The sequence below is a fragment of the Nuphar pumila genome, chromosome 3, assembly GCF_984573655.1.
Source record: "Nuphar pumila chromosome 3, dmNupPumi1.hap1.1, whole genome shotgun sequence".
NCBI lineage: Eukaryota > Viridiplantae > Streptophyta > Magnoliopsida > Nymphaeales > Nymphaeaceae > Nuphar > Nuphar pumila.
In genome coordinates this window covers 139,222,167-139,294,255 of record NC_143251.1, presented here as the reverse complement: position 1 = coordinate 139,294,255, position 72,089 = coordinate 139,222,167, and the positions used below count along the sequence as shown (strand labels likewise).

At 38.2% G+C, this 72,089-nt stretch overlaps 2 protein-coding genes across 3 annotated transcripts; one reads left to right on the top strand and one right to left on the bottom strand.

Moving 5' to 3' along the window:
• The first annotated feature begins 24,554 nt into the window (after nt 1-24,554).
• HST (ARM repeat superfamily protein) lies at nt 24,555-58,743 on the top strand. Of its 2 annotated transcripts, XM_090002036.1 has the most exons (23): nt 24,555-24,721; nt 24,888-24,989; nt 28,709-28,852; nt 29,660-29,740; nt 29,844-29,913; nt 30,079-30,149; nt 30,239-30,402; nt 30,486-30,557; nt 30,696-30,933; nt 34,878-34,940; nt 35,022-35,294; nt 37,803-37,916; nt 38,125-38,251; nt 38,342-38,511; nt 38,614-38,712; nt 40,052-40,155; nt 40,281-40,563; nt 40,683-40,927; nt 56,163-56,663; nt 56,809-56,882; nt 57,003-57,103; nt 57,254-57,437; nt 58,313-58,743. In XM_090002036.1, exons 1-23 carry the CDS (start codon nt 24,614-24,616, stop codon nt 58,393-58,395), a joined length of 3,471 nt encoding a protein of 1,156 aa, XP_089858162.1. In that variant the 5' UTR covers nt 24,555-24,613; the 3' UTR covers nt 58,396-58,743. The 2 variants fall into 2 exon arrangements, with proteins under 2 accessions (XP_089858162.1, XP_089858161.1); XM_090002035.1 differs by having other exon boundaries at nt 56,809-57,103.
• Nucleotides 58,744-59,254: 511 nt separating this feature from the next.
• LOC149844064 (uncharacterized) lies at nt 59,255-61,447 on the bottom strand. The gene is made up of 2 exons (XM_090001027.1): nt 61,083-61,447; nt 59,255-60,282 (listed from the first exon to the last, which is right to left on the bottom strand). Exons 1-2 carry the CDS (start codon nt 61,445-61,447, stop codon nt 59,634-59,636), a joined length of 1,014 nt encoding a protein of 337 aa, XP_089857153.1. The 3' UTR covers nt 59,255-59,633.
• Between the last annotated feature and the right edge of the window lie 10,642 nt (nt 61,448-72,089).

The following is a 72,089-nucleotide window of genomic DNA, read 5'->3' as shown; positions in this document are numbered from 1 at the left end:
AGACTACCCACTCTATTATAAATGCATGAGTCTCGTTCAAAATTTAAATTCAAAAGAGGAACTTCTCGTTCTCCTTTCTGTAGGCAAGCGCAGCGTGGTTAGTGCGGTTCAAACTCAATACCCCTCGGACAAAACCACGCGACCCTACAGATCCAGCTATCACAATCAATATAAAATTGCAATAAAAAAATCTAATGGAGAAGACTGATTTAATCAGGGAAGCGGATCAAGCTTGACCAAAATGGTGCATCATTAACTCGAAATGTACCAATCAATTGTAGTTGTATCGTTAATGTGCTCTAAGTGAACCATATCAGACAAAAAAACTAGAAAGTAAAAGATGATTTAGGATTCAATATTCCTTCTCTCCAACCTGAAACTATGGAAAATCGTAATCTTACATCCCCCCAAGTCCCCATGATGATTCTTTCCAATCCAATCTGTCTCCATGATTCAAATTTCAACAGATCAAATAGACAAAACGAAAATCATGATTCATAACTCGGTTTCATCGACGGCAAAACCATCAAATTCCTCATCCTGTACAAAAAAAACCATGGTGGGCACTCAAAATTCAATCTTTCTCGACACTTCTACGCCCAAAAATCATCGCGAAAAAAAATCTCAAAACGTTTCTTCAGGCATAAGAATCGAGCAATTACCCGTTTCATACGGCCATGGCGGCGTTCTCTGCAGTACTCCAGGTATCGGAACCAGAAATTGAGGTCGCCCTTGAAGCGGGTGACCGCCTTCCGGTAAATCTCGAGGATTCGGAGGACGCTGGCAACGTCGGAAACGGATTCTTCCACCTCTTCTTGGTGTCCTTGGAGGCGCAAATGATGGACCTCTTCCTGAGCTTCCTGAGGGTCTCGAGCTGCGTCTCGTAGTCGATGTAGGCGATGAAGTCGTGCTTTAGAGGAGAGGGCCGCTTCAGACGGTACTCGAGCCGCTTCTTGACGATGTGCTTGATCTCCTGCTTGGTGAAGAGCCCCCTCCTCTCCAAGTCTTCGAGCTTATCCACCATCCGCTCTAGCTTGTACTGAACAACGTCCCCCATTTTCTAAAGCTAGCCTGGAACCAGAGAAAGACAGAGAGCCGAAAGAAGATCAACATTAATACTCATGAAGATCAACAAAATGTTGAACCCATGAACTGAACACAGAAGAAACAAAACTAAAATATAGAAAAAACAAAGCTAAAGAAAAGAAACTACAGACAGCTAGCAACAAAACAACAAAGCCTACTCAACCAGGATCAGCAGGATTAGAAGAAACCACGTTCAGATGAAAGGAGAGGTCTCTAAGATGCATACGTAATATTGTATATACATCAACCAGGATTTTATGGACAAGATGATTAAAGATGACCGGAATTTGACGGAAAGTAGCATCATTGCGTGCCATCCAAACAAACCACCAAGTAGTAAGCAACCATGTCTTCCAGATCAGTCTCCACCGCTTGCATCGTCTAATTTCAATAGGGCCCAAGAGAAGATCAAGCGCAAAAGACTCTTCTTTGACAATTACGTTCGGAGATCTCCACGTCCTATTAAATAGGGCCACAAAGATTGGGCAGGACCAAAATAAATGAAAAGTAGTTTCTTCAGCAGCTTGACACAACACACACCAACTTGGAAACTGAAAGCCCAACTTCTTTAAATAACTGTGAGTCTGAACCCTATCATGCAAAATTAACCAAGCCAAGAACCGAGATCTTGGAGAAGGGCCCTTACCCCATAACGCACACTCAGGGAACCAATCTGCCCCTGGGGGGAGCAACGATCTATACACTTTGTGGGTGTGGAACGCTCCATTTGGAGTAATCGCCCATTGCAACCACTGATCATAATTTCCAGCATCCCCAGTTTGATCTCTGAAGGACGATAAGGCTCTCAGCCACATGCTTCGCAAGTGCGAGATCGCCAGACCCCAAGAGAGAGAGACAGAGAGCAGTTGGGTTTAGGGAATTTGGGGGGTTTATTTTCGGAGCTCACTAGGTTGTTCACAGAGATACGGGTACGACCCGACTCGTGGTGAGAATTTGACATGCGAGTTCTGAAGGTTTTTTATAAAATAAGATATGAGGAAGTGACCAACGGGGGTTCCGATTGTCTGGTACGTGCAGCTACTTCACCTCACTTTATGTTGGAACATTGCAGGTTCAAAACTCAATGTCATAATAGTTTTAACAGGTTGGGGTTCTGCCCTAACCCCAGCTTGCCTTTAAACAAAAATAAGTCATGAGGACGTGCTTTTCTTACTTTTTCAAATTGTAGATTTTTCTTATTTCTTGAAATTTAAATTACAATTTTATTATTGAGTAATATCACAATGCTTATACGTGTCAGTGTCCATTTTTTATCTAATAAAAACGATTTAAATGCCAGTATTTAATAAATTGACCATGTTGAATACATTTGTATGATCGCGTTTGCAAGACAGTTGCAGAATGATCTAAGTATTTAGTAAATTGACCATGTTGAACACATCCATAGGATCCGATTTGCAAAACAACTACCAAAATAAATTTTTAGTGTTGTCCATCTGTTTTTTTTATCGCCAAGAACCGCTGCCGGAAACCCGTAGTGGCGCCTCACAACCACCCTGCCTTACGCTGGCCCACCGCTGAAAGCTACCGCATGTTACATGTACATATGCCCCTACTCTCAATCCTATCCATGTCTAGCAAACTTGTAGACGTTTGAGTTTTAGTTTACCAAGTTGACCTCATAGATGCATTCAACATGGTCCATTTGCTAGATAATGCACTTTAGATCGAGCAGGTTGAGGTAAAGAAAATGATTTTGTCATTTAATTTTTTTTTTTACATGGTGGACCATTGAATTTTGAAGCCCTGAAGATATCCTTATACAAAGTGTTCAGATGTTCTAAAACATGTTTTCTACTAAACCATATAGATCATATATTTAGAGCTTGATTCACAAAAAAAAAAACAATAATAATAATTCAAGAAAAATTGATCGAGTGTACTGCTTCTATTAGAGGGTATGGTACAGTTGAGGGTCACCAATATTTTCACTCTAAATAATAAGCTTAAACTCCTCTAAAGCTCATTGTCGCCAAATTTATGGTATTCATCTTTTCATAGTACCACCATACTTGATAAAACCACTATCTCATATAAGTGACCACTACGACTATCTCATATAAGTGACCACTTCTTATCTCATATAAGTGACTCTCTATGATAAATCTAGGAATGACTATACTTGCATGAGCTACTTATGAGGGAAATCTTGTGGGCCACGATCTTATAGAAACTTGGGGTACGTTTGGTTGTGTTTTTCAAAAGTGAAAATAAATCACATGAGATTTGGAATCTCATGAGAATCAAAATCATGTGATTTACAATCTTATGTGATTCCAATTCTCTTAATGTGAAGAATGAAATCTAAGAAAATATATGAGAGAGAGACGTTTGGGTTCACATTTTTTTGCTGTGAAGGTGTGATTTGATTTTGTACGGTTGAAGATAAACCGGACTGTATTTTATTAGGTTTCTCACACCATTCATCTTTTTTTTTTTGTTTGGTTGAGCATGAGATTTGAGTCGACGTGAGAATCACTTTCTCATGTGAGAATCACTCTAAGCATCAACGGGGAGACTTATTTTTTCACCTTGCTGAGAACCAAGTCACTTAATAGGTCTGCCCCCCTTCAGGCTAAACCCCAAAGTGGGTTCAATGAAGAGTCTCAAACCGAGTCCAGAGGTTAGGTCCCATCACTTTATTCTAGTTGTTTTCATTTCTTAATTCACGTGACAACGGTTGGATGTTCAAGGCTTATCTTTTTTCAACCTGTACTCAAAAGTAACCAGAGTTGGTGACCATCCCTTTTTTCTTTCGACAGAGAAAGATGGGGTTAGGCAGACCCCTACCAGTTATACAATGGGTCGGATCTGGTTCAGATCCAGATGAGTTTGATTTAACTTTGTGGTACTGAAACCGGGGCTGAACCTGACTCCGATTGGGTCCACCATAAGAAAACTATAACCGAGTTCTATAAGAATTACATGAACAAGACCCGGTCCATGGTAAAATATTTTTTTATCTTTTTTATATTACAAAATCATGAGTCTTAATTGGAACTTGAACCAGATTCGGGTCTAGTATGAAATTACACAAACCATACCTGGATCCATACACTAATTGGACCCTTAGGATCCAACCCAAATTTTAATTGAACCTTCTTCTTTGTCACCAAACCCTAACCATATAGGGTTTGGTAATGGTGGGATTCGAGTCAAACCTTACCCATTGACAACCCTGACTCTAAGCTAAAAATGGGCTTAGTCTGTGCTTAGTAACAGAAAAAGTTGTTTATTTTTATGCAGTTCTCAACATAAATCTCCAAACAAGACTTTACAACATGGCAGACACAAACCTACATAAAATCACAACTTTGTTTTTCACTTGCATAACCTTACTACAAGCCATAGTGTTGTAAACAATGCTTGAATTATCTCCTGCATTTATCGCCCTCCACCACTGCCACCAACTCCACCTCCGGCACCACCACTAGCACCGCCACCAACTCCAGCTCCAGCACCACCTCCGGCTCCTCCACCAACTTCACCACCAAAACCAACATTCACTCCTACACCAAAGCCAAATCTTCCACCAATACCTGCACCACCACCCAGGCCACCTCCACTACCAGGACCAAATCCTCCACCTTGTCCAGATCCTCCGCCTGATCCACCTGCTCCACCACCTCCTACACCACTACCAAGACCAATTCCTCCACCTGTTCCACCACCTCCTACACCACCACCAGCACCAAATCCTCCACCTTGTCCGGATCCTCCACCTATTCCACCACCACCTCCTCCTCCTCCTCCTCCTCCTCCAAATCCTCCACCACCTACACCAGCACCAAATCCTCCACCTTGTCCGGATCCTCCACCTATTCCACCACCACCTCCTCCTCCTCCTCCAAATCCTCCACCACCTACACCAGCACCAAATCCTCCACCTTGTCCGGATCCTCCACCACCACCACCTCCTCCTCCTCCAAATCCTCCACCACCTACACCAGCACCAAAACCACCACCTTGCCCAGATCCTCCACCACCAACCCCACCTGCACCACCACTACCAACTCCACCTCCAGCACCAAGTCCTCCACCTTGACCTGATCCTCCGCCGGCTCCACCACCACCAACTCCACCTCCAGCACCAAGTCCTCCACCTTGACCTGATCCTCCGCCGACTCCACCACCACCACCACCACCACCTCCTGCACCAAATCCTCCGCCGGCTCCACCACCACCACCACCTCCTGCACCAAATCCTCCACCTGCTCCGCCTCCAAATCCGCCACCACCACCAATGCCACTTCCAGTACCTCCTCCTACACTACCACCTCCACCTCCAAAACCACTGCCGGCACCTCCACCACCACCCTGTCTGTATCCACCACCGGGACCACCTCCATAACCACCGTTTCCGCGGCGACCATACTTTTCGCAATGCCGCCCCCATCCACTAATCTGGCAAGCTCGCAGGCCGGGAGGGCCATACGGCAAATGTCCATAACGAGGTCGCCGGCGGAGCTCTTGGCCGAATGCATCTTTCTGATCATTATCTACACTGCTCCCACCATCGGAGATAGTCCTTGCACCAACATGAACAAGGAACAAAACGATCAGCACCAGCATAAGACATTCCGTTGGAGGAGGCATAGCTTCTTTAGGTTCTGGAAGAGGAGGACTAAGCTAATTACCAAGAAAGGATTGAATCTCCAGTTTGCCTGGACATATGCTAGGGAAGTATCCTTTTTATAAGCCATTTTTTGGTCTACCGAGTGCAACTTGGAGAGGGCATTCAAGACTCACCCCTGTCCCCACGTAAGAACGGTTGGAGCAGTTTCAGTATTTATGCATTAATCACGAGCAAGAGGGGCTTTATGCTCCAACGTCTCATTGAAGATATTGTTACTAGGGCAGCAAATGGATCAGCTGATATATGGTTGAATATCTCATCCCATATGTTATTTTGGGATTTGGATCCTTTAAGTAAAATTCGAATGTGCATTCGGGCCTGTTCAATCAAATTACAGATTCTGATCGATATTTTATTTTGGATCTAAAATTGATCCGAATCAAAATCCGATCCGTTTGCATTTTTTTACTAGCTTGTTTCTCTTGTATTTCTTTTGGGTCTTGTATTATCACCTGTATTTTGGATCAGGTTCAACCTTAACTCATCGGATCTTATTTGGATCTGGATTCAAATTTTGATTTACTGTTTGTATTTAGTATTCGAATTCTAAACTATAAAGATCCTACCCATTTCCATCCCTAATTGTTACCCTGGCCAACTTTTACTCGTTTACATGTGTGTTTCATGCAAAAGGAAAAGATTCTAAAAAAGAGTTACTTTGCATGGGAAATTCATAAGTGCAACTACATTATGCATGAAGAAGTTTAATGAGGGTAGTACTCTCTCTCTCTCTCTCTCTCTCTCTCTTAATAAAGACTTGCAGGACAACAATCACAGGACAGAGAGAGAACAAATTTAGAGGAGATAGGCGTGGTGTCACTAATGCAGTGATGCTTCCATTCAAGCTATATGAGTCGATCTCGGTCAAGAACAACTTTGTCTCAGCAGAGGTCTAACTATCAACGGGTCGCTTTGTGTCAGATACTCAATCCGACCCGAACTCGAATACTAGAGTGTGGGCATGGAAGCTTTTGACCAGAAAAATTATTTGGGTCAACCCGAACCCGACACAAGTAACATACTGGTCGGGTTTTAGACCATTTTTTTTTCAGATACTCGACCAAGTCTGGCTGGCCTTATTTTACATGTATTTTATAGTGAAATGTGTCTTTTAAATACCCTTTAAATTATACAGGTTGGATTTGATATTCATTTCCTTGACCCAATATGAGTTGGGTCGAGTACCCAAACCCAGTTGGTTATTATTTGGACGGGTTTGGGTAAAAACCTTGATCCATGGGAAACCCAACCTTTTGAATGCCTCAAGACAACTTTCTTTACTTCCCTTTTTTCCACTATACCGAATTTAAAGTATTGGAGGCACACAGCTTCCTCTTATGGCCTCATCTTTAAAAAATATCACCTTTACTAACACAAAAATATTTCACACCAGTAAAGAGAGTTTTTCATAATTTTAATCGAAAAATTCCATCTTTACTTGTGAAAAAAAAATAGAAACAGTAAAAATATTTTTTTATAATTTAGATTTAAAAAATATCATCTTTATTGGTGATTTTTTTTTCACAACGATAAAGAACTCTTTTTTTGTCATTTTCTTGTTTTCAATATGTTTATACATTCATTCATTCAAATATGTTCATACATACATTCAATAATATATACTAGTTATTCATTCATTCATGAACCTTCATAAACATTCAATACTATATATGTAATATCCAACATTTTTTTGGAATTTGTATTGTTTAAAAATTTGCTATATAGATGAATTGTTTATGTCATTGTCGTGTTTAGTTACGTTCTTACGGTTTTTAAAAAAATAATGGTTTTTATTTTGTCAAAATCGAAGTTATAACAAGTTCGAAGGATGCCTGACAAGTTTTGGGGGCATTTTGGTCAATTTTGGGTTATTCTGAGGGCATTTTCATCTCGAAAAACATAATCTTCCAACCCAAAGTTGACAAAGAAAGTCAACTGCATGAGAGCCATTCAGAATTCTTTAATTTGTTTGAGTGACATTTGTGTAGTTTTGGGTCTTGGAAAGGGCTAGAAATGGGCTATATGGGCTTATTTGGCCAAGGATTTCTTTTTTTAGGGCATTTTAGTTTTTACAATTGAGACAACAACTTCAAATGCTGCTAGGGGTATCAACGGGCCTAGTTTACTCGGACCTGGCCTGAACCAAACCCTATAGGGTCCGAGTATAGTGATAAATAAGAATACATGATTAAGACCTAGGCCTGAACTCGAAGGTCCGATTAATACATGGACCTTGGTATAGTTTGGGAAAATTTATATCAAACCCGAACCTAACCCGAGTTTCGATTAAGACCCACAATTTTTCTATGTAAAAATGATAAAAATATGGCTTTACCAAGTATGATAAGGGTTTGGTTCATGTAGTTCTTATTGGGTCTGGGTATGGTTTTTCTTATAGTGGACCCAATTATACCCTGGTCTAGACCTGATACCATACCCAAAAATTTGGTCCAAGTCTGGTTCCACCTGGGTCCAAACCAAACCTGACCCATTGACACCCTTAGTTACCACCCAACTTAGCCAACCCTAACAGGTCAAACCTGTCAAGGTCAGTTGGACTCATGCCAAGTGGCATGCCCTTGTTTTGGTTGTTTCTTTTTTTTTAGACTAACTATGTTGGGACCTAGTTAACCCAACTAGTGGGCTAACTAGAAACCCACACCCCTAGCTGGTTGGAATCTAGTTTGGACCCGATCAGATCTAGATCCATCTTAACCCAGTGTGCTAGATTCATACCCATTTATGTTGGGAGTTCTATTTGAACCCCTCTTAATCCATGCATCTCTCTTTCCTCTCTCTTAGCTAACACTCTTCATCTTCACCTTGGTGGATAAACCACCTGCTTCACCACCATCTTGTGGTCGAGCTAGACCATCGTAAGAGTGTTGTTGCAGCTGGAACGATGTGTGAAGGTATCCTAGTCCATGTGAGGGCTTCGTTTGGTGTATACATTTTTCCTAGCTTGTGGGTTGCATCTGGAGGAAACTTGTGTCGTGTGGGAGTTGTGCATAGAGTGATAGTGGTTTGTGTTGTGTGTTTGTATGAATCTATTCTTGTTGGATATGGCATTGCAATGCAGGTGCTCAATTTTTTATCTCATAGGTAGCAAGCATGCTAGGATAATATGTAGTTTGTGCTTGGTTTTTGTAAAAATAGCATGCTTATAATGCTTTAATTTATTGGTAAATTCGATTGTTGGTGATGTTTGTGGTTGTTGATGCGTATAACCGATTTGAGAGAACCCTAAATGTGTTGGGGTTGAGTTTTACATGAGTTGGATTCTTTGAACCCTGAGATTTTAGTGTTTCAAAAGTGTGGAACTGAGCTAAAATGCCTCAGGGGTCGAATCCTGTAGTTTTAGGGTCGACTCTTGTGTAATTTCAGGTTCTGGTTGACTCGAGGGTCGACTCCTACAGAACAGGAGTTGACTCCTCCTTGCTTAATTTTGTTTATTATGGTTGAGCAACAAAAGAGTTGACTCCTGTGATCCAAGAGTTGACTCCTACAGTTTTTCTTAGTTGACCCTTGTAGTACAATAGTCAACTCTTGTACCTTAAGAGTCTACCCTTGAAACAAGAGAGTCAACTCATGTGTGTAGTGTATCCTTGTTTAACTCAAGTGTCCACTCTTGTGCTAAGAATAGTTGACTCCTAAGTGGATAAAGTGATGAATAATGGTGAACTGTATGCGATTGTTGACTGTCTAGCTTGGCACTTGGTGAAACCAGCCCACAACAATCGTGCATAGGTTGGTTAGACCTATGTTTGTTGTATCTTTTGATCTGCATTCATGAATAAGTTTTAAGATAAAAAAATGTGTTTTGTTGTTATACAAATATGTATTTATTGCTATTGCAAAGAGTATTCACAATATGATTTTTGCACTAGTACAATGAATTGAAACTTTAATAATTCTTTACCCTTACAAAAGTGCTTAAAATAGGATCTTTTGTACTTGTGAATTGAGTCAGAGTTTTCGTAGTACTTTCATGTTTCAAAAGTGTTTAAAAATCTAATTTTATGCAGTGTTGTGAGAGGCGTACGCCTCAGTACCTGAAGCGTACGCCTCAGAGGCGAGGCGCACGCTCAAGGTACTGAGGCGTTGCTGTGATGCGCAAATTGCCCCTCATCAACCTCCGACCAGTTGTGACCACCGACCACCAGAGTTGCTGTGCTGCTCAGTCTTCTCCGACCACCGGCATAGCTGGTTTCGGACGCCCCCCCCCCTCGCTTCCGTACCAGTTGGGCGCGTGGTCCTTCTCCTACTGCCTCCCCTCCCACCGCTTCACTTCCATACCAGTTGTGAGAGGCGTACGCCTCAGAGGCGAAGCGCAGGCTCAACGCCTCGCTTCGCCTCATCGCATTTAACAACCTTGATTTTATGTACATGTTATATGAATGAAAATTCTATAGTTTTTTCACATTACAAAATGTATTGAAAATGTGATTTTTATACTTATCATACGAATTGAAGTTCTAGTCTAACATATGGGTATTTCTAAGAAGTTTTTTTTAATCTAGACTGATAACTTTTTAAGAAAAATCATGTTTTAAATTATGGTATTTTAGAAATTGTATGTACAACAAATTCTATGTGCATAATATATGATTTAGCATACTTCTTAGATTTACATGCTTCCAATTGTGTGAATGTTTAGCTCTTTTGTAGAGCTATATTGTAATTTTTAAGTTAAGAATAAAATTTGTATTGAGAACTTGGAAAAGATGAATTTTGGGTTGCAAAAATGTATATGCTCTAGCTTATGTAGCCCAAGTTCATATTTATGATATGATTGCTTAAAATTGTTATAAGCTTGAGATTTTTATGAACCGTGTATGTTGTGATTGTTCCTTTTAACCCTAGCATGTTAGGTTGGAGTTTGATTGGGGTAAAATTATGGGTTGGTGGAGTATTGTAGCTCATAATGGTGTTTTGATAGAGTTACCTAAATCTGCAAAGCATAGGAGTAGACCCTTGCTGAGAATGTGTTGACATCTACTGCTTTGTAGAGGTTGGGAAGATCCAAGGGTCGACCGTTGCTTCTTGGGGGTCGACTCCTCTATTTGAATAGGGTTGACTCATGTTTTAAAAAAAAAGAGTCGACTCCTTTCAAAATAGTTGACCCTTGTTTCAAATGAGTTGACTCCTTTCAGAAAAGTCGACTCTTGTTCCCTACAAAATTGATTCTTGCAGTGGAAGGGTAAACTCCTGAATCAAAAGAGTTGAGTCCTATGAGATGGTTATGAGTTGTTTGACCCAGAAGTCGACTTCCGAACCAGGAGAGTCAACTCCTAGAAGATGTTTAAGTTTTGGTTTGTATAAGAGTCAACTTCTGTGTACTAGAATGAGATATATTAATATTTTGAGCTCAGATAAAGGTAGTTGAGCCTTGGGCCTGGGAACAGTCTCGGAGATCTGTGTGTGTTGTATTTGTGGTTTTGATGCATAAGTATGCATTCGGTGGTCCAAGGGAGGACCTCATTTGAGTTGAGATGCTCTCATATGCAAGTATGCATGCATGAGATGATGCATGTGATTGTGATTCATGTTCTTTTTTCTTTAAGTATTGTTAATGAAAGAATGTTGTTATGTCAATGCAAGTGTGACATTATGTGTTTTAAGTATGCATAATCTTGTTCGGTTGTGGTTCGTATTTGCAAGTGTGGCAATACGAAGTTATAGTGCTGGTGTGGGCACAAGATTCTGGTTTGTATTGCAAGGATGAAAAATACATAGATGAATGAATGACATTATGTCAATTGGTGTACGAGTGTGACCTCGTGCGTGAAATGAGGATTATTCATAAATAGCATATGTTGCTTAATTAATTGCATTATGGAGCTTGTTGGGCAAGGGCCCAGGGTACTCGTGTGGGTACCTAAATAATTTTGCATTGATGCACATAAACTAAAGATAAGTGAAATAAGTTACATAAAGTTATGTTGTTATGCCTTGAAAGATAGAGTAACTTGTCACCTTGAGTGACTTTGTACTTATCTAGTGAGCGAGTTTACACCAACCCCAAAGGATGTGTTGAGTTGACGATATACTACTCAATAACAACAATGTGTTTGTTGTTATAGGCCCCATTTTGGTCACTGAGTGTAGACTAGTCCTAACCACAATAGCTTAGGGAACACAGACTCATAAAAGTGGGAGGTTCATGCTATATACGCTAGTGGTAGTGCACTATGACTTTGTCCAGGAAAAGAAATGCCTTAACGAATAGTTATAGACCTTGGTGTTGGTGCAACCGAATGCTCTTAGGGTTAATAAAATATATAAAATATCAATGTTTAAAAATACACTCATGTAAACTGATGAGAGCGGCCCGAGGCGATGGTGCCCTCATGAAAATAGTTAAGTAATATCCAAACAAGTAATTTGCATTTGTATCATGTAGAGCGCAAAAGAGAAAAACTTAAATAGAGAAAGTAATTAAAATATGTGCATGCATCTAGGATTATGCATGTCTAAGTCTGTGTAACCTATTGTTGGTATTTCCTCTTGAGTTAAGGATATGTTAAGCCAAATCCTACTTAGGGATTAGAGTATGATGTGTAGTTGTATTATAGACCTTTTGTAGGTCAGTTTGCTTGTACACTTAGCCGTGTTCGTTATCACGGAATGGGAGGTTGAGTTTCCTTCTAAGATAGTGATTGCTCTCTCCCTTGCTTACTTTTTCTTTTTCAAGTATGCACAGGTAGGCATGCTTTGGTAACGAAGAATATGGTAGATCGATTATCTCTAAATCTGAATCATGAACTCTTCTATTTTTATATCATTGTGTTTTGGGACTTCCACGTATTATGATTTTTTTTTTGTAATTGGACTATGTATGAATGAACACTCTTTTAAATGAAATGAAAAAACTTAGATTTAAACTCTTGAGTTTAGTGTTGAGAATGTTTTCTCTTAAATCAGTTTTCATAAACCATGCTTCGTTCATTGTTTTCAATATCATTTTAGAAAAAAAACATCCAAATTTTCAATCATTTCATAATATAAATGCTTATTTATTCATTCATTCATGAGCCTATTTATATAGTCAATATTATATACTTTTTTATTCATTCATTCATGAACCTGCTTATACATTCAATAATATATATATGTTCATTCATTGATTTATGAACCTGCTTATACATTCAATAATATATATATATGTTCATTCATCAACCTACTTATACATTCATTGAATACAAAATCGGCTTATACATTTCTTCATTCATGAACTTGTTGATATATTCCTTCATTTATTATTTGTTTTATTGATGAATTTGCTTGTACATTCAATGAAAACAAACACTACTATATTTTGTCAATTCATGAACATGCATACATATACTATTATATTTCTTCCTTCAACCCTTCATAATTGAAACCCTACAAGAAACATATGTAAAGCACCAACACACACACTACTATATTTCTCCCTTCAACCCGCAATAACTATAACATTCATAACTCTAACATTCACAATTAAAACCCTGCAAAAATACAACATGCAAAGCAATTATAAAAATACTACTATATATCTTCCTTGAGCCCTCTATAACTATATTCTTCATAGCTTCGACATTCATGTTATGATTTTGATTTTGAAATATATTTTCAATAAAAACTAAGTGTAAATCGTACACCAAATTTGAATAACCGGTTCACATAATAAAGTAGTAAAGTTCGAGTTGAATTCACAAGGAATGAAGTTAGACTACGTATTTCACTCAATTCACACTCTTTTATTGCCTTAAAATAAAAACAAAACGTACAAAAGCAATCAAGCACCAAGCCTATTACAAATGTTGAGCAAAAATTAAAAATTAATACAACCCAATTCAAAAATTGGCCTAAGGCCCTACTTAACTAAATGCAATAAAAAAATTTAAAAATGAAAGCAAATGAAATTACCACTCGATGTCCTTGTCACATTGATGTACGCGAGATGGCTACCTTCACCTGTAAAACACTGCAAACACAAAAAGAAAAGAAACTTGTTTGCGCAAGAGTTAGTATGACCGAACCTAATCTAAACCTTGAATGCAAAATGCAGTCCTAAATGAAACCTAAAAAAATATATACCTAAATAACTCTAAGATGGCAGGATACAGCTATGCATACACTTTAAACCAACAGGGTGACTAGACCACACCTTCGGCTAGATTCGGGTCTAGCCGATTGGACCAATTTTAACAAACAGACAAAGTCTGAGTTTTTGACAAAAATCAGCATATGGTCTGTTGTAACAGACGTGGTTAGACCTTCAGAATTTTGTTGGGTCCACCTTACACCTATGCCTAAGTGAAAAGTCAATTTTACACTTCCTTGTGCTAACCGAGTGGGTCGGGTAGACTAGACATGTAAATGCATGCAAACAAACCAAAAATAACCCAATTGGATGTCTAACCAAAACCAACCTGGGCTTGGACAGACTCTAAACAAACTAAAAGTAATACGAAACAAAAAAAACTAAAATAAAATAGTTAAAGTGGACTCAAGCCTATCGACACCTAAGCCCGCACACTGAACCTACTTGAAACTATGCTTTTTGTGACAAACCCAAAAAAAATAGTATGTTAAAATCTTTGCCAGTGACTGCTATGAATAGTGGTGACTATGAAATTTTAACAGTAGGTTGATGTGTTTGTCAGCCAACTACAGACACAAACTAGGCTCGATTTAACCAAACATTGAGCATAAACTGATGTTAATAGTGCCGATCGATCAAATTTCTGGCAGATCAGTTTGTGACGTCTAAAACCTTATGCTCTTTTATTGGAAAATTTTCTAAAAAATCAGAGTACAAAACACTAGACAAAACTTCAATACAAAAGAAAGAAATAAAAAAAACTCAAAAAATTAAAGGAAATATGCATTGCACAAGATCAACCTGACAGATCTTGACTGTGCATGGCATCAGGGATACCCTTCAACTTCGAGATTGTATAGGTCAAGATCTTGTGGTCGAAATCACACAAAAAATTAACACATACATGTTGGATGTGTTATTTGAAACATATCCAAAAATCAGATTGATTGAAGATCAACAACTACCTAAAGCTGGCTATTTCTGATCGGATAGACCTATTATGGATCCAAAAACCAGTTTTTGTAATCGGGTGATTCTTATCTAATCTAGAATGAAATTCTTTTAAAAAAATCACAAAATGTCAAGGACAACCTTCTCTAATCAAAATGTTTTTTTGAGAATTTTTAGATCTGAAGAAGGCTATCAAATTTATACTAAAACAGAGAAGGGGATACACAGTATCAATCTTACCTCAGTGGTGGATTTCATGTGTAGCGTTAGAGGGGTTTGGTCGGCCAGCACCTTCGACTTCACCTTATATATAGAAGAGGGTTGAAGAAGAAGAGAAGACATGGCAAGAAACACAAAGCTCATTGAATGGATTTTGTACTCTGTCTGGAGTAGAGGAGGAGGAGGGCGGCTACACAAAGAAAATGTGAATGCAAGAGGGAGAATTGAGCTTCTCTCTTTCTAAGAAGCTTTTATTTAGAAGGGGCTCTGTTGGTGGATATGGTCCACAACTTGCCCCTTTTGATTCCTGCGTGAAAAGGGAAGGAGGAGGAAACAAGAAAGTTTTGACTTTCTTATTTTCCTTCATTTTAATTCAATTTTTTTTCAAAGCTTCCAAAAGTGGGGAGCGGTTTTGAAATTCATGCTCTGCTCATCCTTCCTTCTTTATGTCTAAGATGAAGATGGAAAGGAGACTTTGGAAACCTTGCCCCCCACCTCATCCTTCCTTCTTTGCAATAAAAAAAATATATGGCAATTAATGTCTGCTAACTTAGCTCTCTGCAGAAAAAGAGAAATACGGGAATTCATATTTCTGAAAGGTGTGGACTTTATTGATCCCATATCCAATCCACAATGTACCTTGGATCCAATCCAAATGGATACGGGTCTTGGGTCATGGGTTGAACCCAATTGGATTCCCTGATAAGATCCAAATCCGAAATTATGCTCCAAAATCCAAAATTATAATTTTGTCCTCAATTCTCTGTAGTGTAATTTCTAGTCATAAGCAAGGGTAATTATGTCAAAAAGCTATACAAATGCATGTATTTGAATATGAAGATGTTGCCCTTATCACGCTCCATCAAATGCCCCCATGCTTAGTCCTTTGCTCGTCCTTGAGTAATGTACTATCTAGACCTTATACTTATGCTTTGCAAAAGCTAAAGGAAACAAAATAATTTGTATGATAACTATCCTAACTCACTTTCATAGGAATCACACTTGTATTTAGCATGTGCAACAAGCCCTTTAAACCCTCAAGTTACTCTGGTGGACAAGTAAGGTCTCGTGAGGGTTTTCAGTGATGATACCCCCAAACATCCCAGACATGCATTTATGCTTCCTCGAAATATGTAGGCAATATGACATGTATTTTTCTTAGATATTAATTTATATAGCATCAAAATATATTAGATGTGACATTTAGTCTATTATACAACACTTCCAAACTCCTTTAGTTAAGATCTATATGTATCATATAGTAACAAAAACTATAATGCATTCAAATGCCTAAGTAATTTCAAACATGTTCTCATGATTATGCACTTCCATGTCAACTGATCACACATCAAAATTTTATTACATGTGTTCTTTGTATTTCTTTCATACCTTATGTAATGTCAGTGTTCCTTAGGCTATCTATAAGGTCCATGTAACGAGCTTTGGGCTAGTGGCTTCCATATCAGGCGACCTTAAGTCACCAGGTGCTAAGCACCCCTCGGGCTTACTTACTCGAACCAAGTAGGCCACGAATACTAACTAGACATAAAGTTCTAGTTTCTCCTCATTTTTGTTTTTCACGTGAACCATCACACTTTGTAGGGTGTAAAGACCTAGCTACTTTCATTATTTGGATTACTAGAACTTACTGACTAAGCACATTGCTCTCTTTTTTTATGGTGGTTCATATATATCATTTCAGTGCCTTTTTAGACATATTTATCCTTACTTTAACATTATCATGCATGCAGTATTATACATATATGTCTACATGTAATATCTTGATTAAATTTATCTAAAAAGTATGGGACATACATCCTATCTAACATGCTTAGGCCCTTAACAAAAACTAAATCTAATTTACATACATGTTTCTTACCTATATGTTTTATTTAAGCAAGACATGCATAAACAAGCATATTTTTAAAAATGCACCCTCCCCCATGACTAAATTCTACTAGTACGCTATGGATGCCAAATGATATGCCATGTTATGAAATGCGCTACCATGCATAAACTGAAGATAATAAATTAGGAGAGATATCACTTGCATTTGTCTTGTTGTGCACTTTGTGTACCTGTATATTCATGAACATTTCAAGCATAGGTTAGTCTTATTAGGAAAGCATCATGACTATATATTACAACAAGTTTCTGTTTTTTCTCAAAAGTCATATGGGTTGCCTTCAAAAAAGCGCTAAGTTTTACGTCTTTAGCCAGACAAATCTCTATTTACCATTTATCGTCAATGAGATCAATGGACTCAAGGTCATGCTTAGTTAGAATATAAAAAATGTATGGCTTCAACCTTTGCCCGTTAACCTTAAAAAAGCAATTTTTGGGTCTTTTAGACTCATGGCCCCCATGAGGAAACACTTCATGAACAATGAAAGGGCCATGCCATCTATACCGGAGTTTGCCAAGAAAGAGTTGCAAACTTGAATTAAACAACCAAACCTTTTTTCCATTTTCAAATGTTTTCCTCAAAATATGTTTGTCATGAAAAGCTTTGGTTCGGGACTTGTAGGTTTGGGCATTGTCATATGCATTATTTCGCAACTCTTTGAGCTCACTAAGTTACAAATGTCGTTCCTTGTCAGCTTAGGCTAAATTAAAATTTAGGCTTTTAATTGTCGAATAGGCCCTATGCTCCAATTCAACGGGCAAGTGGCATAATTTCTCAAAGACCAAACGGTATGGGAACATGCCAATAGGGGTCTTAAGCACCATTATGCAGCCCCACAAGGCATCATCAAGGCATTGAGACCAATCTTTGTGATCTGGCCTAATAGTTTTTTCCAATATGCGTTCAAGTTCCCTATTGAATACTTCAACCTGTCCGCTGGTTTGAGGGTGATAGGGGGGTGCGATCTTATGCATTACATAGTATTTTTTCAAAAGAGAAGCTACCAGTATATTTTGAAATGCTTTCTCCCATCACTTATTAATGCTCGGGTGACACCAAACAAACTAAAGATGTTATACTTAATAAACTTAAGCACTACCTTATGGTCATTTATGCGTGTAGGCATTACCTCAACCCATTTGGAGACATAATCAACCACCACTAAAATGAAAATATAGTCAAATAAAGGTGGAAAAGAACCCATGAAATTGATCCCCCAAATATCAAAGATTTTGACCACAAGAATGGAGATAAGGGGCATTATGTTCCCCATTTGCTGGCATCAAATGCAATGTTTGCAAAATTCATGAGCATCTTTGTGCAATGTGGGCTAGAAGAATTCAGACTGCAAGACTTTGGTTGCAGTCTTCTTGCTTGAAAAATGGCCTCCACATGCCAGAGTATGGCAAAACTTGAGGATGCTCTCTATTCATCCTCGAGGATGCACCTTCTGACCATTTGGTCTGCATAATATCAGAATAGTTCTGGGTCTTTCCAGAAATAAGACTTTATCTGAGCATGAAATCTGTCCATTTTGGCTTTACACCAATGCTCAGGGAGTTTTATGGTCACCAAATAATTCACAATATTAGTGAACTGTGGTAGATGCCAAACTGTTATAATTTGCTCATTCGAGAAAGATTTCATTTATATGAGTCTTGTTGTTAGATGTCTCCATAACCAGTCTCGATAAATGATCAACTACTATATTAGCTTTTTCGCTCTTATCTCAAATTTCAAGATCGAACTCTTTTACTAGCAAAACCCACCGGATAAGTCTGGGTTTGGTGTCTTTCTTGCTCAACAAATATTTGAGTGTTGCATGATCTGAACAGACAACCACTTTTGATCGAAGCCGATATGATCATAACTTCTTCAAGGCAAAGACTGCTATGAGCATTTCCTTTTCTGTTATAGTGTAATTGTTCATAGGTGGACGTTTTGCAACTCCATCCGCGATACCGTGTTTTGGCAAAACCATAATTTGGCAACACATGAAAATTATGTTTTCATCTCAAAGCAAAGTTCTTGAATCAAACCTTATTAGCAAAGTAATGAAAGCTATGTAATCATCATATTCATTCTTATTACCCTTAAAAAAAATTTGATTGCAATAGGAAAAGAAATGAGGCCCATCCTCTTAAGAGGATGGATCAAGTGATTTGATAAGGCATAAATTTTTGAGAAAATAAATTTTTGAAACACGTGAAAACTAAAAATGAATATAAATATAAAATTAATAATATTTTATGTATATTTAAAAATATTAACCTGATAAGTTTAATAAATATAAATATAATTTTAATATTATTTACATACATTAAAAAATATAAGATCTAGTAGGTTTAACAATAAATTTAAAACTAACCATTTTTTATAATTAAGTACATTATGTATTTGCTTTTATTTTTGTCAGTTTCTGTAACGCTCTGAAACTTCTAACTTAAAATATCTAAAATTTCAACCCATTTTTTATTTTTTTTATACAACGAAAATAGTTTTGGGGTTTGAGGTTGGTCAACCTCAGGCGGGTTATAGAAATAATAAGGTCTATACTAGCTAGGCTTGGTCCAATTCTCATTTGGACTTGGATCCAAGTCTTCACACAAAGTGATCCCAGTGGGAACACCGATTCCACAATAATAGAATGACAATCATATCCATTAATAACTTGATAAAATATCATCATCCATGACTAGCAATATGTTCGCAAGATAAATCCAAAACATCTTAGTCTAACTGAGATAAACAAAATCTTTGGATCGGCAAGGAAGATAGAAACATGATTTCTAACTTTGCCACCATATCACACCGTCATTCATTCATCACCTGCACCACATGAAACATGGTCAGACTCTTTCGAGCAAATAAAATAAATCACAAATATAGAGATTTAACTATGGCAGAACATTCATTAATAATATGATATCACAACACATCAGTTTAACACAACCATACTATCGCAACTTATGAAACAACACTGATCAAGATGTAACTGAAATGAAATAGCTAGCAACATATATCTCATTATTGAGAACAATAAACAATTGGTGTGTCATTGTAAGTCTTGTTTCTCTTGATTACACCCCTGGGTATATAAAGGGTGACTTCATCGTATTTGTGGAGGTTACTACGATGTTTATTATGCTACAAGAGCCTTTTGCCTGTAGTGCCTAACAACTCGAATTTTGATTGCAAGCGTGCAGTCTGTGACCAAGAGAGTCCTACAAGGGTTAAATAGATTACAATCTGTACTACTATAGGAGATGGGGTGTATCACTTTATGGATAATCCTGAACTTTTTTAACTTTGAGTGAGGAGACCAAAGTACACCATTGCTCCTAAAATCAAGTCGGTATGACATGTAGGTGAATCTAAATGCAACATTGTCACTCGAGGTCATACAAACCTACCTTCTTCAAGGTAGGCCAAAATAGTGTGAATGAGTTATGGGGTTTTTCTTTTCTTTCTTAATACAATTAACATTTCATATACCTTAATCTATGAGGCAAACAGGGTTAAGTAGCTCAAGTATTCCTCTTAGGGCAATGGTCATGTCATGACGTCGTCATGTATTCAACCCATTCACGTTGTTCTAATGCCTTTAGCCCATGTGAGCACCTCACTAATCAAAGCGAGAAAACAAAACAAAATATGAATGCATGCATGTATTATGGTACACCCTTATACACCTTGTGAGTTCTTGCCAGACCCAAACTCATATTTGAGCTATCAAATATATATCACATGGTTCACATGCACAACAATGACAATTGCAAAAATAGACAAATCCACACATAGACAAATCCACACAAGTGCCCGATGACACCGCAAAGGTTCCTTGAACCATATGCCTAACACATGATAATAATATTAATAGTGCAAGCATGTATCTTATGCATAGAACATCATCAAACATTATGCTTTACATTCAAAGCATACATCATGTCATGGCATCATCAATCATGCAATTATGATATACACCATCCATTGCATATATTTGAATTATATATATATATATATATATATATATATATATATATATATATATATATATATATATATATATAATACCCTTTGAAACTACATATACACAGTTTTCCAAATTGTATATATATGTTTTTTCATATGCTAAATATCTATATATATATATATTTCATGACATATATATATATCTATATATAATTTTCTTTGAAACTATATATATATATATATTTTTTCTTTTTTCTCTCTTTTTTTTTCAATGCTCACAAGGTGAACACCGGTTCAGGCCAGGTGTGAACTCACCTGGGTTCAGACCTGGTGTAGGCCGAATTGGGTTTAGACTTGGTCTGAACCCACCTTGTCTGAACCAACTGGTGGTTCAAGCCTGGTCTAAGCCAGTCCAGCAAAAGAGGTGATCAAGGTTTTTTTTAGCTGGTTTCAGCACATGACATGAACCAACTTTTGAACAGATTTAAACACACATCATGAACCGATTTTAACACAATAATGATCATGCTTTAACACCATGCAAGTTCAGATTTTAAAACCATACATACTTAGATTTTGAAACAAGAAATGCTTAGATTTTGAAATCATAAATGATTAAGTCTTTAACTAGCCTAGACAAGTATTTTAGAAATAATGGAATACCATCATAAAAATCTACAACACATGTATTAACGTGGAGAAACGATTATAAAAAAAAATCTAATACATGAGATCTATCTAGGAATACGTATTAAAATGAAAAAAAAACCACCATTAAGAATCTAACTACATGGTATGCCTAAGCCGGGTCTGTTATGACTAGGATCTGGACCCAGTGCAAGCACCTCTAAATCAGACCCTGTCAATACCCACCTGAGACGCGTACAACAACTCCTTTGCCACCTAAGGTTGCAAACAATATGGAGTTTCATCCTGGGTCTGAACCAGATCCGTCCCATATTATTGGATCCTGATGCTTATATCCGAATCTGGGTAGGATCAAGAACGGATACACCAGGGTATATTAAAATTAAGGCCATAATCGGATAACAATGCATAGTAAGATCTGAATTGGGTCTAACCCGACTCGGTTGTATTTTTCCTCTTGAGAATCACTAGATTTTATATTTACCTGTTTTCACCGGATTCACTACCATAGAGTCCCATTTGTTTAGTAGATTCAGAGATCCAATGCGAGATCTGAGTCAGACCCAAACATGGAACAAGTTCAAATCTAGTATCTACTTGAGCTTCACCAGATCCAAATCCAATCTGTTTACATCCTCAAAATTACAGGTGGGCATCGGGCATGGTAGCCATCTATCCGACCAGCGCTCCATTGGGCCGGATTTGGGCTGTGATGTGTAGCCCAAGCATAATAAGAATTGGGCTCGACCCGGTCCTACTAGTAAATGGGCTAGGATCAGGTACGACCAAAACACGACCACAGTGCTTAAGAGTGACCTGACCCATCTAGACATGTTAGGGATGTAAGACCAATAAATCTTTCGGATTCGGATCAGATGTGGCAAATACCATATTCAAATAATCGGATGTTGGCTAAATGAATTCAAAATTGGATTTGTGTTTGGATGTTGAAAAGCTCGTATCAGATCCACTTTTTTACATATAAATGGATTCAAATATCCATCAAATTTGGATATTTGCTATATTTGGTAGCAAAAAATCAAAACCATACCTGCATTTGATTATACTTTGATATTTTGGCTTACTAGATGCAACTAAACAGAATCAAATTTGGTTGGATATCAGATAAAATCCTATTCATTGATATTCCCAATCCTGGTAAGTTTCAGCCTAACTCAAATCCATCAAGGTTTGGGTTGGACTTCGGGTTGCCTGGGTCTGATATAGGCCTGAACCAGTGCTTGGGCCGGGTGACCTGATGCCCCAACCTTAAGTCAAATACAAGCCGTTCCTGGTTCAACTCATGTTTGGCTGACAAAGAACTGGTTCAAACTCGTTAAATAGGCTCGGCAAGCTGAACATGAACAATAGATATTCAGCTGGGCTTGGCTCGACTTGTATAAATTGGTTAGGTATTAAAAAAATATATTATATATATTTTACATGTATTTTTGTTGTAATCCAATTTCTTCCCTCTAAACTAATGTATTTTTTCTATAAACATGCTATCTCCCATAGTGACAAAAGATTTTATCGGCAATGTTTTGTTTTTCAAAAACTAGCAAGAAATTGAAAAAATTCTACAAATCTTGCATTTTTAGGCAAAATCTTGGCAATAAAAAGTTAATAAAAAAATATAAAAATTATTTTTATACTAAAATATTAATAAAAATTATTTAAAAATAAAAAGTTAAGTTTTTTTTTCGTGATAAATAGCTGTTTAAAACGTAAATATCATGTTTAAATCGCGGTATTTATGTTTTTTCATAAATCTCGCAGGAAATTACCGTTTTAAACTTTCAGGCAATTTCTCACGATATGGCTTTCATAAATCTCGCGATATGTGTCACACGGCTATCTCGATCTCATCTCAGTTAACTCAGGCTCATTATGAGCGATGAGAACTTCAAGATGGGACCGTTCGGCTGGTTTTATCTAGGGGTGGCAATTTCTGACACGACCCGCCAACCCGCCTCTTAGGCGGGTTCGGGTTGGGCTTAAGCCAACCCGTTTAATAAACTGGTCGACCCACGTAACCCGTTTATTAAACAGGTCGGGTTGGGGGTATGCCAACCCGCCAACCCGTCGACCCGCCAACCCGACCCGTCAACCTGACCCGCGAACCCGTTTACCCGACCCAACCCATTTATTAAATGGGTTGGCGGGTCGTGTCAGGTTACCCGTTTATTAAACGGGTCGGGTTTGTGTTTGCCACAGCCGACCCGTTTAATAAACGGGTCGGGTTCAGGTTGAGGTATGCTGACCCACCAACCCGTCGGGTCGACCCGCCAACCCGACACGATTGCCACCCCTAGTTTTACCAGCCCTAATACCATGAACACGTTAAAATTAAGGGTGTCAACGTATCAGGTTTGGTTTGGACCCAAGTTAAATCAGATTTGGATCAGATTTTTGGGTATGGTATCGGGTTCGGACTTGGGTCTAATCAGGTTCACCATAAGAACAACTATACCTGCACCCGATAAAAACTACGTGAACCAAACCTGGTAAAATCATATTTTTTTATCAATTTTATATTGAAAAGTTGTTGGTCTTAATCTGAACCCGGTTCTGGTTTGGGTCTGGTATAAAGTTTCACAAACTATACCGGGGTTCATGTATTAATCAGGCCTTTGGGTTGGAACTCAGGTCTTCTTGTTTATCATCATACTCAGACCCTAGGGTTTGGTTCGGGTCGGATCTGGGTAAATCAGGCCCGTTGACACCCCTAAATAAAATAAGACAACAGCCATGTTACTTCTTGTGCAAATTTTTATTAGGCTTACTGTATAAATAGACCCGAAGGGTATTAGTGGTAGTAGGTCAGACCCAGATCCAGACCCGAAAATTAAGTCGGCTCCGTGGTCACTCATGGGGCTCAAAAGGTTTGGCTTGCATTTCCCGCAGAACGCTCTCCTTCCCTTGCCTTTATCGTCTGCTTTCTACGCTCTCACTCACTGCAAAAGAAACCAGACCGCTGTGTGTGTGTGTGTGTGTGTGATGCTCCTGGTCGCAATTCTATTACCTGCTCCGCTCTTCCTGAATCAGATTCGTCCGGCAGTGTCGATCGTCCGATCCTGAATCGATGGAGGAGAACGACCGAGTGGAGAGCATGGCGAGAGCGATCATCGCTGCTCTCGACTACTCTTCCTCGTCTGATTCTCGTCAAGCGGCTTTCTCTTATTTAGAATCCGTGAGTTACCTGCGATTTTCTTTTCGTATTTGGGGGTTTTCCTCGGTTCTGGTTTTCTAGGGTTTTTTTCTTCTCGGTTTCTGGATTTTCTAACGTTCGATCGGGATTTCGTGCGATTGGTTTTTGGCGTGGATGATGGATGGGTTTGCGTTGCGCGATCGGGCAGATTAAGCAGGGAGATGGTCGCGTGTTGGCGAGGACTTCGTTCCACTTGGTTTTGAGGAAGTGGCCGCCGGAGGTGCGGTTGCACGGTTTCAAGATGTTGCAGGTAAGGAGTTCTTTGGTGCTTTCATCGTTTAGCGGCACTCATTGGTTCCCTGTATCACTTTTTACCGTTTTCGTTCGGAAATCTGATTCTACGGCATGCCGATTTTTGCTTTTGCATGAAGGAATATAAATCTTTCTCATGAATTGCGTGCATTGTAGAGAATATATAAGGTAGATGATGGCCTTGCCAAGATGCCAACTGTTGGCTTAAATTTTTGCAGATGCATTTGAATATCGGATCATTAACTATGAGAAGTTTTCCTGCCGAATCCTACATTGAAAAGTCCATAATGTGGTCAGGAGGGGCTGTTTTTACATTTTTCCACCAAATTCTTGCCTGAATTGATGCATATCACTTGCTGGAATGGACCTGAATTTAGGCACCTGACAAACACCTGATGACAAGAATACCAACCCAGTGGCGGAATTGAGCTACATTCTTGTTTATAACATTCTCTAACATATAGATTATATTGAACACATTGGTGAGGTCAGCTCGATATGGCTCGCAGCCATGATTTCCAGCTAGGTCGGAGGATCAAGTTGTCATAACCAAATGTTACTCCACATATGTACATACATATGGCCATGAAGGTTATCGTTTGCTATAGTTGATTGTATTTACAATTGACTTAGCGAAGGCTACCTTTTTTTATGTCAATTTTTTTTATGTTTTTTTGTTATATCTAACATTGTAGATGTGATCAACATGTTTTCGGCTGTTAGATCACCATAGTCTGACCTCTGTACAGGTTCTTCTTTTTCTGACAATGCAAAAATCGACAGTTGTTAATACCTTTTTTTTCTTTACTTTAAAGAGCATTTTTTTTTTCCGTTTAAAAAGCATGATCTAAGGGTCTATTCTTGAACACATCTATGAGGTTAGATTGAATCAAAACAACATGCATCATATGATTCCAACTTGTTATAGGTACAACTGAATGTGTGTGATATATATATATATATATATATATATATATATATATATATATATATATATATATATATATATATATATCTTTTACCATGCAAGGATGGAAACAACAGATTCATTTCCCCAAGTTGGTGGTCAAGAAAGAAATTTCGACAAACATGGACAAGAGGTTAGCTCTTCATGAGAAAAGGATGCTCTCAAGAGCCACAATCCATTAGACCCAACATCCTAGGCTATGTCACATGGGTGCGGGTGCGGGTGCGGGTGCGGGTGCGGCGCAATTTCAAAAATTTTGGACACGGGGACTCGGCTATATATATATATTAAAAATATATATATATATATATATATATATATATATATATATATATATATATATATATATATATATATATATATATATATATATATATATATATATATATATATAAGACTCGGTCAAAGTTGTGCCCATTAGGGGACAGGTGATGAGTTGTGAAGGCATTCTGTACACTTTCTTCATACAGGAATAATTCACTTTTGGGCACTTTCTTCATACACTGTAATAATTCACTTTCTTCATACAGGAAAAAACCACAAAAACTTGAGTTGTGCCCATTCTGTACTTAAAACTTGAAAGTGTACAGGTTTTTTAGTTGTGATGGGTTTTTTTCCTTACAGCTGTAGCCCAGAAAATTTTAAAAAAAAAATTTCAATTTTTTTTTTCCAAAAAATGGACCAAAATGACCCTGGGTGCATTGACCACACCCAGGGTCGGGTTGACCGAGTCCGAGCCGCACCCGTGTCCGCACCCGTGTCGGTGCGTGTCGACGCGGGTGCGGCGACCTTGGAGCCGAGTCCGTGTGACATAGATCCTAGGTCATCAATGCAGCATATAGCTGTGGAACCCGACAAAAAATAAAAAACAAACCCAGTATATAAGCCTTTACTTTTTGACAAAATATATAGAAGTATATATGATCTTAAACTAATTATATCGGACACCAGATGCTAACTGACAGTGATACCAAGGCTCCATAGTCCATCCAGATCTCCAGCAAAGTTTAGATGCGAAAACACAATTTGTTGACTTGTGAAAATTTTGAATTGTCGGATGCTGAATTTTCAGGTTGTCATAAAAGCAATCTACGTGTCATAAATTCATTGCATGATGCAAACCCCATTTCCTATTAGGCAAACCTTGTAGATCACATCTGTATGGTCTGATCTACCAGAAAAACCGTAGAAATGCGAAAAATGGCATTTTTAAACCTCATTATGAAGTAATGGTGACCAGACCAAATATGCCATGCGGCTGCTTTCCAGTAATGCATATGGCCAAGGACATTGCAGGGAGTCTGTAGCAGTCAGTGCCATATTTGCCTCTTTTGCAGCTCCATTCTATGCCGCACAAATACTCCATTTTTACTTTTGTACCATATCCCCTTATAGTTATATCCTAGTTGTATTGAAAACTTCCAAAAAAATGACCATATTCCTCAACCTACATTTCGTTTGATAGGCTTCATTGTTCTTAGGGATGGCAGTGGGGCGGGGCGGGGGACAAGGTTTCCACCCCGCCCCGCCTCAAGATTTTATCCTCCACCTCCGCCCCGCCTCCCTGGCGGGGATGGATTTTATCCTCCACCCCCGCCCCGCCTCCCTGGCGGGGATGGATTTTATCCTCCACCCCGCCCCGCCTCCCTGGCGGGGAAGGATTTTATCCTCCACCCCCGCCTTCATCCCCGTTTCATGTCCTCCATCCCCCGTTCAAACGGGGATGAGGCGGGGCGGGGCGGGGCGGGGATATTGCGGGGAAAAGTGGTCGGGGCGGGGATCGTGTCGGGGCGGGGAAAAGTGCACGTCCATCCCCGCCTCCACCCCCGGACGGGGATGGATTTTAACCTTCGTCCCCGCCTCCATCCTCGTTTCATACCCTTCATCCCCGGTCCAAACAGGGCGAGGCGGGGCGGGGCCCCGCTTTCCCCCGGTCCACTGCCATCCCTAATTGTTCTCATATGTATAGCCCTTGGCATACCAAACCATTGGCCCACAGGCTGGCCTTTGGCAAATGCACATTGAAGGTAATCATTTTGCACATGCTTAGCTACTTTACACTTTCTAATTCTACTTCTGTATTATAGAAATTAATGCTGGTTGAACATTTAAATTTCCATGATTGCATTGTTCTTTTCATTTCTTCATCGTCCTTATATTTTGAAGGGGTGTTTGTTACATGGCTTGCTGTGGGAAAGGGGTTTCATGCGAAATACGCCCCTTCTGGAAAATGCTTACTTGTGTGTGTGTGTGGGTGATGGTGGTGAAGGTGGCTTGTTTCCATACAAAACACATGGTTTCATATGAAAAATGTTGGCCCCACAGCTTGAATCCTATGGGAGCATACTTTCAGCACCTGAGAGAAGGGCCTCTATTTGGAGAACTGAACTAAGAATTCTTTTTCTTCAGAGCTGGGTCTCTTTTCACATTTTGGGGTGAAACACACACCCAATAATAGTCATTAATGGAATGGTTCCAAATGTATGCTTGAAGTAAAGATTTAGTTGCACTAAAATAGTCAGCAAATTGGAGATAACACAATTTGTAGAAAGTTTTTACTTTCTTTTTAATGATACGGTAGCACACATTCCCTGGTTATTTTTGCATTTGTCCTACATAGATATAATTTATTGAGAACAACTGAAAAGATTCTTTTGCTTAAGTCCTTTTCCACATGTATGCTCTGCCTCTATTATCCCAAGATGCTTTTGCATGGCCTGCCATTTAAAACTAGTTGTTACTGCCTGCAGCATTTGGTCAGACTACGTTGGGGGGAATTCAACTTGGATGAACGACAAAATTTTTCCAGTATGTCTGTTAATATGATTTCTGAGATGGCAGATCCTCATGAACAATGGGCACTGAAAAGTCAAGCTGCTCAGCTGGTTGCAGAGGTTTTTAAACAGCTTTATCTTCTTTCTGTTGATTTTTCTCATCTGCACAGCTCTCATGCAAGGAATGTTTCAAGTGCATGGCATGGGAGCCCTGCTTCTTAGCTTATGTTGCGTCCTACTACTACCTATCTTGTGTGGTGTGTGCATGCGTGCGTTTGTTCAAGCAGGTGGGCATGTGTGTCGTGTATCTGTGTGGGTGCACGTACATGGTGTGTATGCATCGTGCATTACATTTTCCTTTGATGTATGAGTGTGCATACACATACATACACACATCACATGTATATGTGTGTGTGTCCTCTAATGTAGAGGCTCTTGCAGTCTTGCGTTTCTATCTGTGGGGTCTCAGAAGTCAGAAAAATCTGCTGTTAGTAGGATGCTGTGCCATATTAGCAAGGGTTGGTTTAGGTTTAATTAGTTTCTTAAATTTTTGAAAAGGTAAATTGATAAGAACTATGAAGAGAAAAATATCTTTCTCTTTCTCTTCGTCTCAGGCCCACAAAACCTCTCAAAATATGCAGTCTTCTGGCCATAATTTCCCCCCCTTTTCATGTGCGGTGGTGGGGAAGGTTTGTTGTCATTACAGAGATCCCTATATTTGAGATCCGAGGTAATGCAACACAGCCTAGTGAAGTTAGCATTCACTGAAGCTCGTGGATGCCATTGTTTCCTTTGTTGGTTAGTCATGATTTATATATGTTCAGGAGGTTTCACTCAAAGGTTTAGGTCTATGACAAGAACTATTGCTTCTCTTAATTTCATATCTAAAGTCATCCTTTTGTTAGTCATATCTTATCCATACTTCAGGTTGTCAGGAGTGAAGGGTTTACTCTATGGAAAGACTTGTTGCCTTCTTTGAATTCCATATGCGAGAAAGGCCCTGTAGAGGTATATTTCATCTCATCGTTTTTCTTTTCCTGTATAAGATTGGTTTTGTTTCAGATTCATTGTGTGGCAAGTTACTGATAGGTGGACTACTGTTAAATTTCAGACAGAGTTGATTGCCATGCTTTTGAGATGGCTTCCAGAAGATGTTACCATTCATAATGAAGACTTAGAAGGTTTTTAACAGGCAGACTTGAGTACTAATGTTTATCAGCAGACTGCATTCTACTTTTCTTCCTAAAATCTTTTGGAGGATTGTGAGTTTGCGAATAACTCAGAGTATGTTGAAGGTTTGTTGCTTTCTCGTGCTGTGACCTAGTCTGCAATTGCTTTCTCTACAGGAGACAGACGTAGGTTACTAGTACGCGGGCTTACTCAATCACTACCAGAAATCTTTTCTTTGTTATATAATGTGAGTTAAATCATTCATGACTTACTAAAAGAATTATTGAAATATAGACGCACACTTCTAATGGATCTTAAGTTCTGTTTATATGCCAGTTGCTTGGAAAGCACTTTCATGCTGCTGTAACTGAAGCTGGAAGAGATAAATTAGTTAATGCGAAGCAACACGCAGCCACAGTAGTTGCTTCTCTTAATGCTGTGAATGCTTATGCAGAGTGGGCTCCAATACCTGATCTTGCAAAATATGGCTTGATTAATGCGTAAGATGTTTATTTGAATCTTCTCTCTTTTATGCTGTCATGATTCCTACAGGATTACTATTTTTACAGTGATTTATGAACAGATGTGGTTTTTTGCTTTCTTCTGTTGATTTTCGTCTACATGCTTGTGAGTTCTTCAAGATTGTGGCTCCCAGGTATGATAATTTTGCACATTTTACATAAAGTATTCAAACCTCAAAAGTTTGTTCATTTTTCTGCTCCCACTTTCAGCAGCCATCTCCCACCTCTTTTGTGTGCTTCTTTTCCTAATATAGTTGCACATTGTTTTGTAGGAAAAGGCCTGCTGATGTCTCCTCTTCTGAGTTTGATTCTGCTATGCATGATATCTGTAGTTTCCTTACAAAAGCATCAAGTGATTTCTTGCAGCGCTATAACTTAAGTGCAAGTGGTATTGATGAAAGCGAATATGAATTTGCTGAATGCTTGTGTGAAAGTATGGTCAATTTTGGTTCTCATAACGTGCAACATGTTGCTGGTGATGGTTCTTTGCTTGCTCTATATCTTGAACAGGTATTGTTATAGTAGTTATGTTAGTGCTATTACTGTTGATGCTGCTATTACTACTGCTACTATTGTGATTTTTGCTACAACAACAAAAATGACACCAATAAAAATAAGGCAGGAAAATAATGTAATGCAGGTTAATAGTGGTGCTTGGTGAAGTCTTATGTGCTGCATAAGGCTGTTTTTTGATGAGTGGGGTTACATTTATGAGGATTCTGCCATTAGCTAATCTTCTTCATGCACATGGCGTTTTACTATTTGGACTGTTGCAAATGTTGGCAAGTCAGCATTTGTGGCTTATCATTCAGTCTTTGGAGCCCTCTAGTCTCAAACTAATGCACATAACTTTGATTTGGTTACTTTTATTATGTTTTGATTAGGAAGAAGAGAGAGAGTGTATGGAACAGCAGATGCCCTAACAGGGTTTTATACAAAAGCTAATTGCAATTTATATTACAAGCATGCCACTTGGATGATAAATTGTGAGAGAATATGAAAAAACACATCACAATATGCCGTTGACAATGTCTCACACTCTCCCTTATGTTGTATATCACGGTTTTCATGTTCTCCTTGCAATTTGAAACCTTTTCTGGGATAATAATCCATTGGTTAAGGTATCTGCTATTTGATCGACTGTTCCCATGAATTCTGTTTCTCTTCTTCAATTTCCTCTTTTATTGAATGATATATATATATATATATAATCAGTTTGAATTGCTTTGGTATATTATTAGGTGCAAGGTTTGCATCATCTGTATACTCTTCTTATTGCTATAAGTGGTGGATATTTCTTTCCCCAACACAAGCACACTCAGAGTTTCTAGTTCATATGGCATGCTTTTGTGTTTGATCTAGCAACACTTTTCTACTGTGTTCTTTTCTTTAAGAAATGAAGCCTCTTATAAGAAAAAATACAATGTCCAAATGTAGAATTATTTGAATCTAGGTATTGTGTTATTATCGCGATATTATCATGTTATTAACAAAATAATTGTATTTTTTATAGTTTTATATATTTTCTTATATATTTTTAAACTTTAAATATACCAATATTTGCCTGAGATTTTTCCAAGAAAAACATTATTTTAAAAATTTACTGTGAGATGTTCCTTTGCTGAGAAAATAAAATTAATGAGATTTGTGGCTATGTTTATGATAAAATAAAGCATGGGAAGCAGTTTGCTTTAAATAGCGTTACAGAATTCTTTTTAATGCTCTTATCAATTTAACGTCAGAATTAGGGCATTGTCATAACTGATATACCTATCAATTTAACGCTGCAAACTGCACCCATCTTATGAGGATTTTGTTTTGTTCATCATTAGCATTGCTATCATCATTCAATTTGCAAATTAGTATTTGGATGTATTCACAAACAATAACTTCCTTCTTATTTTAAACATTTACTTCCTTCTTTGGACGTTTCTATTTATGTTCTATCAGTTTTAATAAAAATAAATAGCAATTGCCCCTCTTTAGAGGATAGTTGTTTTCATTTTTGGTTTATACTTGTGAAGGCTATTTATCTTTTCATTAGGCTCTACCTCATAGAACTTCTTCCTTCACTCTTCCCCTGCTTCTTCCTCCATTAACCCCAACCACAAACGCCAGTTACTCCCTTCCCCTTTTTTTCCTCCACTCTTGTAATCTTCCCTATTCCCCTTCTTCTGTCTTTCTTCATCATTTGCCCACTGTCAACAGTGCTATCCATAACACCCATTTTTGTCTTTCTTCCCCTTGTTATTCCCCTGTGGACCTATCTTCCATTTTAGCTCCTCCCATTCTCCATGATTGTTGTCAATCCACCCATATCTCTTTCCCTTTTTCCCCAACCTGCCCACCATGCTTCCTCTCATGGCTAACCAAAAAGGATTTATTAGAAACTTCTATTTTGGAATGAAACAAAACACTAAATTAATTTGACTTTATTTGCATAGACCCATACAACAATAATGATTCTATTTATTATTTATAAATACTTAAATATTTACAAAGAGCTGTTTTTATTTTCCGTTTATAAAAATAATCATAGGTACATCCAAAAAGGGCCCAAACTGATTACGCAGATTCAGTGCAAGCAATCATCATTGTTATCATCCTTGATGGTTTTCAAACTTACCTAGATATTTTGTCTTATATTTTTTTGACATAAATCCTTTCCATTAATCAAATTTTGCTGAAGTGCTTGTTACTTAAATATTTTTCATAGTAAGAATGGCGATCATATCTAGGCCAAGAAGGAATTATTCACCAAGGATCTGGTGAATCTCCTTAAATGCATTGTTGAAACTGTGAAATCAACTGCTACATGGTCTATTCATAAACTGACCAGTTGAGCTTTTATATGCAGTTTTTGTTGCATATAACATTTTTTTCAACCATTTACACATGCATTATTTCCATTTAAATGATACACTGAGCATTCGATAGTATGGAATGTAGGCTTGCACTATGAATCTTGGTTCACATCGTGTTTATATTTTACTTATTTACTACAAAGTATTATGAGTCCCTTTGTGTTGTCTGGACTTCTTATTTGACTGGTAGCATCTTATATCTTTTTGTTATATTTCCATCCATCTGTAAAGAAAGAGTTAAAGGAACATCATAGCAATTTCATGCACCATTCCTATCAAGATATGGAATAGGTTGATCCTTTATTTGCAAATTGTAGCGAACTACTGTGATTGGTATTCATGAAGACTTGGTTGGAATTGTACAGGATGGGCATTGTGGGAGAATTAACTGATGGTGTATAGATGGTGAATTGAATTACTTGGTTGTTTCTGTGGCTGGAAATATCAAGAAAATGTTTACTCCTTGTCAAATCTAAACCCATTCCAGCCAAATGGGGATTTTAAGGACTTGTCTTTGACAATGTAGCTTAAGAATGAATGACTATGATTTTCTGGTCTACTTTGTCTTGGGTTCGAGTTTACTTATTTGTGCAGCCTTCAAAAAATGTGGTTGTACCGTTGTAGTAAACAACATAAAGATGGATACTGGTACTGCACATAGCATGCATGCAATGATATTGCAAAAAATTATAGAAATAGGGGAATCAGGAAAAACGATTATTTGATTTTATCAATTTGGAGAACTTGAGAAACCTTCAAAACCTAGAGAAGATAAGTATTTAAGTTAAAATTTGTCATTAGTAATGATGCATTAAATTAAGGAGGGTTGATATTTTGTAAAATTATCATGTACATTTGGTAAATGTTATCATAATAATGCTAAATTTCCGAAATGTCATGGATATATTAACTATGGGGTGGATTAGATTAGATATTGGTTTGGCTGTAAGATGACAATAATAAATCTACCTACTCAGTGTCTAAATACAAAACAGAAAAGTGACAAGCAACTATGATGTGAGTTAGTGCACATCAGTAAAGCATTTTTATGATTTCCAGTTTTAATAATTAATGCATAGAGGGTATTCTTGCATTATATCCTTGTGAAGGTAACTTGCTTGTCTCCTATTGAGGGTATTCTTGCATTATATCCTTTGGTTTTTGCATTCTTCTCATGGTCCCTACTCCAAATGCCATACTTCAAACCTTTAGTTATTCTTTCACTGCAACATCTTTTTATGCCTGAACTTGTGATGGATTTTCTGTTGAATGCCCTGGGGAAAGGAAATTTTACTTGGGTGAGTTGGACCCAGATTTCCCCCATTGTACAAATCAAACATGGGGCGATGGCCAAGCTTTTTCCCTGGCAAATGTCTTTATGAAGATTACCCGATAAAGTTCTCATTTGTATCAAGAAATCTAGAAATATTGTCTCAAGGGGAAAATGTCAGGGTGAAAACTTTCCCTAACGAGGCAAGTGATTTGTGGTGCTTTTTTGGAGGCATTTTCATTCTGTATATCTGTATGATATGCCCATTTTTCATCCAATTTCACGCATCTGTGCATGAGTTTTAATAATTGTCCTTTCAGATGCTAGGGTATTTTCAACACAATAAGCTGGCCCTCCATTCTCCATCGCTGCTATTTTGGCTGGTATGATTTTCTCTTTATGTGCGACTTTTCATATCTTGTGGTTTATCAGTTGTCTATATTAGTATTTTTTTTCTTTGGCAGGCACTTGTAAAAGAATTCGTGTCGAAGCCCAAGGTTCCTGTCCAAGCAGAAGGAGACAACTCTCTTGCCTCTGGCCGAGACTCTCTTTCTGGATTGATTGACAAGGAAAAGAAAGGGATACAAATTTATATTGGTGATCATATATATGGTGTTATCTTGGAAGTTTGTTTCCAACACATGCTAAAGAAAAATGTCTCTCCTGGTGGGGCACTGGAGATTTGGAATGATAACTTTGAGAGCAAGGGAGATTACAGTCTGTACCGTAATAGGATGGTGCGAAACTTCTTGATCCATCACAGAAATTTTTGTCTTTCGAACAAATATTTCAAGATGTGGGAATCACTTAAAATTTATAGAATATATCATTGCAAGTTTGTCTTTTGGACATATCTTAGGCACTTTTTATTTTTAACTGTTTTGGGACATTATGTGTATCAAACATTTAGGTCTCAAGCTTCTTCTGCAAAGATGGGGGTTTGTGACACTGGTGGTGAATGAAGCTCGGTGTCCTTCTAGGACAGCCTGGAATTCGCTAATATACCCTGAACCTGAACATTTTTCTTGTGCTTTTATTTTTCCATTTATACAAATATTCCAGGTTGTAGGGTACGTTCACTGTTGTAAAATCTTTTTTGAACACAGTCAGCAACTTCCATGTTATTTTTTTCATTTAGTGCATCATTTACCCAATTATTCTACGTGATTTCTACTGGTAAAAGTCGATAATAATTTTTGTGCCAGTGGTGTATGAAGGGCAATTGGTGTTGTGCATAGTGCAGTATGAACTCAACAGATTCCAATGTTGAGGCATCCAGCTTTGCATCTGCATCCATATTTGTAATTGTAAGGAAAACAAGAGAAATACAAAAGCGCCACCAAGGAAATACAGTAGACAACAAGAGAATGCTCAAACACAAGTTCACAAAGGGATAATACACAAGCCAAACAATGGCAAATACAAAGGATTACGATATTCACTAGTGGACATACAGAAGAACACAAAACACTTAAAAAATATGATCTTTTTTATGAGAGAATGCTTAGAAAATCATTAACAAACAAGAGGGCATTTTGACCCCTTTATATAGGCAGTACAAGGGACCATATAGTTGTTGGGATGCTCCCAATGACTATAAATATAACCTCTGGGGAGATCCCAACGACTATATTGGACTTTGTCCAATATACCCTAATACAAGAAGGAAAAGACAAAAATATAAAAAAACTGTATAAAAACAAAAATTGCCCCCTAATTACCTATTACATAAGTGCAAATGACCAAAATGCCCCTACATGGGAAAAACCTATTACAATAATAAAACAGTTACAAAAATATATAATATATACATATACATATGAGGTCTGTAGTTATATATATATATATATATATATATATATATATATATATATATATGAATCAGTGTTTTAAAACTCGCCGAATCAACTCGTTGACTCGGCTGACTCGGCTCGGCTCGGCCCTCCAGCGAGTCAACCCGGCAAGGCAAACTCGGTTTGCCAAAACTCGGGCTTGACTCGGCCTGACTCGGGCGAGTTCTGGGATGTTTGAAATTTGATTTTTTGGGTATTTCAGAATAAAAAAAAATGTTTCTTGCATCAATAGGGAATAATTAATTGGCTTGTATAATTTGATCAGTTGTCTTGAGAATTTCTTCTTTGATTTTGTTATGGATTTTCTCACACATAGTATGTAACCCATACTTTCTCTCAATCAAATATCTTTCTATTTTTCAAATTACTGAAATGGCTATAATGTTAATTTATTTTTTATGACTGAATAGGATCATGACTTTGAAAAGAACTTGTCTTTAGCTATGTGTAGTTGGAAGTGTACACTACATGAGCAAGTTTCATGTGCTTGTTATGACTGTGATTCTTGAGCCTATAGTATGGCTGAATTTCTCTTACAAAGCACATTGGATATCCTTTCATCTCAAAAAATATAAGCCTCGGCCCCTCATTCTGTTGTTCAATATTGTCTTTTATTAGATGATTTCCTTGTGAGTCTATTCTGCATAATCAGATACTGTGGCCATTTTTTTCTGGCAGTCATCCTAGTGCAGCTTAAAAGTGTAATTCTATATTGTGCATGGTTACTTTTGATATGTGGGCATGTTTCATAAAGCACAAGTCCAATATTTTCTGAGCCAGGATCAAACTCTGATTTTGAAGTGGATTGGGCCTACAAAAGGTAGAACCTGGTGAACTGGCCATTACAACATTTATGAGTTGGTCAGGTCTCATCAACTTCAATACAGACCAAGCATGGACCATTTTAAAAAGTCCCAACTACAGACATATTTTGCTTAACATGAGCCCCTGTATATGAGTTTATCATCTCTTGTTTACTGAAAAACATGGTTTGAGACAAATTATATATTATTTTCTTTTAAAATCAAAAGTTAACAAAACCCGGTCCGAGTCACCGAGTTGACCCGCCGAGTCACGAGTCAATAAAGAACGAGTCGAGTCCCGAGTCACGGGTTTTAAAACCTTGATATGAATCAATACATTTTAACAACAATAACTAAATGACTTACATCGTCATTTATGAGCTGATTTCTTTGCACCTTTTTTTGCCGTCCCAGCATGGGCTGTTTTTTTTTCTCATAGCACTTATTGCACGGGCTGTAATTGATATTGAATGTTGCTGCTCCTCGTTTCCAATGTTCTTAATCAAGTTTCTGCCTTTTCTTTCTCGGAAAGGGAGAAAAAAAAAGAAAACCATTTCCTAGCCTTTTTGTCGAATTTATGTTGATGCAGTTGGAGCTTGTTCGATTGGTTGCATCATACAAGCCTGCTGTAGCATCGGTGAGGATAGCCCAGAGAATAGATTCTGTTTGTAAAAGCTACCTGAATACATCGACAACTACCAAGGTGGGTAGTATTTACAGAAACATATCTGAATTTAATCTCTTGGAGAGACAGAGAATTTCCGTTGTTCCAGAATCATGGGTACACATATTGAATCTGAGCTACACAGCGTCTCATGAGAGGACACAAAATACTTCATACTGACATTTTTTGACATGAAGTGCAAGCAGTTTCACTCCAGCTTCTTTTAATTTTTGTCTAACATTTACAGGACCTATCGCTTCTGGAAAGTACACAGCTGGCCCTAGAAAATGTTGTTGCTTCAATTTTTGATGGACCGTATGTGTCTGATGATCGCAACTCTCCTGAAGTTCAGCAAGCATTTCACACAATACAAGGTTGTCCAGCTGCTTCTCTGCATATGATCATGCATTCAAATTTGTATGTCCTTGGCATCCTCTTATGCTGTGACTGACAATAAAATTCAGGCTCCCTTCAGCAACTTCTTTCTTTGAATGTGAGAGAACCAATGTTTGTGAAAATCCTTGCACGCCACTTTGATGCCCTGGGGCCATTCCTCAAGTACTTTCCAGATGCAGTACACAGTGTCATAAAAAACCTGTTTGAGCTGTTGACGTTCCTTCCTGTTGTTTCTAAGGTATTTGGTAACATCATCTTTATTCCATTATGATATCCCTTTATGACAGATAGTACCTAGAACATCTGCATGTTTTGCTGACCCTTTGATTTTTGGTAGCAGGATCTGTCATATAATTTACGTGGAGCAAGGTTGCTTGTCTGTACATCCTTTATCCGGATTGCACAAACTGCTGATAGAAGTCTTCTTCCACACATGAAGGTTGTCTAATAGCTGCTTTCAGTTAGCTACAATGACAATCCCTAAATTCATTGTACAATATTGTGTTTGATTTTACTTCTAGTTGCTTTCGATCTTCTTTTGTGTGGTCTGCCTGTCTGGGAATATGAAACCTTAGTTTGGCAGTTCAAGCCTTACTTGATTCAGGCTGCCAATTAGACGGGAACTTGGGCACAACAGGATGAGACTGTTTTCTTCGTAATGCACAAGGCTAGACTCTTCTAACCAGTGGACAGTCATCTTTGTCTTATGTTTAAGCTAAAGTGTATGCACAAGAGAGAGAAGCTAAAGTGTATTCATGAGAGAGAAAGAGGCTGAACTTTTTCAAAATATCATATGCATAGACTTGTTTAAACTGTTAAGTACTAGTATTTCATTCATAATTCTTGGATTTCTGTTCTTGTATAATAAGTATGCATGCATGACTTCAAAACTTAAAGTATGCCCATAATTTTATTTTATATGAATATATGAAGATATGCTATGTTACCGCGACAAGGCACTTAGGGTGCCGTACCCATGCCGACATGGGTACTGGTACCTGGACACAGCATTTTCCGTGTCCTATCTTATATTATATTATATATTATATTTTCAATATATAATATATATTTTAGATATATAATATATATTTTCAGTATATATTTTAGATATAAAATATATATTTTTCAGTATATATTTAGCCGTGTCCCCGTACCCACATTTTTTTGGAATTGCTGTGTCGTACCCTCCGTACCCGTACCTGCACCCGTACCCAGGTGACATAGAAGATATGATTCACATAACAATCAGTGTACCTGGAACTTTGGTGAGTAACCAATGATCTTTGGTATAATTCTAGTGAAGGGGCTATTGAGATAAGTAGGCTTCATGGCAAGGTCGCTTTGTTAAAAGTGCAGCACCCCTTTCTACACTTATTATGGACACCAGAAAGAAGTGCCCCATAAGAATCTAAACGTGTGGATGTGTTCAAAATTTTATGTGCATCCACTTTACTGAAAAACAAGAGAGCCTCGAAGTGTCCAAGGAGGTCTCCGTGTCAAATGTGTCTTGCTAGTGTTGCCAGCTTGTAGAGGTTTCCAGGTGGCATGGGACAATCACTTCCAAGATTTGCCTAGTGGTCCAACATTTGCCTAGTGGTCCAACATTCTTGAAGGTGCATCCTATGCACGACAACGAACTGAGCTACCATTAGAATTAGAAATGTATTATATGCATTCTTCATGTCAAAAAGTTGAATTAGTGTAAAATAGAAACCGGTCAACTATTGCTGATGTATTTGTAACATATTCATTTCCTCTCTGCTGTTCCACTGTGACAGGAGATTGCAGATACAGTTGCTTATCTCCAAGGCGAAGGACGACTACTTCGTGGAGAGCACAATATTTTAGGGGAAGCATTTCTCATTGTTGCCTCTGCTGCTGGGTAATTATCTATAGTTTAAGTTTTGACTTGTTTGTCTTGGTGATATTACATATTTTTCTTGTCCCATTTTCCTTGCCATGTCTGAGTAGAGAATCATTTTGTGCCTATGAATGTCTTTATTTCAGAAGTCAAGCACAGCATGATGTCTTGGCCTGGTTACTTCTACCCATCAACAAAGAGTGGACACAGATAGAGTGGCAGAATGTATATTTATCTGATCCAGCAGGTTTGGTTCGCTTGTTTGTGGATGATTCACCGATGTGGTCGATTTATCACTCTCTTACATTCTTTGAGAGAGCCCTAAAAAGAAGTGGGATAAACAGAAGTAGTTCGACTTCGCAGAGTGATTCTAATCGTATCCATCCAATTGCATCCCATTTGCCATGGATGCTGCCTCCTCTTCTGAGGGTAAGTCTTGTGAGTTAAGCGGCTGTTAGAAATGTGCTGCAGCATCACTAGTATTCTATCTTTGCAACGTTAACTGAAAATAGTTGATCAGTTGGAGATTGTATTTATTAATGTTGCAGCTGCTTCATTCTGTGCATTCTCTGTGGTCTCAATCTGTGGTTCAATCTTTGCCTATTGTTATAAGAAGTGCAATGAATATGAGCCGAACAGAGCAAGCTAGTCTTCTTGGGGAAGCATGTTCTAAAATATTGAAAGATCCACCATCCTTCACAGATATTGCTCCTATTGACACAAATGAGCAAGAAACCATGCAGATGAAAGAAACTGATATACGGAATTGGCTGAAAGGAGTAAGAGAGAGTGGGTAAGTGTGATGTCTTTACCGTTTTATAAATTCATTGACCTACTTTTTAAGATTTCAATGTTGTATGACTGAAAGTTTTGACATTGATCCTATAAAGAATGACTATAAATAACAAAATGGGAAACAATAGAATAACAATGTAGAAAAACACTATGCATAACATATAAAATGGGAAAAGTGAAGTCCTAAACCGACATATATGTTCTTGATCAAAGTGGTATTTGATAAAAATATAAGGTGAGTTCTAGCATGTCAAAGTTTCTGCTCCTTTAGCGTTCTCATGACATTGCCAAGTTCATAGCCTTCTTTCTGTTGGTGGTTGTGTAACTTTTGCTGGTTGCTGCACTTTGACCTTATACCATTACCTTGTTCATTTTGTGTCCACTTTTTGGCCTCTACACTGTTCATCTCTGATAGGCTACCCTTTCCCAAGCTGCCATCACATCATATTTATCAGATTTGCTTACAGGAAATAAGGAGAGAGAGAGAGTGAGAAAGAGAGAGAGAGAGAGAAATTCACAATGGCTGGGGCGGCACTACGATGCTCGATCTCCAAAACCCTAAACATTATAAAGTAAATCATGTACAGTGATATTACAAAAAATGCCATTAATGAGGTTATATTGCATGTGTTCATATAATATGCGTATGGATCTGGATCCAGATCCATACGCATATGCAAACTATATTCTAACACCCTCCCTCAAGTTGTACGTGATTTTGGAGCATGTACAACTTGCTCTTTAATAGCCAAAATTGACGTCCTGTTAATCCCTTGGTAAACAGGTCTGCCACTTGATCTTCTGTTCGAACATGACGTAGTTCTATCTCCTTCATCTCGACTTTCTGCCGTATGAAATGTTGATCAATCTCAATGTGCTTCGTTCTGCTATGCTGGATAGGGTTACATGCAATGTTTATTGTGCTTTGATTGTCACATAAAAGAAATGATCGAATAATTGTCTCCTCAAGATCACTCAATAAGTGTCTAATCCATGTGGCTTCTGCCGTGTCTGCAGCCATCGATCTGTATTCAGCCTCTGTACTTGATCGTGCCACTGCCTTTTGTTTTCTGCTGCTCCAGGACACTAAATTGTGCCCAATATATACACAATATCCAGAGACAGATCGTCTCTCATCTGGATCCCCTGCCCAATCTGCGTCTGTATAAGTGATGAGTTCATGTCCTCTATGCAGATTATGGTTCTTGCGATAAACAAGTCCGTCTCCTATAGTTCCTTTTAAATAGCGTAGAATGCGCTTCACAACTTCCATATGACCCTCCGCTGGAGCATGCATAAACTGGGATACCTGATTGATAGCATAAACTATATCAGGTCTGGTAAAGGTCAAGTACTGTAACATCCCCATGAGACTTCTATACATTGTAGGGTTGACACAAAGATGACCATCTTCAGAGCTTAGCCTTTGATGTAATACACTAGGAGTGCTGACTGGTTTGCAATTCGTCATCCCGGCTCTTTCCAGAAGGTCAAGAGTGTATTTTTGTTGCATGAGTGTCAATGCGTCTTGTTGTCTGTCAACTTCCACACCAAGAAAGTACCGTAACTCCCCTAAATCTTTCATCTTGAAAGTTTTCATTAAAAACTGTTTCACGTCTTACACATGACTATCTGAGCTCCCAGTGATCACAATGTCATCAACATATATAAGGAGTATAACAATGTCCGCCTTTTGGTAAATAAAGAGTGAGTGATCCAGAGAGCATCTTCTAAAACCATAACTCTGAATCTGCATAGAGAAACTTTCAAACCAAGAACGGGACGCCTGTTTCAACCCATACAGAGATTTCCTTAATTTGCACACCCAGGCAATAGGATCCTTCTCGGCATAACCAGGTGGTTGCTCCATATACACTTCTTCCTTTAAAGTTCCATGCAAAAATGCATTTTTAACACATCTGGCTAAGGCTCCAACCTTGATCGACTGCTAGGGATATGATGATACGAATAGTACCCATTTTGACTACAGGACTAAAAGTTTCGTCGTAGTCTTCACCATATTGTTGTGTGAATCCTCGAGCAACAAGTCGCGCCTTATATGTGTCAATACTTCCTTCAGGCTTATATTTTATTTTATAAACCCATTTTGAGCCAACAACATTCTTTCCTTCTAGCCGATGGACTATTTCCCAAGTCTGGCATTCATGAAGAGCTTCCATTTCTTCATTCATAGCTTCAGTCCAATGACGGGATTGAAGAGCTTGATTAAAACGAGTGGATTCATCCTGTTTTGTGAGCTGAGACATAAATAACTGGAAATCAAGTGAGAAGGTCTCATAACTCACCCATCGTTAAATGGGATGCTTAATGCGTGACGGCCTTTGAGCCGAATCATTGGCGATGCTTTCCTCCACATTCCTCGGCTCTGTATTTTTGTCCCGTCTAGTGTATATCTGTCCAGAGAAATGTTCTACTGGGGGTGGCTCAACTGGAGATAATTCAACATGCATTTGTGAGTCATTCAACTCCCTACTCAAGCCGAAGGAAGGACAATTTGTTTGACATGTTTCTCCTGTATTAGCAAAAAGATCTGCGCTCATCCATGGATCATATACTTCTAAGTCTCGAGGTGGCAACACTGCAGAGTCATTGACCTGAAAATTTTGTTCGTCAAAAACAACATTTCTGGAGGTCCTAATACGTTTTGTAGTAGGGTCATAACATCGATAACCTTTGTATTCATTTGCATACCCAACAAATCTGCACTTGACAACCTTGTCTTGAAACTTATTTCGCAGAGATGAATCAATATGTACATAACATACACAACAAAAAACACGCAGCTCATCGTAAGAGGGATGTTGCCCAAATAAAGTATAATGGGGAGATTTCCGATCCAAAAGTGCCATAGGAAGACAATTTATGATATGAACAGATGTGTGAAAAACTTCTGTCCAGAGACTAACGGGCACATTGCTATCATGTAACATGCTCATCGCACTCTCGACAATATGCCTGTGTTTCCTCTCCGCAACCCCATTTTGTTGAGGAGTATGAGGGCAAGAAACCTGTCGGCTTATTCCTTTATCCCGAAGAAAGGCAATAAACTCGTTCGACGAATACTCTCCTCCACCATCACATTGTAAATGCACAATATCACAAGCAAACATTGTTTTGACCATCGAATGGAATTCCCGAAATATTTGAAAAACTTCATGCTTGTGTTTTAAGAAATATATCCAAGTATAACGGGAATAGGAATCAATAAAGACAACATAGTAACGACTGCCAGAAAGAGAAGGAATAGGTGCGGGTCCCCAAACATCGGAACAAATAATCTCAAATGGCTTTGAAGCTCTTTTATTTATAATATGAAAGGGAAGAACATGGCTTTTGCAGAGTGCGCATGAAGAACATTTATTATTATTATCAAAAAATGAACTTAAACTAGACTCTGGAAGGAGACCATCAGATACAAGATTTTCAACGAAACCTCGACTACAATGTCCCAAATGACTATGCCAAATATCTGGCTTATTACAATGAGATGAATTAAAAACTTCCAATGAAGGAAAAAGGAGAGACTCTGAAGGCGAAGACACTGAAGAATGCTTGGACGACTTCAACTGGAGGACTGAGACTGAGGGCGAAGACACTGAAGGAATCTCCTTAAAGACGTACATGTTTCCTTGTCGCTCCCCCTTAGCGAACGTCTCCTTCGTTCGTAGATCCTTAACATAAACAGAAAAGGGAATAAATTCGACGGAAGAATTCATATCGTCAACAAGTTTAGCTACAGAAATAATGTTCTTTTTAATATTAGGAGCAAGGAGGACATTTGACAAATGAAGTGAGGACTTTGACATAGGGATATGTGCATTGCCAGTATGACTAATGGAGTGATAAGTTCCATCTCCCGTAACTATACTACCTTTTTTAAAATAAGGCAATAAGTGAGATAACTTACCCGCATTACCCGTAACATGTGTGGCGGCACCTGAATCAACATACCATTCGCCTTGTTCATTTTGCTTGATTGTCATCTGTGACAATGCTGATAACAGAAGTTGTTGTACATCTGTGGATGACACTTTTGTGTCCACAGCAGTAGCTGATTTATTCTCAATTTTGTTTATTTTTCCTCTATTCTATGGATTGAACCAATAATCAGCTTTCACATGTCCTCGTTTGTTACATAAGAAACAAGTGGGCACTCTCCTCTGATTCCCTATATTAAAAGCTCCTGAAATATTAGGTGTAGGCAAGATACCACGTCTTCCCTGCCCGAAACGTCCGCGGCCACTACCTCCTTGATGCCCTCCATTTCCTCATCCAAAACCTACAGAAGTGTCCATGGCCAAAACTGAATGAGGACGAGCTGATTCATTTCCTTTTTCCCTTTGCTTCATAATCATCTCATGCTGGAGAAATTTCGCTTGTAGGTTGTCAAAAGTAGGCAAGTGAGGAAGGCATGATAAAGCTGTGGTAAACATGTCAAAATCAGGACCCAATCCATTGAGAACTTGTTGAACTTTATCTTTATCTGCAATAGCACTTCCAACAACAGCCAATTGATCAATAATACTCTTCAAGCGGCCTATGTATTCCATGACTGTCATGGAGCCTTTCTTCAAACTTTGAAATTCATTTTTTAAGTACATAACTCGGACTTCTAATATCTGAGAGTATGTCTGAGACAACTTACTTCACAGATCTGCCGCAGTGCAATCATCTGAAAGAGTAACCAACACTTTTTGAGAGAGTGTTGATGTAATATAAGCAACCAAAGACTGATCCCGCTTCCTCCAAGCTGTATACTCTGGATTCTTAATAGAAATGGATATTGTGTCACCCTTCTCATCCTTGGTTTCCTGCAAAATAAGCTGTGGTGGTATAGGAACTAAACCACCCAAATGTTCATCGAGATCCTGACTCCGTATAAAAGGAAGGATTTGCCTCTTCCAGGTCAAAAAATTAGAATGAGTGAGTTTTTCAGTAACGAGCTAACTCAAGAAATTGGCAGAGGGACCGGATGACAAAGAGAAATCCATAGCAGTGAAACAGTGAATAAGCAAACAAGATGAATAGGAAGAAATAAAACAGATTTGAGATCACTTAATCAATCAGTAAACCTTGAATAAGGCATATACCTATACTACCAAAGGTGTTGCACAAAGAACACTGAAACAACAATTAAGGAAACAACAATAAAGGAAAGAAAACTTGTGGAATTAGAGAAAACTGGTTTGTAATAAAAAGGGAACTGCAGTCGGTTTGTGTTGAGGGAAGATGGAATCAACACAGGTCTGAAAACCAGTCGTTGGTGTTGAAGAAAAGATGAAATCAACACAGACGATGAATGAAGGAGATAAAAAACAGATGAGCACGCTCTAAGAAAAGGGAAGAAAAAAAAAGAGGTACCACCTTTCAGAATAGAGATGAGATTTCAGATTCAGAAGATGAAATTTAAGATAAAAAAAAGAGAAGATGATCACGCTGAAGACCTGTTTACGCTGGGAGTTGTTCACGCTGAAGAATCACGATCTGGGTTTGCTATTCACGTTGTAGAACCACAATCTGGGGTTGCTGTTCACGCTGGGGCTGCTGTTCACGCTGAAGAATCACGATCTGGGCTTGATGTTCACGCTGGAACTATTCATGCTGAAGAATCACGATCTGAGATTGCTGTTGCAGAACTTCTTCACGCACAGGATTAACCTATGCTTTGATACCATATCAGATTTGCTTACAGGAAATAATGAGAGAGAGAGAGAGAGAGAGAGAGAGAGAGAGAGAGATAAATTCACAATGGCTGGGGCGGCACTACGATGCTCGACCTCCAAAACCCTAAACATTATAAAGTAAATCATGTACAGTGATATTACAAAAATGCCATTAATGAGGTTATATTGCATGTGTTCATGTAATATGCGTATGGATCTGGATCCATACGCATATGCAAACTGTATTCTAACAATATTGTGGCTATGTTAAGTTTGTTTTTTCCAATTTATTGTGGTGCTCCTCTTCTTTCATTTTTTTTTATTGATCCTTACTATTGAAACCTTGGGAGTCTTGAATTATTCGATACAATCTGCATTTGACAGTATCAGCAATTTCTTTTGATATCCTGCACACAGCTATCGTAGGCCAACCAGATCCCATTTTTATGCTATGGATATAGCGGCAGCTGAATCTGCAACATAATCTGAACATTCACAAGTCTGCTCATATTAGACAACTTATGTTAATCTCATATAAATCATGTCAGAACCGTGTTTTGAGGTATGCACATAGGCTTCAAGCCATAGTTGGCAAACTTGGCGAGTCAACTTGTGACTTGCTTGAGTTGGCTCGGATCGGGCCCTAACTGAGTCAAAAAAGTTGCATAACTCGGTTAGGGCCAAACTCGGCCGAGTTAACTAAGACTCTGCTGAGTTTATCATTGACTTGGCCGAGTCTTAGCTACCTTGTTTAAAAATTCAACACACTAACTGAAAGCATTGAAAATTTTTAATTTTCCAAAGCTGGATTTAAAAGCTTTACTTTCCAGAGATGCATTTGCTTAAAATTTCTTTTATTCTTGGTATTGGTACTCGGTGAGTGAGACTTTATTAGCATTTGAGAGTGAGAGTTAAATATTATTTAATACTGAAATAATGGTAAGAAAGAGATATTTTACTAAAATTACACTTTTTTAATGTATCTAAATAACTCATGCAATTATGTTGAGAACATAAAATATTATGTTTTTTTTTATATTTACACGGAGAAAGCACCCCCACGACAAGAGACCTAACCGCACTGGTTTTTCCTGATGTACTTATGGTTGCTGTCATGGCAGTGTAAAACTCCGTGGCCTTACCCCTTGCCCCAAGAGAGTTGCCACGCTTCGGCTTGTGCAAGGAGTGACGCCCATGGGATTTGAACCTAGACCATGCCTAGTGGCCTAGGTCCCTAGGTTCCATCCTTCTACGCCAAACCCCATTGGGGCAAAATATTATGATTACAATGTGATATTTACATTTTATCAAATGCATCATGATATTTTGTAAATAAGACACTATATTTCAATTTGAAATAGTGAAAATGCCATTTTTTGATATTTTGAAAATATATTTAATATTTGTCACTATGTATATGTACACATAGTTTTTGAAATTATGTCTATTATTATATATAATAAATCACACTGAATATGTTAATTTTTTAATATTTGCATTATAAATTACATGTTATTTATTTTCAATAAATTAAATAAAAATCTTGACTCGCCCAAGTCGCCGAGTTGACTCGCCTTGAGTTGCTGAGTTGTATGCGGCCGATCCAATACCGAGTCCTGAGAATGCCAACCCTGCTTCATGGTGTGATATGAGGTTAGAGGTTTGTTGAGGCTTATGCAGTGTTGTGAAAATCGTCAAGGCGTAGCGAGGCACTCCACCAAAATCTGAGGCGAGGCGTAAGCCTCAAAGTTTTTTTTTTAAACTTAAAAAAACTATAAAAAATATCTAAAATTATAAATAAATAAAAAAATCTTTATTAATGAAGCAACAACCAACAAGAAATAAAAAATCTCAAATAAATATTGAAAAAATATGAGATTAACATGTAAAAATAACATTAATGCAACAACTTGATATATGTAAGTATCTAAGAAATAAAACATGCACATTCATTAAATAAAAAATTAACATTAACAACGAAATGCATATTAGCATTAACAATATCATGTCATAATTAGAAAATGCATTTTAGCATTAACAACGAAATGCATATTAGCATTAACAATATCATGTCATAATTAGAAAATGCATTTTAGCATTAACAACCAAATGTTAATATATATATATATATATATATATATATATATCATGGTTGCCAGTTGAGGAAGCGGGAGCGAGAAGCGATACGGGAAGCAAGAGCGGGAAGCGAGGTACTTTCAAAATTTTAGGAAGCGGGAAGCGTGGGACCACTTAGGAGCGATTTGAGAAGCGTCTCGAAAGTGACCTAGGAAGCGTTTCCGAAGCGACTTAGGAAGCGTCTCGGAAGCGAGGGGGAAGCAAACAATAAAAAATAAAAAAAAATACAAAAAAAAATAAAAAAAATAGGGGAAGCGAGGGGGAAGCACGTTTCTCATTAAAGGGAAGCGCGTTTCCCATTAAAGGGAAGCACGCTTCCCATAAAAGGGAAATGCACTTCCCAAAAAAAGGGGACGCTTCCCCCGCACGCTTCGGAAGCGCGGTGTTTCGCGCTTCCGAAGCGCGACGTTTCGCGCTTCCAACGCGCTTCAGTGCGCTTCCCCTTTTAGCTAGGCGCTTCCTTTAACCCTTATATATATATAATAAAATGCATGTTTTCATTTCCACATATATATATATATATATATAGGGTTGTGACTGCATGTAATTGCATGACTTGATTTTGCCACTAAAAGGGTTTAACGTCACATTCTAGAAGAGATTATTGCTCCTACGAAATTGAATACATTGAACAAGTTGACACGGTGATATTATTTTTCTGTGAAACGAAGCAACTAATCTCAATGACTTCATTAACGTGGTTGCTTTGAGTGTCTATTAGACTGCAAATTGGTGAACCTGCTACTAAGGGTTTCAATGGATTGGGTGTGACCCGATCCTGACACATATTGGATCTTATAGGGTCAGGGTTTGGTTGCAAAGAAGGGATTCTGATTAATTTTTCAGGTTGGACCCATGAGGTTCGATTATTATATGGGTTGGGTATGGTTTATAAAATTTTATACCAAACCAGGTCTGACCGGAGTTTCGGTTAAGATTCTCAAATTTTCAATGTAAAATAATTAAAAATATTATTTTGTCAGGTATGGACTGGGTCTAGTTTATGTAATTTTTATCGGATCTGGGTATAGTTTTTCTTATAAAAATCCAGTTAAACCCGAATCTTGATTTGATACCTACATTACTTAGTCAAATTCAGGTTTGGACCCACTCATTTTAACATAGGTCCTACCGATGAGTTGTGGAGCCTGATTTAGAGTTTTTGCCCTTGCAGTAAGGGGGGTCCGGAGGCTCCCCCCCCCCCCCGGCGGGGGTCCAGGGGTGCCGCCCCTGTCGGGGGGGGGGTGTCTTAGGGGGGCAACGCCCCTTGGAAGAAATTTTTTTTGGGCTTATGTTTGAGACCCGATGTCTTATGGATCAGACCCGATTTGTTTAGGTTTAGGGTTGTCGCCCTTGCCTTGTATAAATTCTTTCTTCTCTTTCTCTCTTGTATCTGCCCTTGCCTTGTAGTAAATGCCCTTTTTACTAGCAACTTAGTTAAAATTGCGTAAAAAAACCTAATTTTTTGTCAAACGAGGGCTCTGACCCTCATTTGACTAAAAAATTCAAGGCGTGTACGCCTTGGCTTGAGGCGCACCTTGCCTCGAGGCGTGCGCCTCAAGGCGTATGAGGCGCACGCCTCGGGGCTATTGCGCTTTGTACATGCGCCTCAGGCATAAAGTCCCTCGCCTTGAGGCGAGGCACGCTTTTTGCGCCTTGAGGCGCGTTTTTAATAACACTGGGCTTATGTAATGAAGTATGCATAATTACAAATGACAAAGTGCAAAACATTGACAAGTCCAATAATGGACAATTAAGATAGACAAGCACTGAAGTGCACACAAAAGTCAATGCCAAAAGCCTAACAAAAATTGAGTATTATTGAATAGCGAGAGAAAAGGAATATAATACATGTGAAGGGGGGGCACCCATATACAAAAGTGAGACAGAGAGACCCTTGGGAGCTCCCCTTTCATAGAGTCGTTGGGGGAGCTCCCAATGGTCATATTTATGACAGTTGGGACCCCAACGACTCCATGAAGTGGGGCCCCAACACACATAAAGGAAAAATAAAAGAAAAAAGGAAAAATAAGAAAAGAAGCAAAAAATAGTTGTTTTTAATAAACAACTATTAATACATGTAAAAAGATAAAAATGCCCCTATCGAGCAATATATATATATATATATATATATATATATATATATATATATATATATGTGTGTGTGTGTGTGTGTGTGTGTGTGTTAATGCCTCCCTCAAACTTTACGAGGAAAGAACCGAAAGTTTACTAAGGAGAAAGAGAAAACAAGCAAGAGCTTTGGTGAAGAAATTGGCCAATTGATACTCCGAGGTGACATACGACAATGTAATAGTTACTCTCAGATATCCATCTTAATATGCTTGGTGCACTCATGGAAACTGTGATTGCTTGCAATATAAATTGCACTTTTATTGTCACAGCACATCTTCGAGAGTGTTAAGATGATGATACCCATATCACTGAGAAGACTTTTAAGCCATACAATCTCCATTGTTGTTGTAACCATTGCAAAATATTCGGCTTCGGTTGAGGATAAAGATACTTTTTGTTGTTTCTTACACCTCCAATAAACCAACAAATTTTCTAAAAAAATACAAAAACCAATAGTTGAGACTTTATCATTTGGATTAGTACCCCAATTTGCATCAGTATAAACACTTAAATAAAAAGCTGATGAAGAGGATAAAAAAGACCCTTTCGAAATGGTGTTTTAATGTATCACACAATCCTCATCACTGCTGTCATGTGCACTGTGGTGGGGGCATGTTGAAACTGGCTGGCCGCATGAGCAATATCAGGTCGGTGATGAAGAGGTAAATGAGAGATCCAATCAATTGATGATATGGAGTATGATCTTCATGCAATACACTATCTTCAAGTCTTAATTTAGCATTTATGACTTATGGGGTCTTCACCTTTTCATCTGAAACTCGACTTAGCACATATGTCAGTAGACAATTTCATTTGAGAGAGAATATATCTTTTAGGGGAGTAGGCAATCTCTATTCCTAAGAAGTATCTTAAGAAACCCAAGTCAGACATATTAAAAGTTTTCTTTAAGATTGATTTAATTTCAATAACTCCTTTGTCGTTTCCTGTGATAATCATATCATCAACATATAGAAGAAGAATAACAATTGTAGTACCTGTTTTCTTGACAAAGAGAGCACTGTCAATATAACAAGATATAAATCCTAAATTAATCAAAACATTACTAAATTTGTCATACCAAGCCTTAGGGTCTTGTTTAAGACCATATAAAGCCTTTTTAAGTTTTAATTTTTTTTTATTTAAATTAACCCCTGGAGGAGGTTCCATGTAGATTTCCTCACCGAGTTCTCCATTCAAAAATACATTTTTAACATCAAATTGAAAAATAAACCATTTTTTAATAGAGGCAATGACAATGAGAGTTTGAACACTTGTCCTTCGTGCTACTGGAGCAAAGGTTTCCTTATAATCTATTCCATTTTCTTGAGCATACTCTTTGGCAACTAACCTTGCTTTATATTTTTCTAATGATCCATCACTTTTGATTTTGACTTTAAACACCTATCTAAATCTTATAGGTTTCTTGCCTAAGAGAGGATCAACTATTTTCCATGTGTTGGCTTTTTTAAGAGCATTAAGTTCAAATTCCATTGCTTCGTTCCAATGAGGGTATTGAGATGATTCATAATAAGAGTGAAGAATTATTAAACATACTCTAAAGTTTGGAGAGAATGAGTCATATGATACAAATTTAATTGGAGCACTAAAGATACAATTTGATTTTCTAGGTTGGGATTATTCTAAAGGTATGTTTTGAGAGAACTTGTCAAGGGTACACGTATGATTACCTTTACCCCATCTAGTCTACACATGTGTATCATTTGATACATTTTCATTCAAATTCTCGTATTGTTCACTATCCTTATCATTAATCGGATGCACAATACTAGAGTCATTGTCAAAAGATTCAAATACCTCAATAGAGTTAGACTCATCATGTCCTTGTAATAGATCAAATAGAAATGAATAATCAATTTTTTCTTTAGATTCTTTGCTATTAAACCCATTTTCATTTTCAAGAAAAATAACATCTTTTGAAACATAAAGTTTGTTATTTATTGAATAAAAACATTGGTATCCTTTTTTATTTTCTCCAAAGCCTAAGAAAACACACTCAATGGCTTTTGGGGATAGTTTATCATTTTTATGAATAATAACATAACACTTACAACCAAAGATTCTTAGTCTTTTAAAATCGAGAATCATTTTAAAAAGCTTTTCAAATGGAGAAACATTGTTTAATGATGATGAAGAAGTTCTATTAATTAAGTAAGTTGAGGTTAGAACGATTTCGACCCAATTTTTTTTTGGAATGTCCTTTGAAATTAAAGGATTCCTAATGGTTTTATATTATATGTCTATGCTTTCTTTCTGCTAACCCATTTTGTTGCGGAGTTCTAGGACAAGTCCTTTGATGACAAATTCTATTTTATTTTAAGTAATTTTGAAAATCATTAGACATGTATTCTCCTCCCTAATCCGATCTAAGAATAGAAAGGTTGCTTAAGAATTGATTTTTAATCATTATATGAAATTCGTTAAAAAAGCGAATACATCGGATTTATGATTTAGAAAATAAATCTGTGTATCTAGTAAAATTATCAACAAAAAATAACATAATATGAGTAACCTCCTTTTGATATGATAGGTGAGAGACCCCATGCATCCAAATGTACTAATTCAAAAGGCCGTGTAGAAACAAAAGTTCTTTGAGGAAAGAGAATTGCTTTCATTTTTTCGAAAATGCAATCTTTACAAGATATGTCTTTTTCATTACATGTATTTTCTCAAAAAGAAAAGGTAGACGTATTTGAAAAACTAGGGTGACCAAGTCTCTTACGTCAAGTATCAATATTTTTGACATGTACAAAATTATAAAATGACTTGGGTGTAAGGGACAAAAAATCCATAAAGTAAAGATCGCCTCTCCTATGGCCTTGCCCAATCCGCTTTCCTGATTGGAGATCCTGCACGGTGCAATTTTTAGGTGAGAAAGAAATTTTGTAAATATGATCGGAAATTTGAGAGATGAAAAAAAGATTTAAATTTAATTTTGGAACCACCCTTATTTTTGAAATAAATTTTTTTTTTGAGAATGTTTTGAATAAGTGTTCCAGTACTTTTTATTTTTAAATAAGTTCCATCGCCCGTTGAAACATACGATGAAGTAAGATTAGTGTAAACTTTGAAAAAAATATGCTTATGAGGTGTAATACGAAAGGCAACACCCAAATCAAGAATCCACGTACCTAGAGGAGATGAGGAAGATGCAATGGCGACACCCAAAGTGGAGGATGATTTGAGAAGTTGTTGAAGTGTCTCCGATATTTGGTTAAGTGTGTCTTTAATATCTCCTCTATTTTTGCTTACTTTTTCTTTCTTGGGTGTGATTTATTCAATGAAAACACTTTTACCTTTAAGATTTGGACATATCAGTCTAATGTGTCACGATTCATTACAATAATGGCAAGTGACACCCTTCCAATATCCACTATTATAGTTGGGCCCATTACCATAGTTATTTTGTTTTACAAAGTGGGCTGGCTTATAGGTTTTTACATTGGAACCTGGCTTTATAACGGCCAAAACATCATCATTCTTATTGGTACTTTTTTCTTGACATATCTCGGCAAGAGCATTTTCAAGAGACATAGTTTTGGTTTTATGAAGAAGAGAAGACCTCACTTTTTCAAATTCTGGTCTTAGACCATGAAGGAATTGAAAAAAATTCTCCTCAATTTGCTTTCTTCTCGTTTCAATATCTTCGGGATCCATCCATTTAGGCTCAAAAAGTGCTAATTCATCCCAAAGAAGGGACAAAATGCTAAAGTAATCCTAGACACACATGTCCCTATGCTTAGTGGATCTAATTTTGTCTTGACAAAAATATTGTTTAGCAAGATCTTTTTAGCTATACATACCCTTATGAAAGAACCAAGCTTCTTTGAGTTTTCTAAATTTAGCAATGTTGGCACATATTTTTATGTCAACATTGTTCATAAACCATGCCAAATGCCAAAATTTTGGCATAGTTACTTTCCCAATCCTCTACCTTTATTTGATTTTAAGACGATCATCCCCAATAAGAGCTTTTTCAACACCTCCAACTTTGGTGAGCTTTAACAATGGTTCAAGAGAGGTTCCCATCACAAAACCTCAAAGTTTCTTCCCTTTATGATGATTTTCTATGGCCGACACACACATAATTAGTTGGATCCATCAAATTTGAAGGAGAGCTCCATTCTTGATTCATGCTCCATGATGAATGAAGAAAGTGATAGCACCTTTGTCACGGTGTTCAAACTCCACAAGAAATGCTTCCAAGATCAAGAGAATCCAATGGGCTCTGATACCATGTAATGAAGTATACGGAGTTACAAATAACAAAGTGCAAAACACTTAAAGTTTGATAATGGAAAATTACAAAGAAGATAGACAAGCACACAAGTGTACACAAAAGTCCACTAACGGACAATGCCAAAAGGCTAAAAAAAATTGAGTATTATTGAATAGTGAGAGAAAAGAAATAAAATACATGTGTGGGGTGGGGGGGGGGGCACCTGTATTTATATACAAAAGTGAGAGAGAAACCCTTGAGAGCTCCCAACGACTCCATGAAGCGGGGGCCCCAATGCACATAAAGGAAAAATAAATGAAAAAGAAAAAAAGGAAAAAAAAACAAAAACAAAAAATAGTTGTTTCTAATAAACAACTATTAATACATGTAAAAGAAAAAAATACCCCTATTGGGCAATATATATATATATATATATTAACAGCTTATGCCTTAGTGCTCCATGGTTACATCTTTCACGGGAGGCTTAGACCTCACAGCAGCGTATTACACAGGCTTGCTCCTCACATCTAAAGAATTTTACATTTTGGTGAGGCTTAGCCCTTGCGTCTCTAATTCATGTTTTTAATATCTAACTTATAAAGGCTTCTTTACTTGCTTCCTTCTGAAAATTGTACATTGTAGTTTTTATTAGTAAAAGAAAGAACACAAAAATGTTGTGCTTCCCCTTTCCCTCAATTTTAATTTACTTAATTTTTTAATGTTTGAGTTTTTTAATGATCATCTCATGCCATCATGTGGAATCAAATGCGTCAGTTTTTGGGAACTGAAAGCTCTTCAGCTTAATTGCTTTTTTTATGAGATCAGTGGCTCCATGTGAAGTTTATTGTCAGTGTTATTTTTCCACTTTATTTTTTGGGTTTTAATCCCATGCATTGGTTTTGAAGCATATATCATTTAGTTGTCTCCTTTGTTCTTGTTTATGCTGACAACTTTGTCATCTACCAGCTTATCCCTTTCTATTTTTTCATGAGGACTCTAATAACTATTATTAGCATCACTTTTGAATTTTTAAATGGTTTCAGGTATAGTGTCTTAGGCCTGTCAACTACTATTGGAGACTTCTTTTTCAGACACTTGGATAGCAACTCCGTTGCTTCAGCTCTCATGGAGAATATACAATCAATGGACCTCTGGCATATTCGCCAACTGATCCACATGGTTCTGATTCCTCTAATAAAATTTTGCCCTGTGGAGCTTTGGGAGGCATGGCTGGTAAAACTCCTGCATCCATTGTTTCTTCATTGTCACCAGGTTCTTAGTTGTTCCTGGACCAACCTTATCAATGAAGGAAGAGCAAAGATTCCAGATGTCACTGGCAATTTTTCTGCGGCAGACTTAGAAGTAGAGGTGATGGAAGAAAAGTTGCTTCGATCATTGACTCGTGAGATATGCTCCTTAATGTCGGTTTTGGCATCTCCCGGTTTAAATGTTGGCCTGCCTGCCTTGGAACAAGTTGGACATGCCAACCGCATGGATTTTGCTGGGAAAAACTTGGACGCTTTTGCCTCAAATTCTCTGATGTGGTATGTCAAAAGATTTTAGAATTTGTGATTATCTCTGTGGTCTTTTTATATATGTTTGACTGAGCACATTGTTTTGATTTATTAGATGCTCAAATTAGCTGTGTGCAATTCAGATTGATGATCGAGTATTTGGATTGATTTGCAGCTTTCTATTCAAGCATAATGGTCCTACTTTTCCTATACTTCAACTTAGTTTAGAAGCTTTTGGTTGGCCTGATGGTGAGGCAGTGGCTAAACTCTTATCATTCTGTGAGGGTGTGATTCTTCTAGCTGTTTTAACAAATAATTATGAACTGAAGGCATTTGTTGCTAAAGACTTGTTTTCTACAATACTTAAAGGTTTAACACTGGAATCAAATGCAATTATCAGTGCGGATCTTGTTGGGCTTTGTTGTGTCATTTTTGTTTCTCTGTCTAACAAGGACCCAAGTCCTAAGCAGGTATGATGGAATCTTCTATGCTTATTTTCATATTCCATCTGACTTATTATTGTCTGTATTTTGAATGAAGGTTTTTCTGACCAGAAAATTTCAAAAGTGAGGTTGTTATAGACCTTTTTCATTTTTCATTTCCCCCCCTTTTCAATCCAGGTTTTGATGTCTCTTCCATGCATTACGTTAAATGATTTGCTTGCATTTGAAGATGCTTTAGCAAAGACATCTAGCCCTAAAGAACAAAAACAACATATGAAGAGCTTACTTCTTTTGGCCACTGGAAACAAGTTGAGGGCACTTGCTGCTCAGAAAAGCACTGGTACCATCACCAATGTTTCAGGTATGAATTACAATATCTGTTCAGATTCATGGAGAAATTAGATCACCTATAGGCTTGGTGCTCATCTTTAGCCCACACCCAAGATAAATGAAAACCCACTTTTTATTGTTCTCGTTAGGAGATGAGTCATTCCTGAAAACTGCACAAGAGTAGCTTATCCCTGTGTCTTTTACAATTGTCAGCTTCTGAAATGCTTGCTAGGATTGCTTGACTGTCATGAACTGAAGCAATGAAACTTATCTGGATTTTGTCTGAAGAATGTTTTGAAAATGTGAACTTGACCCGGAAGATGGGGTCCTTGATCTTTGTAGTCAAAACATATAGATATCTGTTCAGATTCATGGAGAAATTAGATCACCTATAGGCTTGGTGCTCATCTTTAGCCCACACCCAAGATAAATGAAAACCCACATTTTATTGTTCTCGTTAGGAGATGAGTCATTCCTGAAAACTGCACGAGTAGCGTATCCCTGTGTCTTTTACAATTGTCGGCTTCTGAAATGCTTGCTAGGATTGCTTGACTGTCATGAACTGAAGCAATGAAACTTATCTGGATTTTGTTTGAAGAATGTTTTGAAAATGTGAACTTGACCCGGAAGATGGGGTCCTTGATCTTTGTAGTCAAAACATATAGATTTCGTTAGTATGCTCAGGCATTTGCAAATCCATTTTATTAAATTATTTATTTTGCCATAAATTTGAGGAATAACTTTGTGTTGATATCTTAGTGACATAGTAACGTCGTCATTGAATAAATGACTGGTCAGCTTCCAATTTGGAGTATCTACAGTATTGTGGCAATCTTTGTTAGGAACCTAACTTCTACTGTGAGAAGCTTCTGAAGAGATCCTGCTGCTTTTTCTTCCATGTTTCAGTTAGGGCCCGCAGTTCCAGCTTGCCTGTGGAGGAGTACAGCACTGAGGAAGGTGATGTTATTGGCTTGGCAGCGATAACGTGAACCTTTGGATTACATATAAGCCTGTGAAGAGATAAAGATCCATTCTTATCTTCAATTTTTCAGAGAAGGTGGGAACAAAAAGTTTTTGTTGAGCAGATAGCGTGGGGACCTTTTTCTTTACTGATCAGATCCGTTCTTGTATGTATATCTTGGAGGTCATACAGCATTCCCCATAGTGTTTAGCTAGTAAAATGAATGTGGATGGACCCAACTGCTTTCGTATGTGATATATATTTATTTCTATATTGTAAAAGGGGTAAGAAAGAGGTCGTGAGACTGGATGCTGTAAATTCATCCCTAGTATGTACAGGGATACACCAACATATTCTCAAGTGGTAATGATATTTTTGATTGGAAACTGCACAAAAATAGTGTCCCTGGTCTTTTACAATTCTATAAATTTCAAATGAATCTACAGTGTTTGAAAATATTGGGTTTACCGGACCCATGCTAAATATTGGGTTTACATGAGGTCGTTGAAAGATGAATCAGGGCCACTCTTGAAAACAAGCAACTGGTACAAAGAGACTATATAGTTCCTAAAGATTCGGTTATTGGCAGCTACATGAATATTCAGATTATCACCTTACAGAATTTGAATTGGGAATGTAATTCTCTGAGTGAGCACGCTTGGCATTACAAAAAGAATATGACCGATGGGTATAGAAAGGTAGGAAAGGCACGGATTTTGCAAGTTTTTCAGGAGATGGTCAAACCTGTTGTTATAATCAAAGTCATACGAAAACGATCATACAGGGAATCTATAAAATGCAGAAAAGCCTATAAGAAAATATCCTTAATGGATACATTCGATCGTATCCTAAACAAAATGTAAAGCGATCAAACCAACAAGGTTGCTAAAACAAATGCTACTGTAAATTGAATGTACACGAGGATCTCTCTTCCATTGAAGAAAAAATAAGTGAAACAGATCAACACAGGCTGCATTGCAGAAAATGGAAGCTACCCAAGTTTCTTCTTCCAGAATCCAGTGATCTTCCCCTGTGAATCTCCTTGACGAATACGGCTTTGCAAGAGATGCCTTCTGCACAAACGACGTGCATAGTAGAGAGTTTTCAAGCAACATTGCACAGCTCGAATTCTGGAGAGACATCTAGTGAAGAAGCATATGATGATTCAGACATCTGGAAGCATTCTCAACATTCTTAATAAATGAATGAAGCTGCCCGGAATGACCAACGATTACAAGGACAAGAACCAGATCCACAAACACAAGCTCAACCCCTAGGCCGCCTGAACTCGAACCATATCTCATAGTGATTGAAGAGCAGGCTATCGTGAGTGTGCTTTCCTACATACTCCAGGCCCAGACTCGAAAGCCGCTTCGAACATTCATCCCCATGCAAACGGGTGCAAAATTTTATGTTGTGAGAAACAAAAATCCGACCTTTGGAAGGCTTCAATCTAGAAGCAAGTCTTTCGAGGCCGACCCATACAAGAGCATCTGGGATGTGAAGGAAAACGGCACTTGAATATATCAGATCGTAGGTGATACCGTCTCCAAACTTACTGAAGTCCATATCACTTTTCACAATCAAGGGACGCTTGTGCAGAAGACCCTGCGAAGGAAGTTCATATCTAAAAGCAGCCATGAGAGACAGATCATCTCTTTCGAGGCAATGAAAATGGGCTGTGTCCAAATAGCGAATGAAATGCAGACCAACCCTCAGAGTGCCGCATCCGATCTCCAGAACGCGAAAGTCAGGCGACAAATTAACTGCTTTAGCAAGAAATTCGAACACATCGTGCCCTCCCGCCCAGGGCTCTCCATAGTTGCTGTGGTGCTCTTCCACCAGTAGTTCCCCGGGACAGGGCAATGCGGTGTGATTGTTTTCCCCATCCTCATAGTGTGAGATTCCCTTGAACCTGTTGAAGCAACACTCAATGATCAGAAAGACAACCTCCCAAAACTAATTAAGCAAAACCCAAAGAAAAAGGGTATCATCATAGCACTAAACGAATAAAATTTCCAACTACACAAACCATAATTATCAGAAGCTTCTTGCTACATGGGGAAGCTCGCTTGGGAAGCGGAAAATTCCTCCCTTTCCACGAAAGGAGGGGGAACCTTTGAAAAACCTGCTTCCGAAATATGAGAAACTCGTTTTCCCTTGGTGGGAATCTCACTTCATTTTTGTTTTCCAAATAGGATTCCCTTTCTTTTCCTCAACGTTTCCCCTTTCACTCGCTTCCCTTTCAATTCTTATGATTTTCATATTAGAAAATTATAAACAAGCTTGCATGTTGGTTTTATATTTGTATTCACGTCATGCTTCATATTGCTTTTTATGCATACACTTGCATAATAGGTTCATAACCATATCCTGCTTCCCACCTCATACCATACACTCGCCATTGCTTCTCGCATCCATTTTGTTCCCTGGTAACCATGACACAAAACTAATCGCATAATAAACGAGAAAGGAGAAACTAAATGTGACACACAAACGAAATAGAAAACGGAAATCCTTCTGGTTCTCAACAAATACCCCAAATTTCGCCATCCACAAAGCAGAACACCACAAACTCGCACCCGAAACTAACCAAAAACGAAATCGAAAAGGCGGAAAGAACACAAAAGTAGCAAAACCCAGAAAAACACAGAACCTCTCTGCCCCCCCCCCCCCCGGAGATTCACTAAATCAGAAGAATAATTTTCCACACACCTCCGAAAATCTTCGAGCTGCTGAGCTCTCGAGCGCGGGTTGATCCCCTTGCGAAGCACGTGCCAGCCCTCCGCCGTGGTGGGCGGATCCCGGAGCTCGTTCTCCCTCAATTGATCCCTCAACCAGGCGATGTCATCGGCCGATGTAGAGATCGGATCTGAAGACGACAACGAAGGTGATCTCCGAGAAGGCATCTCAGATCCCTCCTTCCCTCCATCTTCACTGCTTCTTCCAACTCCGGTGGGTAGTTCAGAGTGGCAGAGGAGCGAGGATCTGAGGATGGAGGGGAGGAAGAAGAAGAGGAGGAGCGCGGATCCTCCGAGTAGCAGAACGGGGAGTGTGAAGAGCCCCCCTTTCGGCACCATCACGAAGAAGAAGAAGAAGAAGAAGAAATCCAATTCAGCGGTCCGGTTGAGAATTTATAGTCTGGGAGAGGGGTGGAATGGAAATTTTTGTAAGTTTCGGAGGCGTACCGAACAATCTTCGGGCTTCCGGATCGAATCGAGAATCGGTAACCGGTTTTGTCCCAGCACGGATCTCATCATATGACGTATGATAGAATCCATCCTGTGTTGATCCTAGACCTCCAACCAATAGCTACGATTAGTTTACATTATCAGCTGGATGTGGACTAATCAAAGCCATACAGATTTAGTTGGACGGTTGGGATTAACATAGGATCCTACACGTCATATGTCATAGGATAGGATCCCTTTCCGGTCTCGTACTCCGTTATCTTTTGTGGAGTTTGGTTTCAGTTGGACCGCGTGGTGAAAACAAACGAGTTCTGATTCGGGTCAGATATGGATATTATCATAATTGGATTAGGGAGAACCCTTAACAGGTTCAGATCCAAGCGGCCTTTGAACCTATTGTTGCTGTGTGGATTTGGACATGGGAGCACCAAACCAGATTAGCCATTTTGCTAATTGGACCCGAAAAAAGCTTACTCAGTCCGAGTAACCAGTAATGACCGGTCCATGTAGGTCCAACCTGAGCCCACCCCTAGCTGATACCTACTCTTAGCTGCACGCATGTGCTAGAAACATGATATCTACTGGTTGTGCTCGGATCAAGTCCACTTGGACTCAGAGTCAAACAGAGTAAGGATGGTTTGTCATCTAGATATGATCCCGATCCGATCGAATACATGCAGCTCAGAATGCAGACCCAGCAGGATGGATTGGACCTGGTCCAGAAAGAAACCATTCTTCTTAAAGGGATGTAAGCAATTAATTTAGACCCAGAACCGTCGAACCATGTCCAGGCCTGGTCAGGTTCAATGTCTGCAGATGGATTTGATCCAGGTCCACATAATATTTTTCATTCCCAAATCCAACTCACATTTTGATCAAGCCATCGAGATCCGATCCATATTCTAATATTCAATATCCAATACACTGATTCCCCATAATGCTGTAAACTGGTTGGGGCATAGACAGGCCGATCCGAGCATAGTCTCAAGCTTGTTTCAAGCCTGGCCAAGCAAGTCAGTGTGGGTCAGCCAATGAGACACACTTGGATGGTCCAACAGATCCTTTTCGGGTCAGGTTTAGTATGACCTGATCCAAAATCAGTTCTTGATTGGCTGTTGATCATGTAGTTCCAAGCCATATCCATTCTTGGATTTGGCTGGCTTGGGGTTGCCCACATTTGCACGCACGTGAATGTTGACAGATATATGGTGAAACATCCAATCCAGATCCAACATATTTTTCTCAGGTATGGATCTTAAAGCAAGATCTGAATCTGTAATCCCATCAGACTCATATGGTCGGACGATTTCAGATTGATACTGGGCTCTATTTTCAATGGCGCTACATTCAGATCCAGAAAAAACCCAACCAATGGTAAAGTTTTAATGTAAAATGCTTGCTTGAGAGTTCCTCGTCATAAAAAAAAATTTTGTGGGATGGATCATCACCATAAAGAATTCAGATCCAGTTTCAACTGTGGATTCAGATGCAGACCCATTACTTAAAAAAAATTTGGACATAGATTCATATCAGTAATGATCTGGCCTGTATCCAACTCGCATTCCCCTTAATTGTGGATCAATCGAGCCAACACAAATCTGGCCCATTTTCAATGCTAGCCATGGGTCGGAGCTGGTTTAGACCCATGTGGGTCCGAGCCCAGATCTGACTTTGAGGCACCAGTACTGGGTCCGGACCCAGGGCCGATCAAGTCTGCCATTAAAAAAACCATACCCAGGTCCTATAAGGATTGCATGAACAAGATCTGGTCAATACTCAATAACATTTTTTATTTGTTTTACATTGAAAAATCAAGGGTCTTAAACGGAACTCGGGTTGGACCTGGGTCTGATATAAAATTTCACAAAAATCTGTCTTTTTGGGTCTGTATCGGATTTCAATCAGAATCACCAAACCTTGACCCTATAGCAAGTTCAATCAGCTCGAGCCATACCAAGCCTGACTTGAGCTGGCTCGAGCTTGACTGAAGCCGAGCTACCATAAGCAAAGGTGGGAGTTGGGCAGGTACCCCACATGCTCTAAGATACCCACTCTGGTTGACAGTGACAAAAGTTTAAATTGACAAAATAACAAGAGCCAATTTCGTATTTTTTTATCAGCAAAATATCAGAAAAAATTAAAACAAAATGAAAAATATGCAAAAATAATAAAAATTTAAAAATATGTAGAAAATTAAAAAAAGACTGCTTTCTTCTAGAAATAGATAATAAAAATGTAAACAGCATGGCAAAATCATGATATAATAAAAAGTTAGTTAAATTACAAGAAGTTTTCAAAATATTGTAACATTATGAACATTTTCAAGGAAAAAAAAAACGCTGCAATATTGTCACACTGGTCTGACCTGGGCTCAGAATATGCTGTTTAAGACTAAGGCTGCCCTGAACTTGGGCCTGGTTTCCCCAGGCCCAGCATGCCTGAGTGAGTCCTATAACTGAATCTTAACTGACCTCAAAGATGATGTTTATGGACTTCAATGCAACAATCTGGATGCTCTTTATAATATATATGCTACAAGGTTACACAAGGAACCAGAACAAGTGCCACCCCGGTGGTTACCGATGTGGTCCGCTGGGTCCTGTATCAAGCTGAAGTCCCAGAATCGAATCCCGCTGGCACATGGGGGCTGCTGTTGCTTTATCACCGCTGGGAGGTCATGTCCTCAACCCGGATCTCGATGAGGGTTTTCCTTCGTCATAAAAACAAGAAAGAACCGAACCAGTATACAACCTCAAAGTGAAGAACAATCAAATTCCAAAGAGGCAATGATCCCCACAAGGAATCAACTACCATGGAAGCATCAACGGGCAGGCTAATAATTTAACCCATAGTTGCCGGAAGCGGGTACATGTATTGATACGGGTATGCGGCACTGGTATGGGTACATGAGGGCTTAAAAAGTTTCAGGTGCGTTTTTATAAATGATTTAAAAAAAATATCAATACTAGTTTCTAATTCATATTGTTACAGTTTCTAAAAGAATTGGTACCAGTTTCTCAAAAGTTGATATAAAGTATATATTTTTATAAAGATACCTATAAATTAAAACAGTTAAACTTAATACATAAATCAATAATTATTGTATAATAACTTTTCACAAATTATAATATTTAAAACTCTTCACAAAAATAGTCTCTTTTATAAATTCACATTGCTGTTTGTATGCAACAATGCTAATAGAAATGAACATGATACTCATTTATAATGTAATAAAAATGTGTTTCTATGTAAGATGGTACTAATTTCTCAAATAATTGAGACAGTTTCTTAATCATTTGATACTTCTTACTGTTTGGGAGATGAGTTTTGTACCAATATCTGCTACTGGTATGCCCTGATACTTGATATGCTAAGGTGTATCAAGTACTAATGAAATTATGTTTTTTTTTATCGACACGGAGAAACCACCCTAACCGCGCTAGCTCTGTCTGCTGTACTTGAGATCACTGTCCTAGCTGTGTAAAACTCCGTGGGTTTACCCTTTGCCCTCAAGGAGTCGCCACACTTCTGCTTGCACAAGGGATGATACCCATGAGCTGCATGCAGCACAATTTAAAGTTTATAATTGACCTATCTAATGGTCTTACCTTTCATCTCCATAGACATGCACGTTTGAACACACACATGCACAAACACCTGCAAGTGATGCATGAGTTTAACTCAGGTAGAAAGAGAAGAGGAGGATGGCAATGAAGAGGATGTTGAGGCCTAGCATAAGAGGCAATGTGCTCAGGATAGCCAAGGCAACTTGCCCAATACTCCCATCCCAAGACATGCATCCTCCAAGAGCAATTTCAAGCCTTGTATGTCCCAGAGACAGCAGAAGGCAAGTCATCCTTGGCTACCCTAGCACATTAGTCCCTCTACATGTCAGGCCCAACCTCTTTCCTTTACCCCAAGTGTGTCAACTTCAACCAATGCCAGTAACTAAGTTCAATTCTCTATTTATAGGAATCCAAGTGCAATGCCACATTCGTTTCTCCATTGAAAATCATTCTAAGATCTCTAAAGCATTCTAAATCGTTGAATAACTATCCTATGAGCCCACGTTGTAGTAATGAGATTATAGCCTTTCTTCATGTCAATATACAGAATATATTCTCTTATATCTATTCTATCGAATCTCTATGAAAACAACAACATCATCATCATCATCATCATAATAATAATAATAATAATAATAATAATGATAATAATAATAATAACAATAATAATAATGATTTTCTTTGTAACTCCATAAGCAATAAAGCAATGTTGGTCTGAAAATTATCTTTTATGAAAGAAACTGAAAAAACAAAATGATATATATATATATATATATATATATATATATATATATATATATATATATATATATATATATATATATATATATATATATATATATACTGTACTGATTTTCAATGTTTCAAGCCAAACATTAAAATTTATAATTTTTTGCATGATTTATTTTTGAATCCATATAAAAGCCTGCTCATATGTCATAATGGGATGATTCAAAAGCTGATTCCTACCAAACAAATCATGTAGAACACATCTTTAAGGTCAAATTCCAACAAAAATATTAAGAAAATGAAAAATAGAGATGGTCCGCACCCTCCTAAGGAACCAATCACTCATATAATAATAATAAGAATAATGGCTGTAGTCACTCGCAAATAGATCTTCATCTTAGCTTCTATTATACTTTATAGAAAGATAACTAGAAAAGAAAAGAGAATTTTCTTACTCTCATGTGAAAAGCCAAAGTATCAGCTTTTTTTTTTCTTATATATAGAATAGAAATAGCTGTTCTCCTTGTATTATATAGTTTTTTTTCTTATATGAATAGCAGTTTTCCTTTTCAACTTTATGTTCACATTATTCCAAGTTAAGGAGCCACAATATATACCTATCCACCATCAAAGTCAATGCTGCTAAGGATCTATTCATGTCCTCCACCATCACCTTATCATCTTTTCTCTTTCTGCTTTTCAGGGAAAGGGGGGGAGCAATTGGGGTTTGACTTTGCATTTGTTCAACATGCATGCCTAGTAACTACATACAATATATACCAATATTCTTCACTAAAAAAAGGCACTAAAAGGGGATTGACTTTGTATTGTTGTTTTTCACTTAGCATTGAACAAACCAACCTTGTGTATGAGCTATCTGATTGAGCAAGTGGTGAAAGAATCCTATCTGAATGAATCAGAATGCCATCTTGGCCTCTTTTGTGACCCTACAAATAGATATGGAGAAGAAGCTTGGTTGTGTCCTTGTGGTAGGATAAGGGCCTTGCATGAAGGAGTAGAGTGAGTTCTTGCAGCCAAGGATGACTTGCCTATGGCTCAAAATATCAAAGAGGTTTCCAAGTTGAAGGACTTGCCTCTTAGTTTATGGCCATATATAGGCAGGTTATCTTTGGCTACATGAGCTGACTCTCACTCTCATGTCAGGCTCTTGTTTTGGTTGCAATTTGTTGGTTGGCCAGTTTCGACTTTGAAGTGCTGCCGTTGCACAAGTGTGAACCTAGATGCGCCTCGGTGCACCTGGTTAGGTGGGTCGGCTTAAAGCATTCAAGCTGAAGGATGTCGCGAAGTTCAATACCCAGGGTGTGCATCCTTTGCTGCGAGATCACGAAACTATACCTGGTTGACAGCAGGGGAATACTCCTAGTTTTTTACATTGTAGACACCAAAACAAGGCCATGGTCAATGCGGCACTTCTTGGCCGGTAACAGGATGCCCTAACCATAACAATGATTTCTTGTTATAAAAAAGAAAATTGAACCTAGAAGCTCTTTCTCTCTCTCTCATTAGTATAATCATAATTAGGGCTGGTAAATGAACTGATCAGCTCGTGACTTGGCTCGCTACAAACTTGTTCGTGATTGGTTCATATAGCTGGCGAACTGAGCCATGAACAGTTCATTTAGCTTAAACGAGTTGAGCCTGAACACAGGGTATTCGGTTCAGGAGAGCTCGTATATATAGATAAAAAATATATGTTTTATGTATAATATATATTTTAAGTGTAATATATAAAAAGAAAAATGCATAAAATATATATACAAAGAGAAGGATGGATGAAAAATATATAGATAACATATGAACCATTAAGTGTAATATACAAAAAACATATATTTTAAGTATAATATCAAAAAAATGCATATATTCCATGTATAAATAACATGGAATGTTTTTACATGAGCCAGCTCGTGTTCTGCTCGGCCAAACACAAACACGAGCCGAGTCAAGTGCTCAATCTATTGGTAAATGAGCCGAGCTGCAACATGCCCTGTTCTGTTCATTAGGCTGGTTTGCCAGCCCTAAAATTCATAATTGTGTGTGTCATTCTTATTGCCTTAATTAATCATTGATAAACATTATCTATTAGTTTAAGACAAAACATGAAAATTTGCTTTTGGATCATATCTTACCTGCTAAAACATGTTTGGATTTTGTCGTGTAAAAGTTAAATAGGAGATAATCTTGTCCATAGTATAAAGCCGGTGATTTTGAGAAGAGAAAAGAAAAGAAAATTAGGCCAATATAAAAGAAATTAGCCCTTTATGATCGGTAGGGAGTGGGCCATCTATGCTTTCTAGCATTTTTCATAGGCCAATATATAGGCAACATATCATTGGCTATCGATATCTGATATCGCCAATTTATCGGTAACTTAACATTTATTAGTGATTTACAACTAGAGTATTAAAACATGTTTACTGCTTGTTTCAAACAAGAATACATATTATGTGATTAATGTTACCAACTTTTAATATTACAAATAAAATAAAACATAGTCCCATACTTAGATTTAGACTTATATCTATTTCGACCAGAACCAAAACTTAGAAAGATCCCATTAAGTTATAAAGTCATTCAAATATCTAAATATAAATCAAATTCATTATTGATTAAAATCCTTAGAAACTAATTGAGTTCATAGTTCAATTCATATAAAATGTTGAAATAGGTAAAATATCGGTGAAATACGTGGGGGCCTTACTTTAAATATCGTGACAAGCTTTTTGGCCTATATATTTGGTATGGGTTAGGTTTTGTACTGTATCATTTTATATCAAAGTTTTATTCCCTATATATATATATATATATATATATATATATATATATATATATATATATATATAGGCGACACTGTTACTATGCTTTCCAGTACTCTCCTATAGAGCAAGAAGACTACACGGTCACAAACGGGTCAGATCCTGTTCGGATCTAGGCTGAACTGACCGGTACCAACATTTTTGTGAGTGGGTCTGGATTTAGATTCGGATCCAACTCCAAACACATGTAGAGTCGTTTATTCGGATGTTATTTGATCCTCATTTATACTGGATCTGCAGAAAATGGGCTGGAAAAGGATAAAGATCCGATCTGTTTGCAACCTTAGATACTTTGACTCCTGATCTATACAGCTCAAAGAGAAACATGGACTACCAACCGGGACTCCAAGTTGTTGATAGGAGCTGCATGTCTTCTTGTGGTGGACATTAGGGGTGGCAAAACCTGACACGACCCGCCAACCCGCCTCTTAGGCGGGTTCGGGTTGGGCTTAAGCCAACCCGTTTAATAAACGGGTCGACCCGCCTAACCCGTTTATTAAACGGGTCGGGTTTGGGTTGGGGGTATGCCAACCCGCCAACCCGGATGACCCGTTTAATAAACAGGTTAGGCGAGCGGGTCAACCCGCCAACCCGACCCGTCAACCTGACCCGCGAACCTGAGAACCCGACCCAACCCATTTATTAAATGGGTTGGTGGGTCGTGTCAGGTTACCCGTTTATTAAACAGGCCGGGTTCGTGTTTGCCACAACCGACCCGTTTAATAAACGGGTCAGGTTCAGGTTGAGGTATGATGACCCGCCAACCCGATTGCCACCCCTAGTGGACATTGCAGGTTCAAAACCCAATGGTAGGTTGATTAATAACTGGTGGGGTGGGCCTAACCCCAGCCTGCCTTTCAATAGAAGGAAAGAGAAGCATGCACCTGTCCCAATCAGGGGTAGGTGCGTGCTGCCTGTGGGCCCCATCTCTAAATTAAAGGCACCTTGATTGGGAAGCATTCTGCTGTCCCTGTTGTGTTGGGGGTGAGCCTTGGCTAATGCTAGGCTGCTGCATGGTAACAAATATCGCCAATATTTTGAAAATATCTTGAATGTAACGTGATATTTTGATTGTTTTTATTCTTTCATAGAAAACGTGACATTTTAAAAACTTGCATATTTTGAAAATGTGGCCTTTTAAACACATTAAAACTACATTGACAATGTTTATTTGCAAAATTTTACATATATATATATATATATACACCCTTAGTAAAAAAAAACATAATGTTTTTTTGGAACATCTGACCGTCCGGATGTGATCTACACATTTGGGTTAGTATAAATTGGTGTTTGGTTCATGTTATACAAAGTGTGGAAATTTATTTGGGTTGAAAAATCAACAACCGATAATGTACCAAATTTTCAACCCTTATGAAATCATATTTTTAGGTCGAAAGACTACAACCCAAGAGTGGATTCTTACTATTTTGACCACCTTAAACACATGCATGGGGTTAGATTCAAAATGGCCTCCTTCTATGAGTTTAACTAAGGGGTGCATATATATATATATAGAAAAAGTAGAATATGATAGTATATTATGTAAACTTATTGAACCAACAGTCCTGTGTAATCCTGGTTTTCCTTCCCTTCTTCCCCCTTTCAACCTCCACCACCGCCCCTTCCCCGGCCTTCACCACCACCACCGGACGCCCCCCACCGCTATCCTCAGCCTCCATCACCGTCGAACAGCCTCCCCACTGCCCCTTGGTTCCTCTCGTTTATGTGTTTCACCCAGCCTTAGACCAGCAAAATCGGGTCTCTCGGCCGCCCTTTCCCCCGGCCTCCACCACTATTGGACAGCCTACTCATTTCCCCCTGGTTCCTCTCGTTTCTGCATTTCACCCAGCCTCAGCCCAGCAAAATCAGGTCTTCTTGCAGCCCTTTCCCTGACCTCCACCACCACCACCCCCGGCCTCCCAACTGTCGAACGGACTTTCCACCGCCAAATCGGGTCTCCTTGCAGCCCCGCCATAGTGGTGGTCCTACAGAGATAGATAGAGAGAGAGAGAGAGGTGGGTTAGGGATTGCACAAGAACCGTTCAATTTGAAGATAGGACGGTTTCTGTTGGTTCAACCAGCTTACATAATACACTGGTTTATATATTCTAGTTTTCCTATGTGTGTGTATATATATAAGGAAGAGGGAAGCAGTCATGCTGAAAATGAACGGTTTTGCTCATGCGGACATCGTGGCCGTCTGTATGCATTTTGGATGAATGCCACGTGGTTTTGTTGACTTTTGAGCCTTTTAAAATGCAAATCGGATTGCCACGATGTCAGCATGAGCAAAAACGCTCATTTTCAGCATGACTTGATCTGCTTCCAGGAAGAGAGACTGTCCAACGAAAAGAAGGCTTAAAATCTACAACCATCGATGGATACCCTTTCTCCAATGCTTCAGCATCTCATTGATCAGACCTCATATATTTGATCTTTATAATTTATTTAGTAAGAAATATGCTTTACATGAAGACTTTACAACATATAGACATTTTTGTTGAAACATGAAAAATTTATGCAAAGTATTGTGAGATATTGATTTTTAGCTCTTTCACAAATACATCTAAATATGGAAAATTCATAATCCAAAATGTCACTCACTAAATGAATGATAAAAATTCAATATGTAAAGTCTGATCGATGAAAAACTCGATCGTTAGAGAAGAAACACTATCAATTATCATCAATGGTAGATTTTGGACCTTCCTTTGGTTAGACATATATATATATATATATATATATATATATATATATATATATATATATATATATATATATATATATATATATATATAGTCCTTGGAACATGAGAACTGACGACTATGAGAACTAGTTAGAACCGTTCTTTACCATTCTATCAGATTTGATCAAACAATAGAGACCAATTCTCACAAGTCCCCATTTTCTAAAACTTTCATATGAGTCTATCATTCATTCTGCATTTTACGAAACCAACTTTTCTCCTCTTTCTTTCTTTCCCTCCCCAAGATGCTTCTCTTCCACCGCTCGACGGACCATGAGCTGCTCCCTCCGTTGACACCACCATCTCCGCCAGTGCCAACACTCGACTTGATAGACCTCTTCCACATTTTCGAGCTCAAATTCTCCTCTGAATCGATGGTCGAGAAGGTTGAAGGAGCTACACTTCCTGAAGCGGTCTCTCTCTCTCTCTCTCTCTCTCTCTCTCTCTCTCTCTCTCTTGCCCCTCAGGTCATCACCAGCGAGCATCTCTCTCTGTCTCTCTCTCCTCAGATCATCACCGGTGAGTGTCTCTCTCTCGCCCATCATGTCATTGTCAGAGAGCATCTCTCTCAGGAGATAATGTATTGGCATTGTAAGATGCAAAAGGCTATTGAAGAAGTTTGTGTATTCTATGAGCTAGTTGAATGGGGCTAC

What these genes read in the sequence shown, in the direction of transcription:
- HST (XM_090002035.1), top strand. Translation starts at nt 24,614, where the DNA reads ATGGAGGAGAACGACCGAGTGGAGAGCATGGCGAGAGCGATCATCGCT. An exon ending in GTCTGTACCGTAATAGGATG is followed by an intron (nt 35,295 to 37,802) that starts GTGCGAAACTTC and finishes ATGTTGATGCAG; the next exon opens with TTGGAGCTTGTTCGATTGGT. An exon ending in AGGACCCAAGTCCTAAGCAG is followed by an intron (nt 57,104 to 57,253) that starts GTATGATGGAAT and finishes TTTTCAATCCAG; the next exon opens with GTTTTGATGTCTCTTCCATG.
- LOC149844064 (XM_090001027.1), bottom strand. Translation starts at nt 61,447, where the DNA reads ATGGTGCCGAAAGGGGGGCTCTTCACACTCCCCGTTCTGCTACTCGGA. An exon ending in CAGCTCGAAGATTTTCGGAG is followed by an intron (nt 60,283 to 61,082) that starts GTGTGTGGAAAA and finishes TTGCTTCAACAG; the next exon opens with GTTCAAGGGAATCTCACACT.